The sequence below is a fragment of the Nicotiana tabacum genome, chromosome 23, assembly GCF_000715075.1.
Source record: "Nicotiana tabacum cultivar K326 chromosome 23, ASM71507v2, whole genome shotgun sequence".
NCBI lineage: Eukaryota > Viridiplantae > Streptophyta > Magnoliopsida > Solanales > Solanaceae > Nicotiana > Nicotiana tabacum.
The window spans coordinates 31,988,562-32,060,650 of record NC_134102.1 but is presented as its reverse complement, the minus strand read 5'-3'; the positions used below and the strand labels follow the sequence as shown (position 1 = coordinate 32,060,650).

Sequence of the window (72,089 nt, the reverse complement as noted above, 5' to 3'; positions counted from 1 at the left end):
GCACACCAACTCTCGCTGATCAAGAATCCTAAGAAGGGGGACCATCAGCTTGACTACCTACACATGCGGGCATGAAATGCAGGCCCCGGGAAATAGGACGTCAGTACAAATAATGTACTGAGTATGTAAGGCATAAAAATCAGTACATAAAAGACATAGATGAAACATGGAATAAAGAAATCCACTTATAAGTCTGAATAACTTTGTAATCCTGAAATATCTATAATGTCATGCGCGTGCATATAAATGTCGTGTCATACATAGGTATAGGTGTACATAATATCATCAAGCCTCTGAGGGCATCCCATCATATCATCTCGGCCACTGTGGGCAAAATCATCAACATATACCAACTGATCAGGTGGTGGTGCGTATATAACGCTGTAACATTTTTCCGTATCCCATACACGTATAAGTATATATATTTATATGCATATATAACGCCATCTGGTCTTGGGTTAGTGTACATGTATAAATGCATGAAATGCATATGAAATACGTTAATAAGATATCTCGGAATGTCATAAAAATAATATGTCTGTCGGATAAATTTTATCAAATACGTATTTTTCTAAGACCCATGAACAGAAGATATAATAATAATTCACATGGGGAATCAAGAATATAGACACCCCTAGTATTTCTATGAATAGAGTCATTTATGAAAATTATATATTTTGCTCGTTTCATTTGAATCATTTGGACCATGCCAAAAGAAAGAAGGGATAGCCTTAACATACCTGGAGTAGGGAATAATTCGTATGATATTCTTGGAAAAGGTTGCACCATACTCCTTTAGAACCGAAAAAATTCACGTTGCTACTGTGCTAAGAAATCTTGTTGGTTGAAGAAATCACGTTGTAGTGTTTTTGTAGGAACTTGTAGGAATTTGTAAGAAATTATGTTGCTAATGTGCTAAAGCTCACGTTCTTGATTGTAGTGTTGTGTAAGGAATTATAGGAATCTGATTGTAGTGGTTGAGAATGAAATGTTGTTTGTATTCAAAATTCTAGAAATGAAGTGTCTTGAAATTAATATATTAGGTTGCCACCTAATCACAAATGACCAAGAGTCATTTGTTTGGGTAGTGTCTTGCTGCCACGTGGGGTGGGGGAGGGGTCTTAATCTTTATCCTATAACCAATTAATTAATTAGGTAATATTCCGCTATCCGATAATTAACCAATTACCCATATAATTAAGAATTATCTTAAATTACTTAAAATACTACTTATTTTTAATATACTTTATACATCATACTTTCACGGCTATATGATACCTTGTATGGTACGAGTCCATAAATACTGGGTATTATAGCTCGCACCGTATTTTATCCAAAATCGACAATCTTCAATCGAAACTCATTTTCTTTAATTCGTGTATCCTTTACCCTTCATGGCACTTACTTATCGCTTGTTATAAATAGTATAAATACGTTAACCTCAAGATAATCGCATCCCCGAGTCTACGTCGATTAACTGAAGACGAAACTTTAACATATGAAAACATGAGATGTAACAATATTATTTAAATTCAATCCGTGTGGATATGATATTATACTATACTATATTTGATTGGCGAGCATAATTTAAGTGTGTGTTCTGAGCTCGTCAAATTTTGGCGTCGTTGTTGGGGATTGACAATCAATAGTGATTCAAATAGTTTGTAGTGATAATTCAGGAATATTTCATTTTATTTTATTTTATTTTTCTCTTTTTACGTTTGGTGTTGTTGACTGTGCGCAGGTTACATGTTTAGATTGGTGTATGACTCGAGCTTCTACGAAGGAAGTGCTACCATACTAGCCAGAAATTGAAAAATAACTGCGACAGCTGATGAAAGAAGGAAATCTCAACGAGACATCAGAAATGGTTGGGAAATCCTCAACCAAAGAAACTATGGCTAGAAACGGTGAGGATAATGTGGATTTGGCTGCAAGAGAGGTAGCCCAACGAAGAGAACAAGTTGCACGGGATGCTGAGGAAGCAGTCATTAGAGATGCACAAGATGACTACTGGGTCAAAGCCATGAAAGATGAACTTGATCTATTTGAAAGAAATAAAGTGTGGGACTTGGTTCCAAAACCATCAAATGCTTCAATCATAGGAACTAAATGGATTTTCAGAAATAAGCTGAATGAATCTGGTCAAGTAGTTCGTAACAAAGCAAGGCTAGTCGCCCAATGTTACTCTCAGCAAGAAGGAATCGACTACGATGAAACATTTGATCTTGTGGCAAGATTAGAATCCATTCAAATACTACTTATTTTTGCTGCTCATAAAGGATTCAGGCTATTTCAAATAGATGTAAAAAGCTCCTTCCTAAATGGATATATCTCTGAAGAAGTATACGTGAAACAACTTCCTGGCTTTGTAAGCAACATCTTTCTAAACCATGTATTCAAGTTGTCAAAAGCTTTATACGGACTCAAGCAAGCCCCTCGAGCCTGGTATGAAAGATTAAGCTCTTTTCTTCTAAATTAAGGTTTCAAACAAGGTAATATTGACACAACTCTATTTATTATGCGTTCAAATTTAGGTAATCTTATTACTCAAATTTATGTAGACGATATTATTTTTGGGAGCTCTAACTCTGTATTATGTGAAGAATTTGCTCATATCATGAAAGGAGAATTTGAAATGAGCATGATGGGAGAGCTAACCTTCTTTCTTGGATTAAAAATAAAACAATCTACCAAAGGGATTTTTATTAGCCAAACCAAGTACACCAAGTAACTCATAAAAAAGTTTGGAATGGAGAATGCAAAGCCTATTGGAACTCCAATGAGTCCAACAACTATGCTTAAAGAGGACATGAATGGAAAAAGTGTGAATGAAACAATATATAGAGGAATGATTAGATCTATACTATATCTTACGGCTAGTCGACCAGATATAGTGTTCAGTATTTGTAAGTGTGCAAGATTTCAGTCGCCTCCAAAGGAATCTCATCTGACTGCATTAAAACGTATTATAAGATATCTCATTGGGACCACTGAATTAGGATTATGGTATGCTCATTCCAACAATTTTGATTTAAAAGGTTTTTCAGATGCTAATTTTGTAGGTGATAGGACTGACAAGAAAAGTACTAGTGGCACATGCCAATTATCGGGGAATGCTCTAATTTCCTGGCATAGAAAGAAATAAAATTGTGTTGCCTTGTCAACTATTGAAGAAGAGTATTTAGTTGCTGGAAGCTGTTGTACACAAGTTCTTTGGATCATGCATCAACTTCTTGATTATGATTTATCTCTCACTTCTACTCCTATTTTCTGTGATAATACAAGTGCTATATGTCTGTCAAAAAATTCTATGCATCATTCTAGGGCAAAATATATAAATATTAAGCATCATTTTATTTGTGATCATGTTGCAAAAGGTGATATTTTGTTAGAGTTCATTAGTACTTAGTCCCAACTTGCTGATATTTTTACAAAACCTCTTTTGGAAGAAAGATTTTGTCTACTGCGTAAAAGATTGGTATTTTGTCTATTACGTAAAAATCTTACATATCTTTGTAAAATATTGTACTTCCTTTTTTAGTTTGCTTAATTGATGAGTGTATTAATTTGATGTGAGTGCTATTATTACTCTTCCATTGGTGCCGCCGAAGCAACTCCTCAGAAGTGTCACTTCAATCTGAACCTGCCCTTTCCTCTAACCAATGCAACCCTTCAATCTTTCAAAAGCCTAGATAAGTACCCTCCTTCTCTCTCATTATCCATCACTTCTCACCAACTTTTCTACCATGGCTAAGAGAAACATCTCATCCTCCACTGCCACAAGACGAAGCAGACAATTTCAAAAAACCCAAAACCCTGAAGACATCGTCGATCTTGAATCATCCCTTGATTCAGACCTCCTCAAAACCGATAATGAAAGCAGTGAATCATCGGAGGATGTCTCCATTAACCAGAAAAAGGCAGGAAAAAGACCTATTGAGCAAATCCCCAAAAGGCCTTCATGCAAGAAAGGGAAAGTGGAAAGCACATATTTTGGGCTAGATGATAAACTGAACTTCTATGGACCAAGTGATAAATCGAGGTTTGAGTCTTATAAGTCTAAATCTATGGCTTATGGACGCTCTGTGAGTCTCTCTCTTATGAAAACTTTTCACTGTGATGTGATTTCTATCTTTGATTTTCAACATCTTTATCCTTTGTTTGATACTGTTGGAAATTCTGTGTATGAAGAACCTGTGAGGAATTTTTATGCAAATATGTTTGTTAATGACAAAGATGACTTGGAGTCAATGGTTCTAGGCACTCGGATTGGTCTTGGTTCCTATCAATTTGAAAAGATCTTTTCGGCTAAGTTTCATGGTTATGATGTTTTTGTGCAAAACTCCTGGCCTAAAGACTTTGAAGTTTCTTTAGAAGAGGCAAAAACTTTTCTATCTGAAAATCCTCCTGACATTGATACTAAAAGTTTTAAGTTTGAACTCCACGTATTAGCCCACAGGATTGCTACTAATCTACTTTCTAGGACTGGGTCTCTCAACACTTTGTCTACTAAGGATATCGTTGTTATTTACTGTCTTGTGAACAATAAAAGGCTTGACTGGTTTGTGTGGATTCGTCAGCATATGCTTGAAAGTATTAGGGATATATTATCTTCTGCTGCTTGTTTATCCTATGGCTTGCTCATCTCACATATTCTTGAGGTCATGAAGGTTGATTTGGCACCTTTCACCCCTAAGTACATTACAAACACCTATGATAAGATAACATTTTCTATGATGGGTTACACTTTACGTGACAATGGATGGGTCAGATGTGCCAAGGTTAAAAGCACTCCAGTAAAGATTGAGCCAACCACTGAACCAACTGAGCCTCAGTCGACTGCTACCAACAACCTATAGCAGATTCAGCAAAGTCTAGATGGGGTAAAAATCATGCTCATTGCAATGAAAGAACAGGTGGACAAGATCAGGGAAGTCACCAAAGAAACAGGTACAGATGTGGCTAAGCTCAGGATGGACATGGGATCCACAAGGAGACAAAGAATAAGGACATTCAACTTTATGACAGAGATGATGAACAAAATCACCAAAGAAGTTGAAACCTCCTATGACTCCTTCTGTACTAAAGTGATCAATACCCTGAAATACTTTCTGGGGAGGAACTAAGGCAGTTTTGTGTGTGTGTGTGTGTGTGTTTAAAATAATCTTTTTGCTCTTAGTTTGTTTTTGTTTTGTTAATTACTTTTGCTTTGGTCTGTAAGAACCATCACCATGTGCCTCTGCTGAAGGCATAACATCTGATGCCCTAACTACTATGTTCATTATCTACTCTGTTATGTCTGGTCTATCTGCACTTGCTTCTTTCTTTTTGATTGATATCAATGGGGAGAAACGTGATGAGTAAAACAGAGCAACAACTCGGGGGGGAAATACTTAAGTACATGGTAACAACTAAGGGGGAGTAGGCATTTTAAGATATGAGCAACACTTCAGTACATGGTAACAACTAAGGGGAAGCATGAATTTTAATATTTGAAAATATGAAAGGGAAGTATACTCTGTTTACTCTTTTTGATTGTCATCATCAAAAAGGGGGAGATTGTTACACCTAAGTTTCAATGATGACAATAATGCAAATTTAACTGTATCTATTTAATTGCAGAAAATTATGAGGGCAGTACTAAATCAAAGGAAGTCAATATATTAAAGATATCAAAAGGAAACAAGATCAAATGCAGCAAGGACAATGCTAAATCAAAAGATGTCAACATCAAAAAGGAAACAAGATCAAGTGCAATCGCTATAGGAAGATAGTCCCTACTTCAAGAATTGATTTGGAATCTAGAGATTCTGAAGATTGATCGATCAAGTCAAGCCACAAATCACTCCCCTGATTATGAATACGGAAAGAAAGGACGTAAATGAATCCAACCTATCTCTTGAACAGGATTCGGAGGCACCCCTTAGGTCAAAACTCTTAGAACATTTTGTGCCTCAATCAATGGTCAATCTGCAGCAGCCACTCAAGACTCTCGTATAAGAAGACTAGCAGACTCAAGAATTCAACTACGCAACTTACCACTATTTTCTATGTCTTCCTAGTTCTTAGCACAAACACTGTATTCCTAAGTTTAATAGTGTCTCAAAAGATAGAAAGTGTTAGGAAGCAAAACAAGAGTTGTGTCAAGTTTATAAAATATTGTTGCTGAAAATAGTTGGTGGTAAACGATCCATAAAAACACTGCTACTGTAACCAACCATTGAAGATCTAAGAGAATCCTTGTGACCCAAGAAAACTGGATGTAGGTACCACACTGGTACTGAAACAGTATAAAACTCTTGTGTTCTCAGCCTTTAAATTCCTTGCAATTTATTTTCATCGTCAATCAAACCTGCTGATAAAGCTAAGTCGACTAGGTCTCTTCTAAGTCGACTAAGTTTTTAAATTTGCTACAATTCACCCCCTCCCCTATTGTACTTTTAATATGTTCAAGATCTTACCGACCCATTCCTCGATGTTATTGACCCCATCAAATTTCACTACGTTGGTTGCACCCAGAGTAATCTATAGTTAGGTAAGTACAAAAAACACAGCTGCTGGAAGAAGTATTTATGGTTGATGTCCCATGCCTCGAGAAAAAGTACTTTGTTCAGATGAGTTAGCTCATTGGTCGGTACAAAGACGTACCTTTCGTACCACCCTCATTCATAGACTTCATCGCAACTAGAGATGATAGCCGACTTACGCTATAAAGTCATTGAAAGTATGTTGCCTCGGTATATCTTGGGAGAGTAAAGGTAAGGAAGATTCCAAACGGTGAAGGTTTCCTCGGCCAAAGAACCAAGGTGATGTAAGCAAGCAACATGCCTCCACACTTAAGGCCCTACCCGAGCTAACCAGATATTGTACTTTCTGCACATCTCCTTGAAGACTTTATCTATCAGGAGCTTTAATTCGATAGTGAAAGTGTAGGTGTACACATTGGAGAAGTGTTCACAATGTTCAATAATTGGATTGCCCTCCTGGACCTAATAAACTAGTACACTATCTTCCACCACAATCCGCCTGGATAGAAGGAAGGTCATCTAGTCGTATCTTGGAAGCAAACTCACCCACCGGTCTATTACGGTCCCTGGACTGCTTCCCAGTCTTACTCCGAAGAGTACAATCCACCAAGAAATCTAACTTCTTGGGGACTATATCCAACACAGTCGGATCCCAACCATCTTTCTTGTTCTTTAAGAAGGCTTGGTGGCAGAGGCTTTTCCTTTCCTTACTAGTGTCGTTGTTTCCTCCTTCTCCATTTTGTCGGTGCCAGCTGCCAAAAATTACCTTTAGATGGCATTAGAGACGGTCGTAGTAGAAGGCTTGTTGGCTTGAAGGGTATGTCTTTGAGATGCCATAAGTATATACGCAAGGACAAAGAAGGATTTGACAAGAATTGAAAAAAAGTGGAACCAAAAGGCAACAACTCGGGAGAGAATTTGAAAATACAACGATAGAAGTTCTAGCGGAACTATGAAGAAAATAAAGAAGGATAAAAAACGAGTTAAGTATTTATAGGCCTAGGGTCATGATTTCCTCGGTAACCGATGTTGATACCATCACCATTCCGAGTTTGCCACGTGTCTCAAGCGTAAATTGAAAAGACATCCATAATTTCAAATTCAAGGATAATGGTATCGGTTGAATCTAGTTTCCCGCCTAAAAGTTTTCACTTCTAAGACAACTCCCAAAAATTATCTGAAAAGTAGGGAAACTATCAATATTGATAAAAAAAAAAAAAAAAAAAAAATACGCCAAACACGTAGCAGGAACAGAAATCAACACGAGGCAAACATTAGAATTTTCTAGTCAACTCGGGTCACAAGTCACCTGGTCGAAGACTGAAAAGACTTAACCATCTGAAGAAGCTAGTTCCGGGATCGCCCATATGTATCGGATAATAACATTTCAGATGATCCATCCGGACTGAAACATCCAAACATTTACTATCCAGCACCAGCAAGATTCGGAATATGTGTGATTCTGCATTAAACATATGTGATGGTTATGATTCTACCAACGTAACATATGTGATCCTCCTTGTAATGTTTATGACGAGTGGGTGTGAAATGAGGGAGCGGTTACAGCTAGGTTATCTAATATATACCTCCCTTCCCCTACCATTGTAACACACATTCTGATATATACAACATAGCATACAAACACTCTAGTAAATTTTTACTTATTTAGCATCCATTCCTGCTGTTTGCTATCAATTTGGATGGATTGATCACTAAGAATTACTCTCTCTTATTCTCATTTCATTTTGAATCTTATTATTATTATTATTACTACACTATTTTTATAAATTTTATCGTACTAACATAATTTTTCCACTATCAAAGGATTGAACCAATTTGGTTTAATCACATTGCTTGAGAAGTAAATTTTGCTAAGTTAATTATTAGATCTAATAACTAAGTTTAGGTTAAACATGTTCCTCTTTACAATCCTTTACTCCAACTTTAGTATTGTTTCAACTTATTGTGCATTTTTAAGTGCTCAAAGAAGCAGGATATTAAAACATGAAAAATCCAAAACGAACAGGTTTAGGCTAAAGCATGGCTATCAAACGAAAGGATACAGGCTTAACGGGGTTGAATAGGGTCAACCACATTAAGGTAGGCTAGAAAAGATCAAACGAGATACAGAGGGGGAAGTGCACAGTTAGCCACTAATTAGAGATGTCTTTGCTCTTTAGCCACTGTTTAAAATATATTTATTCTTTAGCCAGTGCTTAATAAATTTTTATCTGTCCGGACGAAAATACCCTTGTGTTAGACATGGATGTTGTGTAAATATTAAGGACATGGTGTCCTTAACTTCACGAATGTTGTATAAATATTAAGGACAAAATGTCTTGTATTTGCACTTTCCGTTATTAAACTTTAGGATATCATGTCCTTAACTTCATACGTGCAATGTAAATATTAAGGACATGACGTCCTTAACTTCATGTGTATAGTGTAAATGTTAAGGACATAATGGTCTTAACTTGTATTTGCACCTTATGTTGTTAAACTTTAGGATCTCATGTCCTTAATTTCGTATGTGCAGTATAAATATTAAGAATATGGTGTCATTAACTTCATGTGTGCAGTGTAAATGTTAAGGACATAGTGTCCTTAACTTTATGAGTGTTGTGTAAATATTAAGGACATGGTGTCCTTAACTTCATGAATGATGTGTAAATATTAAGGACAAAGTGTCCTTTATTTGCACCTTCAGTTGTTAAACTTTAGGACATCGTGTCCTTAACTTCATACGTGCAGTGTAAATGTTAAGGACATGACGTCCTTAACTTCATGTGTGCAGTGCAAATGTTAAGGACATGGCGTCCTTAACTTCATGTGTGCAGTGTAAATGTTAAGGACACCACATCCTTAATATTTACACAACACTCATGAAGAAAGGGTAAAAATGTCTTTTCTTATTAATTTTAATAGAGTAGTGGCTATTTTTGCTCAGCATTAAAAATACTGTATAAAAATAAAATAACATGTTAAACAGTGCTCTCATGTCATTTCTACGATAAAGAGGGCATATAATCACTTTTTAAACTGAGAAAACCTTGAATTTTATTTCAACTCACATGCGAGACAAGTTTTAAACTCAATACAATTTATGGAACAAATAAAAGGGTTCATATCACACATGGCACATGATTCACTCAAGACAGATCCATTCCAACTCTCAATCAAAGCAAGAATATAGCAAAGCCATAAAATTATTCATGAAGCACAATAATGAATATAGAAATCAAGAAAATGAGCTTAAGCATCACAAAACAGACTATTCATTTTTTTCCAAAACGCACTAGATTTTTAAAACTCACAGGGAAGGTTGTATAATCCTCTTGTCTAGGCCTAACTCTTTTGGTATCAAATAAGCCACAAAATATATTTAGGATTCGTACTAAACACTTTCTACGTTAACTGTATCCCAACTATTCTAGAAAGAAAAAAGTACTCAGTTCAAGCTTTCATCCCTTGAAAAAGAATCGATACCCAAAGAAAAACCAAGAGGAATTATTATCTATCTAACATGAAATAAAACTAACATAAGTTCTAGCAGGTGGCAGTGCTAAAATTCTTAATCAAATCATACAAAGCTCGGGCAATCTGAGAATCAAATAGCTCAACAACATGGTACCCTATTTCAAGAAATTCCCGCACCACGTGCACTCCACGTGACTCCAACATATTTGCTAGTTGTTTTCCCCTATCTACTAGTGGATCTCCTTCATACCCTCTGATTAAACACCTTGGTAACCGTCCAATCTTTTCGTGCAATTCAGACCGTGCGATCGACGGGTTGCAATACTCATGATCTCTGTCAACACCCTTTGGCAATGCTAACGACCACATCAAATCGCCCATATGCAGTGGTACAACCTTATCATTGATTAAGTTAGTCTCAGATTCTGTTCTCTGGACCCCACCAAAGTATGCTTGATCAATTATCAAACCTTCTATCTTCATTGGCTCAACATCCATATCAACTGCATGTAGACCTGCACGTAACAACAACAACAATAATTAACCCTTAGTTTTCATAAATGGGATGGGACGTGCGAGGATAGTGTAACCACATATTTTACTCCTATCCTACACGTAAAGATGACAAAATCAATCCATTTTACTAACTATTCTAAATTAGTTCAAAGTTTAAATTAGTTGTGTAATGATTCATTTATTTACATGATCCAACATGTGAAACTCAAAATAACAAGGAGTCAAAATATTTGTAATGTAAACGAGTCCAAAACAAACCCAAACTTAAACATATATAATCAATTTTTGGAGATTGAGAATTACTATGTAAGTAAATAATTGGGCAGAAGAACTTAAGCTAACAATTTAAGAAAAATACATTAAGTAACTTTCATTTTTTTAAATAAGAAATTATATAAAAAGGGAGGTTGGGTATGTGGGGATGGACTGTGACTCGTATTTAACCCGCCCAAATTTGACCCAACCAACCCTTCAGTTGTACCTGCATGGTACACTATGTTTCCTCCTGAACTACTGCCCATCAAGAACACTTTGGAGAAGTCAACAAGCTCTTTCAACCATGGATCACAGTTAATATCGCCAATAGCTTGATCTTTAGCCCACTTGATAGCATCAACGGCATCTTCATAGGCGGCTGGGAGGCGGTGTTGGGGAGCGAGCCGATACTCCACGGCGGCAATCAAAGCAGGAACTTGAGCTGCCATGGAGCTACAATATTCATGGAAGATAACAGAAGTTACACTAAAGAGTATGAAGCCACCTCCATGGAAGTATATGATGAGTGGGAGGTTAGTGTTTTCGGGTGGATTCGTTGGCCTGAAAAGGCGTATGAAGGTGTTGTTTGTGGAGTTAAGAGGAATGTCTTTGTAAAGAGTATTTGATTTTGAGTCATTTTCTGGTTTTGGAAGAATATTGATGAAATCGTAAGCTTCTTCTACTGTTTTTTTCCCAAGAATCTCTTGCTCGTCCATGGTTATTCAAGTGTTAAAAACAAGCAGTGCTTTTTAGGAAGATGAGATGAGAATTAAGATGGCTTTTTCAAGTTTAGAAGAAGATGGAAAGAGATACTAATAATGTGTTGGAGTTGGTAATACGTAACAATTTTCCTGCTATTTTTATCAAGTGCTTACAAGACGTTCTTTTCTTCATCACTTAATATGTTTTGTATTTTCCAACTCTTATTTTCTAACTCTACTTCATTACGCATGATGGCGTAAAGAAAATTTTTATAGTTCCTTTGTAATTTAATCTATTATAGGAGTAGTAAATTACTCCCTCCATCCTAACTTATGTGAAGATATTTAGAGTTCGAGACTCAAACGAATTCTTCTTTGACCGTAATTTTTTATATGTATTTTAGATATTTTAAATTATTAATTATTGTTACTTATAATACATTTTACCTAGTTTTCAAAAATATAAATTTTATTTCGAAAAACTAAAAAATTTTATGTCCAAATATATGGTCAAAATCTAAAAGTTTGAATCTAGAAAAGCGGACACGGTCACATAATTAGAACATAAGGAGTATCATTTTTAGGTTACGAATTAGGAGTGATACTTCTTAGTTATAGTTACTTATAATTGACTTTTAAATGAATTGATTGTGTAAAAACGTTTTGCATCAATATCATAATAATTCATAAGCTTTAAACTCTAACGGTTGAGAATTGAGTTTTGATGATTAACAAGTGTGTTCAATGACCGTGTGCTAAGAATCAGATTCTCACGGTAGCACTTGCACAACAGAGTTTTGATTTCTACTTCTACTATTACTCTAATGATAGAAAGCTAAGGTAAATAGACTAGAGATGAATGTTTTTGATATTTTACCAAATAGTTTAAAGGCCTAGGGATGTGATCATAATCTAGGTGTTTGTCTAATGGGATAAAGACGTTAACACTTGTTTTGTTGATTGGGGTGTATTATAGCTCTCAACTCTACATTATCACCTCAATACCTCTCGGTCAAAGAGTGATTTTGCCCAATTTGACTTTCTTAAATCCAAATGGGTATCAAGCAAAATAGTTGATAAGAGCTCAAGTCGGGTTCTTACTATCTCTAGTTTGAACCCTTTAATTAGGCTAATCAATCTCTCAATTAACCTAATTTCTTGTTAGCCAAAATTATCCTAGACTAGGTCCCTCTTTCTCAAGTAGAGACTAAGTCAAATAGGCATGAATCAATGTTTGCAACCATTAATTCTAAAATTGAAACATGAACTAAGCTAAATAATGAACACCCAATCATAAACAAGCATTTAATTAAATACCCATAAGGTTTACACACTAGGGTTGGGTCACAGCCCTAGTAAATCTCTAGCTACTCATAGTGGGAATTGAAGAAAATAAAAGAAGAAAAGATAATTAAACTCATAATGAAAGATTAAAATGATGAAATCTAATGTTTAAACACTAAAATAATTTCAAACTTCCTAAAGTAGTAAAAAAGAAACGGCTACATCAGCTTTTAATGTTCAAACTTGACCTAAATTTGTGAAACTCGTCTATTTATACTGGGCCAAAATTCACGAACCAATATGCCCCTCGGGAGGTTCTGCGGCAGCACAATTCCATGTGTGGTCCGCATATTTCTTCAGCTGGCAGGAAGCTGAGTTTTGCAGCCGCATATTTTTGGATTGCGGCCGCGAAGCAACTTCTGCGGCTGCACAATTCTTGTGTGGTCCGCACTTCACAAAGGCGTCAGGACTTGGTCTTTTTTGCATATTTTTTGAACTTTGAATCTTTGTCAGTGAAAGCCCGGTTCTGCGGTCGCACAATTCATGTGCGGTCCACACATTGCTAAAATCTTGTTGGGTTATGCTTCTTGGTTTACGGCCGCAAATGGAATTCTGCGGTCTGCAATTTCTTCTGCGGCCGCGGAATTCCTTCTGCGAACCTCACATCTTTGCTACTCTGCCCTTTTATTGCCTTGTGCTTCGGAACACTTCTTTTTTAGTCGGATTTCATCGTGGGAGACCAAACTTCCAGCATTCCTGTAATTTGCACAATTTTATTAGTTTCGGGAATACAATTCAATACTTCAAGATTAAAACAAAAGCTAAAATGTCCTAATATGCAGTCAAAATCCCCACTTATCAACTCTCCCAAACTTAAGTCTTTGCTTGTCCTCAAGCAAATAAATTAGTTCCCACCACCAAAAGTTAAGGGTCATTTCAGTGAATCAAAGGCGAGCCATTCAAACATCAGTTGGGACCAATAATTACCCACACAACTCATGCATTATCAACAAGGCGACAAGTTAAGCATTCATGCACATATAGTTCTACTATGATATTTGAGCTTCAAGAATTAACTTTACTCATCAAGGACTCTTGCTCTATCATGCAGGCCATGGCGGAATCCAAACTCTTCCTCCTCTACTTTCCATTTGCCAAGCTCACTTAAGAAATTTATCACTCAATCCAAAGATTTATGAAAGGTTCACTCATCTCTCTCAAGAGAATGTCACAAGTACGGCATCACGTACCATAGGTTTGCCCCTCTTGTAGATCTCCACTAATGTAAGATCACTTGATTTGAAATCAAGTAGGACTTCTTTCGGATGTAATGAAGGCTTTTGGGTTAGGGTAGGATACCGTATGGGTAAGTGGTTACACATTTCCTTAAGCACTCCATCTTTCTTTTTTCGGCTCACACTTTGCAAATTCTTAGAGGCACTTGCTTTTCATTGGGGACTAGAGAGACTTAGTATCACTCTTTCTTGATCATTTCATTCTTTTTATCCCTTTTTGATTTCTCCATATTTCGGATCATTACGTCTTTTTTTTAATCCATTCAACCCTTCCACTTATTCACTTATTTATATTTTTCTTTTTGTTCTTTTCTTTTCTTGCCTTCTCTTCTCCTAGAGATCATTTTTTTTCTCTTTTTGTGCCTTGGGGGGGAGGGGGGGTGTGGACGTCAAGGATAAGCAAGTTGAGGAGGTTCCTCTTGAACCTCAAGCCAATAGAAGAGGTTGAGTGCCTCATGACAATGTCCCTGCTCCACCCCTACCTCCACCACGAGCGGCTCCACACCGGATATAACCCAATGAAGGATATGCAAGTGCAATAGTCCCTCCCCGTATTAGGGCGGGCAACTTCAAAATTACCAATGTGATGCTCACTTTTCTTGAGCAACGGGATTTCTTCACCGGTGCTCCAACTCAAAATGCATACAATCATTTGAAAGGGTTTGTAGACACTTGTTGGGGGAGAAAACAAACAAATGTCTCCGATGATGCATTGAGGCTAAGGCTTTTTCCCTTCTCTCTACGGGGAAAAGCTTTAGATTGGTTGGAACGATTACCGAACCATTCCATTCACACTTGAGATGAGTTGGCGGAAAAGTTTATTTCTAAGTTCTTCTCTCCGAGGCACATGGCTACACTTCGAGATGAGATTTTGGCATTCAAGCAAGAGCCAAATGAACAACTACACGAGATATGGGAATGCCATAAAACAATGGTTAAGGAATATCCCAACAACGATATGACGGAGAAAATAATTCAACAAACTTTCTATCGTGGGATTAACATAACCAACTAATGTATAGTGAATCAACTTTCCGATGGGAACTTCATGACTACGCCTTATGCGAAGGCGTGTGAGATTTTAGATGAGATGGAGGACACGTCATCGGCTTGGAAATCCCGGGCCAATCTTCCACAAGGTGATCCAAACATGATCCACCTTCATAAAGAATTTCAAGACCATGGGCAAGCCATTCCTGAATTGACAACCACCATGACGCAACTAGCAAAGGCCCAACTAAATCAAGTGCAAAATCCCAAGTAATTCAATGCCATGGAGGGAGTGAACATGATGGTGAACAAGAGAAGGACCAAAGGTACACAAGTGCAAAATCGAGTGGAGAATTATGTGCAAGAAGATAGTGGTTTTGAGAAAGATGATTCCTATAATAAACAAGAAGAGGAGGTGCAATATGTGAATAATTTTCAAGGGCAAAAAAATAATTTCCAAGTCCCAAACCAACAATAATGGTGACCTCAAAACAATCAAGGCAATTGAAATTCTAACAATCAAGGCAATTTGTATAACAACAACAATCAAGGAAATTGAAATTGAAATAATCAAGGAAATTGGGGGGAGGGGGGTAACAATCAAGGCGGATGGAACAACAATCAAGGCAACCGGGGATCGGGTTTTCAAAGGTCCCCGATGTATAAACAACCGAGCAACCCACCTCCTTATCCTCCCCATAGTGCAAATTATTCAAATAACGAGATGGGGCATATTGAAAATATGTTCAAGCAAATGATGGAAAAGAATGTCGATTCGGATGCCCAACTTGCCTCACACAACACATTAATTTGCAACTTAGAAGTTCAAATGGGGCAAATCTCTCAAGCTCTAAATTCTCGTCCTAGGGGGGCACTACCAAGTGACACAGTAGTAAACTCAAAGGGTGGAAACAACACGGGACATGCCATGGCTGTTACTACAAGAAGTGGAAGAGGTGAGAATACACCCACCTCAATTCAAAGGCAAATTGTGGATGATGAGCAAGTGGTGCAAGAATAAGAGATCCCGAACAATGTGGTGCGACCTAATGATGAAGTTCGGATTGATATTGATGATAGTGTCGAAGAGACTCAAAAGGATATAAACCCGTCTAGGGATCACATTATTGACATACCGGAGCCGGTAGTGCAAAAGGCTAAGGTACCATTGCCTAAGCCTCTGCCTCCATACCCTCAAAGACTTGCTAAGAAAAATGGCGAGAATCAATTCAAGAAGTTCATTCAAATGATGAAGAGTCTCTCGATCAATGTGCCATTAGTTGAAGCTTTGGAACAAATACCAGGTTATGACAAGTTTATGAAGGATATCGTAACAAAGAAGCGGTCAATGAATTTTGAAATGATCAAAGTCACTCATCAAGTGAGTGCAATTGTGCATTCAATGGATCCTAAGTTGGAGGATCCCGGTGCTTTCACGATTCCTTGTACAATTGGAAGTGCCGAGTTTGCTAAAGCTCTCCGTGATCTTGGGAAAAGTATCAATTTGATGCCCTATTTGGTTTTCAAGACTTTAGGGATTGGGCAACCAAGACCCACCTCTATGAGATTGCAAATGGCCTATCATACTATGAAGAGGCCTTTGGGAGTGATTGAAGATGTCTTGGTTTGTGTTGATAAATACATTCTTCCGACGGATTTTGTCATTCTAGATTGTGAGGTTGATTATGAAGTGCGAATTATTCTTGGGAGATCTTTCCTTGCTACGGGGAAGGCTCTTTGTGATGTTGAAGCTGGAGAACTTACATTACGGGTTGGTGATGAAAAGGTGGTATTTCATGTGTGCAAGTCCATGCGGCAACCAAATAGAAATGAGGTGTGCTCTTTTGTGGACTTGGTGACCGATTCCATTGTTGATGATAAAAGTGCTACAATCAATGTTGGTGATATGTTGGAGGCCGTCTTGCTCAACTTTGATGATTAGGAGATGGATGGCTTCATGGAATGTGTGAACTCTTTCCAAGGAATGGGGTCGTACAACTATGCACCTCAAAAATTATCTTTGGATCTTGAAAATAGGACAACTCCTCCTACAAAGCCTTCTATTGAAGAGCCTCCTACCTTGGAGTTGAATCCATTGCCTCCACATCTTTGGTATGAATTTCTTGGCCCTTGTTCTACTTTACCGGTTATTCTCTCCTCTTATTTGACAAACGTGCAGGTAGATTCCACTTTAGCGGTGCTACAAAAGAGGAAGAAGGCAATTGGATGGACTTTAGCGGATATTCGGGAGATAAGCCCCGCTTTTTGCATGCATAAGATCAAATTGGAGGATGGTGCCAAACCATCTATTGAACATTAAAGGAGTCTCAATGAGTCTATGCAAGAAGTTATCAAGAAGGAGATTATCAAGTGGTTGGATGTCGGGGTTATCTACCCCATTTCCGATAGTTTGTGGACTTCTCCGGTTCAATGTGTCCCAAAAGAAGGGGGGCATGACGGGGGTCACCAATGATAAGAATGAGTTTATTCCTACATGAACGGTGACCGAATGGAGGCTGTGTATAGACTATCGCAAGCTCTACAAAGTCATAAGGAAGGATCACTTTTCACTTCCTTTCTTAGATAAAATACTCGATAGATTGGCCGGTCATACTTTCTATTGCTTTCTTGATGGGTATTCGGGCTACAACCAAATTCTTATTGCTACAGAACACCAAGTGAAAACAATCTTTTACATGTCCCTATGGTACTTTCGCCTTCAAGTAGATGCCCTTTGGTTTGTGCAATGCACCGGTGACTTTTCAAAGGTGTATGATGGCTATGTTTACGGACATGGTGGAGGACTGCCTTGAAGTTTTCATGGATGACTTCTCGATGGTTGGAGATTCTTCTGATGATTGTCTTGCAAATTTAGATAAATGTTGGCTAGATGTGAAGAAATAAATTTGGTGCTTAATTGGGAGAAATGTCATTTCATGGTCGAGAAAAGCATTGTCCTTGGCCACAAAATCTCAAAGAATGGAATTGAAGTTGACAAGGCAAAGATTGAGGTGATTTCTAAACTTCCACCTCCAACTTCGGTGAAGGGTGTACGGAGTTTCTTAGGCCACGCTTACCGGCACTTCATCAAAGATTTCTCTAAGGTGGTGAATCTGTTGTGTAAGCTTCTTGAGAAGGATGCTATGTTCAACTTCAATGATGATTGCATGAGAGCTTTTGAATTGTTGAAGTTCAAGTTGACAACTACCCCCATCATCACTGCTCCAAATTGGAGTGTCCCTTATGAACTCATGTGTGATGCAAGTGACATAGCGGTTGGGGATGTTTTGGGGCAACGCATCAACAAAAATTTTCATCCGGTCTACTATGCCGGTAAGACCATGAATAGCGCCCATGTCAACTATACCGTTATGGAGAAAGAGCTCCTTGCTATTGTGTTTGCAATTGAGATGTTCCGCCCGTACTTGATGGGTGCAAAGGTCATTGTCCACACGGATCATGAGGGCTTCGGTATCTTATGAGCAAGAAGGACTCCAAATCTCGGTTGATGATATGAGTGCTTTTGTTGCAAGAGTTTGATATTGACATCCAAAATAGAAAAGGGAGTGAAAACCAAGTGGCGGACCAGTTTTCTCGTTTGGAGGAGGAGGGGAGGCCGCATGATGGCCTTGAAATCAAATACTCCTTCCCCGATAAGCAACTCTTGGCTAATTTAATGAAAGAGGTGCCATGGTTCGCGGATCTAGCAAATTTTCTTTTGTGTGGAATCATTCTGGATGAGTTCTTTTCAAACCAAAGGAAGAAGCTCAAATGGGATTGTAAAGATTATTATTGGGATGAACCATACCATTTTCAAATTTGTACGGATAGGGTAATTAGAAGATGTGTACTAGAATAAGAGCAAGGTGGAATTCTTGGGGCTTGTCATTCTTCGCCATATGGTGGTCATCATGGTGGATCAAGAACGACGACCAAAGTGCTTAGTTGCGGCTTCTATTGGCCCACTCTTTACAAATACCTCTCACAACTATTTTGGAGATTGATATTTTCGAGGTGTGGGGTATTGACTTCATGGGCCCTTTTGAGAGTTCTTATGGAAACACCTACATCCTGGTCGCGGTTGAGTATGTGTTCAATTGGGTTAAGGCCATTGCTTTACCCAACAATAAGACGAGAAATGTGGTGGCTTTCTTGAAGAAGAATATTTTCACAAGGTTTGGTACTCCACGTGATATTATAAGCTATGGGGGTCACAATTTTTCAACAAGGCTTTTGACACTTTGCTTAGCAAGTATGGTGTTACTCATAAAGTCACGACTCATTATCACCCACAAGCTAGTGGGCAAGTGGAAGTCTCCAATCGGGAGACAAAGAGTATCTTGTCCAAAACGGTGAATGCTAATCGGATGGATTGGTCCAAGAAGCTTGTTGATGCATTATGGGCTTATCGGACGACTTACAAAACACCTATCGGAATGTCGCCATACCGGTGTGTGTTCGAAAAAGCTTGTCATCTTCCGATGGAACTAGAGCACAAGGCCATGTGGGCTCTAAAGAAGTTGAATCTTGATTGGGATGTAGCCCCTAACTTGAGGATTGCACATTTGAATGAATTAGATGAGTTCTAGTATCATGCTTATGCAAGTTCATCCTTCTACAAAGAAAAGATGAAATATCTTCATAACAAATACATTTGGAAAAAAGAGTTCAATGTGGGCGATCTTGTATTGTTCTTTAACTCAAGGTTGAAGATGTTTTCCGGGAAGCTAAAGTCTAAATGGAGTGGTCCTTTTGAAATTGGGTGTAACACCTTTTGGTGCATTATACCCGAAGAACAAAAACAATAAAGTATTCCGAGTCAATGGTCACCGGGTGAAGAACTATTTGGAAAAGGTTGGAGATAGCCACGTCGTGGTAGTCATTCATTTCAATTGATGGTATTCTGCGTCATACCGCGATATTAAATGAGGCGCTTTTTGGGAGTTAACCCATATTTCTTTTTCTTTTTTCTTTTGTAGTTAGGCATTATTTTTGTTCTAACTTGATTTGAAGTGTGCTACAGGGCTGAGTGTGACTTATAGGAATTATGGACCAAACCTTTGGCTAAGTGCTCTAAGAATTACGAACCGCAGTTGATTTGTGCAGACCGCACAATTATGGGTGTTGTATCAGAAGTTCAATGCGGCCGCATAATTAGCTTGTGGACCGCACAAATGAGAGGTTAAAAATATCAACTCTATGAAGTTTTAGCCTGTTAGAGAAACGGTCGATGTGCGACCGCACATGAAATCTGTGGCGTCACACAAAATTGTGCGGACCGCAGATGGAAAGCTGAGATGAGGCCCCTAGGTAACAGAGTGTGGACCGCACATGAAAATGTGTGGCCGCATTCAACCTTCTTCCCCTTAGCGAACGACTGGTATAAATAGAGGAACGGGGCCAATTTTGCATTTTTCACTCTCTGAACAAAACAATAATGCTCTCTTGAAATTTCTTGGTGATTTTATCTGTCCACACACATAGCCAACTTGATCATTCACTCATTACACTCATTCATCTGGTATGCTTCATTCATGTTAATATTTCTATTTTAGTTTAATTTATAGATTTTTAGTTCTTTTTAGGCCATTTGTCATTAGAATTCAATTGTGTATCCATGTGAGGTAAAATATGAATTGGGTTAACTAATACATGCTCTATGGGGATTGGGTAAGCATATTTTCATGTTTCTATGATGTTGCCATGTAAAATTGTGCACGAAATTGAAAAACCTATATAGAAAAAATTGATTTGTACGTAACTTTTGAAGTCTACGGCCGCACATGAATTCGTGCAGTCTGCAGAAATTGATTTTAGGGTAGCATTAGTGAAGAAGGGATCTGCCACCGCAAGATAAAATGTGCGCACTGCAGATTTCCCATCGCGGCCGCAGAATAGCACTTTTACTGTCATCAGAGAGTCCCTACATTGAGACTCCAATGTGCGGTCACAAGTCTAATTATGCGGACCACAGAAATCATGTTGCGGCCGCACATTAGCCAATTCCATGTCATCAGAGAGTTGGCATTTTTTGGGTTTCATAGGTGCGGCCGCAAGTGAAATTGTGCGGACCGTACTTCGCTTTTGCAGTCGCACAACAAAATTGTATGATCCGCAATTCCCCATCCGCGGCCGCCCATGAAACTGTGCGAACCGCAGATAACTTCCCTGTAAGCATGATCTAATTATGTACCCTCACTGTATCATCTGGTTTATATTTTACTTGTATATCTCCTGTGTATGTTTGAACATTGAATTGCAACTACTAATCTCCTTTGCTTGATACAGATAATTGTTCGATCTAGAGGATGCGGCGACACTTCAAAAGGGAGAGGTGAACCTTCTTGGGGTTGAGGCAAGAGTGCCTTACCCTTGACCAACAAAAGACAATTAGAAAGAAAGCAACAGCCAGCAGAGGGAGAGGTATAGATCTCTTCGAGACGAGCTCATATGTCCCGTCTATAGAAGCAACAGAGAGCAACTCAGCCTCTCTTCAGGAGCAGTCGGCCGTACAGTCAAGGCCGCAAGGGAGATACCAACTCAGGGACGAGCCGTCCACATCTCATAGCACTTCCGAGGGATCGAAAAGTGCTAGTCAGGTTTCTGAGCCATCGACTACACCAGTCCCTGAGGCACAGGATGCACCAGCTCATAATATCCCCGATGATGGCAAGGGGGAGATGCTACAGCTGCCGGTCTTGAAAGATCAAAGAAGAAAGAGGATTGGGAGGACCGCTTTGTCAGCCTGGCCACCTTCACCAGCTTCCATGTGTGGTGGTCAGTGCGGTCGCTAACTATTAAGCGATATTTTTTTATTACGGATTTAGAGAGGTACAACCCAGCTGTGTTGAGTCAGTTCAGGGAACGCAAGGGGTGGATTACCCAGAGTGTAGTTGATGCCAAAAAGTACCTTGTCGATGAATTCTATGCCTATGTGGCTCATATCAAAAAGGGGACGAAGGTGACCAAAGTGCGTAACCTCAAAGTGAGGTTTGATCGGCATACACTCAACACGTACTTGGGCTTCAAGGATGTTGAGCCGAAGGAGTATTTGGAGAAATGTGCACTAAAAGAGGCAGTCCGTCCTTGGCTAGCTGAGATTCTGGCACCACCAGTACCACCACCACCATGGATTAATAATGGGGTTCCTATCCACCGTAACACCTTGAGCTTTGAGACAAATGGGTGGCAGACATTTGTGTGCAGCAGACTAGACCCAAGCCAAAATGAGACTCATCATCCGATCCCTCAGGCAATTTTGGTTGCTTCTATTATGGCCGGGTACCCAATCAGTGTGGGTGTCATGATGTCGGCCAAAATCACAGTGATCGCTCGGCAAGATGACTCGTCCTGCCAGTATCCCAACACTATTACAGAATATCTCACTGATGCAAAGGTATAGCCGAGGGATTATGACACGAAGGTAAAGCCAAAGAAGCCTTTTACTTGGTACTCATTGATGGATGCGAGCAACCCGAAGAAGAAAGTTCAGCCTCCTACCACCACAGGCCAGTCTGATGAGCCAACTGTGGTAGCTCCTGAGACAGTTGATATTCCATCCACTTCAGATGCGCCTTCCTCCAGTGCCGCAGTTATGCCTTCACCATCATCCACAGCCCCTACTACAGTTCCTGCCACAACTCCCACCTCGTCTTTGAAGCAAGTGTTCATGCCTACTCACCCACTATCTGCACTGCAAGTCTCCCAGACATTGGCGAGCCTCAACAACTGGATGCAGACAGTCATTGTAAAGTTGTCTGACTTGTCTAGTACTGTTGCAGCGCAGTCCACGTCACAAGCATCACAGGTTCTCTTACTATGTATATCCATTCTATCTTTAGTAGTTTTGCTCATTAGCTTCTTTATCTTTATTTTTGCTTATTAGCTTCTTTTTATGTTTTAGTAGCGTATTAGTTCTTGTTTTGTTTAGTAGCTTCTTTTTATGTTTTAGTAGATAATAAGCCTTGGTTTTCTTAATGCCATGGTTCTTTCCAAAGGTAGTTGTTGTGTGAACTGGGTGACTCGTCCAAACGATGGATAGTGTGACAACTTTCTTAAGAGAATGAGTCTGTTTTTGTGTTTAGGTAATAATAGTAGTAGTAATGAATAAAACGACCTAATTAAGTCATGCTCGAAGAGTCAACCATGCTTTAATTGGCACCAACACACTTAACTGTGTGCTTATGGTTACAGACAAGGTTTTTGAAAGAAATAGCTCTAGTAGTGACTTTGTGACTCTTGTGTTGACTTTGGCAATCATCGAGTGGTTTAGCTGGATCATAGTGATCTTTAAACTTGAATGTGGTCGTTGTGCGCCATCGACTCTGTCCTCTTTTACAATCTAGTTGTGTGAGGGGTGAGATGAATTGTTGCTAGTCTAAGTATCCGTGCGAAGGGTCTAGAACTTGCCCCGAATGTCTTTCAAAGCGAAATCCTAAGATTTGCTTGATTTGAGAAGTGATTGTAGGCTCTCCTTGGCCCGTTTGAGTTTTCTATTGCCAACCAATATCATTATCCCTAGTCAACCCCTTTGAGCCTCTAGCCTTTCTCATTTGATAACCATGTTACAAGTCTTTACCCATTTTGTCATGACCCTTTCTTGGCACCCAAGCTTTCCTTAACACTCTTATGAAATAAATGGCTTAAAATGTAAGTTTGGGGGAGAAATGAAGAATTGAAAAAGGTATCAAGGCACAAAAAGAAAAAAGAAATAATTTCTATGAGAAGAGAAGGCAAGAAAAGAAAAGAACAAAAAAAATGCAAAAAATGAATAAGTGGAAGGGTTGAATGGATTAAAAAAAAGGTAATGATACCAAACATGAAGAAACCAAAAAGGGAGAAAAAAAATAAAATGATCAAGAAAGAGTGATGTTAAGTCTCTCTAGTCCCTAATGAAAAGAAAGTGTCTCTAAGAATTGGCAAAGTGTGAGCCAAAAAATAAAAGATGGAGTGCTTAAGAAAATGTATAACCACTTACCCATATGGTATCCTACCCTAACCCAAAAGCCTTCATTACAACCCGAAAGAAGTCCTACTTGATTTCAAATAGAGTGAGATTAAATTAGTGGCGATCTACATGAGAGGCAAGCCTATGGTACTTGACGATGTACTTGTAACATTCTCTTGAGAGAGATGAGTGAATCTTTCATAAATCTTTGGATTGAGTATTAAATTTCTTAAGTGATCTTGGAAAATGGAAAGTAGAGGAGAAAGAGTTTAGATTCCACCATGGCATACATGATAGAGCTAGAGTCCTTGATGAGTAAAGCCAATTCTTGAAGCTCAAATGTCACAGTAGAACTATATGTGCATGAATGCTTAACGTGTCACCTTGTTGATAATGCATGAGTAGTGTGGGTAATTGTTGGTTCCAACTGATGTGTGAATGGCTCACCTTTGACTCGCTGAAATGACCCTTAACTTTTGGAAGTAGGAACTAATTTATTTTCTTGAGGACAAGCAAAGACTTATATTTGGGGGAGTTGATAAGTGGGGATTTTGACTGCTTATTAGCACCTTTTAGCTTTTGTTTTAGTCCGAAAGTATTGAATTGTATTCCCGAAACTAATGAAATTTTACAAATTATAGGAATGCTGGAAGTTTGGTCTCCCATGATGAAATCCGATGCAAAAAGGAGTGTTCCGAAGTACAAGGCAATAAAGGGTGCAGAAGCAAAGATGTGCGGTCCGCAGAAGAAATTGCGGACCACAGAATTCCATCTGCGGCCGCAAACCAAGCAGAAAAACCCAACAGAATTCTCAGCAATGTGCGGACCGCACATGAATTGTGCGGTCGCAAAACTGGGCTTTCACTAACAAAGATTCAAAGTTCAGAGAATATGCAAAAAAAGACCAAAACCTGACGCCTTTGTGAAGTTCGGACTGCATAAGAGTTATGCGGCCGCAGAAGTTGCCTCACCGCCGCAATCAAAAATGTGCGGCTGCAAAATTCACCTTCCTGCTAGCTGAAGAAATCTGCGGACTGCACATGGAATTGTGCGACTGCGAAACCTCCTGAGGGGCATTTTTGTCCGCAATTTTTGGCCCAGTATAAATAGAGGAGTTTCACAAATTTAGGTTAAGTTTGAACATTAAAAGCTGCTTTAGCCGTTTATTTTTACTACTTTAGGAAATTTGACATTATTTTAGTATTTAAACATTAGATTTTATTATTTTAATGTTTCATTATGAGTTTAATTAGCTTTTGTTCTTTATTTTCTTCAATTTCCGTTATGAGTAGCTAGATTTTTACTAGGGTTGGGACCCAACCCTAGTGTGTAAACCTTATGGGTATTTAATTTAATGTTTGTTTACGATTTGGTGTTGATTATTTAGCTTAGTTCATGCTTCAATTTTAGAATTAATGGTTGCAAACATTGATTCATACCTATTTGACTTAGTCTCTACTTGAGAAAGAGGGGCCTAGTCTAGGATAACTTGGCTAACAAAGAATTGGGTTAATTGAGAGATTGATTAGCCTAACTAAAGGGTTCAAACTAGAGATAGTAAGAACCCGACTTGAGCTCATATCAACTATTTTACTTGATACCCATTTGGACTTGAGAAAGACAAATTGGGCAAAATCACTCTTTGACCAAGAGGTATTGAGTGGGTAACGTAGAGTTGAGAGCTATAATACATCCCAATTAACAAAATAAGTGTTAACGTCTTTATCCCATTAGGCAAATACCTAGGTTATGGTCACATCCCTAGGCCTTTAAACTATTTGGTAATACATCAAAACCAGTCAAAATCCCCACTTATCAGCTGCTGAAGGCTCTTACAATGCAGTAACTTTTTATAAAAAGTTATTGTAGTCTGATATTGTTGGGAAGGACTCTTGATACGATAAGGGTTATTGCCTAAGGATATCTGGCAATATATCTAGTAGATACGAGTCATAAGGTTTGTGGAGTCCTCATGACTTCAGGATTTGCAAGCAAATGAGAGTTTGACTATGCGTAGGACTCCCAAATATCTCGGAGCATTGGGAAGTTAAATACTTTGCCTATGGACTGTTGAAGATCATCCTTTTACACATTGACTGAAGAAAGTAGCATAGCAATTTTAGTTTAAGACGTACATCAAGTCTCTCATCAAGTTTGTTCAGAAAGTCATTTTCTTGAGTCAATTTAGTTTATGTGTATTAGGAGATTGAGTTGTAATCATGATGATATTCAAACAATATTAGTTAAAATATTGTCTGAGTTTGCAAGTTAGTGTAACTTGTAATTTTCGTACAACAAATAGAAGTAGGAGAAGTGTGGGGGTATTGGGTTACAAGTACTGTTATCAGTACATTTGGCTCAGTTGTAGTTGAAGTTAAAAAGTGGTAGGTCATGCTTTTTGCACCTTTGAGCCGGGTGATTTTTCATGTAAAAATTGATGTTCTTACTTTAATGTTTAGTTTATTTATGCATAAGGAGTTAGGAAAAAACAAAGTTCTTTAGTAATTTAGGAAGGCGGCACTCAAATTAACAATTGGTAACAGCGCCAATTCTCTTAAATGTGGTTAACACTTAGATAGATCTTGGAAGAAAATGAGTGGTCCGCATGGAATCAACGAATGACCGTCAACTCCTAGACCACCTCTGTTTAATGAAAAATATTACAGTTGGTGGAAGGCAAAAATGGGAGATTTTCTAATGGTTGAGGACTATGAACTATGGACGATAGTGAATCGAGGACCATTGACTCCCACCAAACAAAATGAGCAAAATGAAACTATTCCCAAGGAACCTTCTGAATTTGTGGCAGCTGACTTCAGGATGATGGAAAAGGATGCCAAGTCCAAGAAGATTCTCATTTGTGGACTTAGTCTTGATGAGTATAACAAGATCTCTGCCTGCTCCAATATAAAGGATGTATGGGATACACTTCAAACTGCTCATGAAGGAACCAATCACGTGAAGAGATCAAGAATGAGTTGCTCATGAGAAACTATAAGCTTTTCTCTATGAAGGAGTTTGAACCTATTCAGGAGATGATGACCAGGTTCACTATCATAATAAATGAACTAAAGTCATTGGGTAAATACCTCTGAAGAACTGGTTAGCAAGGTTTTAAGTATTCTTCTTACTTCATGAGAATCAAAAGTCACAGCCATTCAGGAAGCAAAGGAATTGGACAAGATATCACTAGATAAGTCGATTGGAAACTTAAAAACTCATGAGATGAAAAAGTTGGAACTACGCAAGGAGGAACTAAAGAGAGATAAGGCACTAGTTCTTAAGGATTCCAAAGAAGATGAGTTTGACAATGATAATCTGGACCTAGCAATGTTTGCTAAGTTCATGAAGAACTCCAAGAATGCACCAAAGAGAGAAAGCAATAGCAAACCTAAGTAGATAGACAAGTCTTCATATGATGGTTATTACAAGTGTAACAAATGGATCACATAGTCAAAGACCGTCCAATGTGGGAAATTGAATGAAAGAAAGAAACAGCTGAAAAAGAAAAAAAGGATAAGTTGAAGGAACAAAGTCTAAACAAAAACAAAAATCTAGGCAAGGGGTTCACTGAGGCCATGAAACAAGATTTTCTGGCAGCATATGAAGATAGTAAAAGTGACAAAGAGGAGTAGAAAGAAGATGAGGCTATCGGTCATTATGCTTTAATTGACTCACGTGAGATCATCATTGAGGTTGAGCATCCCCTACAGCTAGGGATACATATTGGAGGACCCTCTCTTTTTGATGGACACCACTATGATGAATGGAAGATGCATATTCCGTGTTCCTTCAGGCAACTGATTTCAACCTATGGATAATTGTCAATCACATGCCAATCATTCCTACAAAAGTGGACAACAACAGAAAAAAAGCATCAAATGAGAGAAAGAAGATAATGTTGAGGATTGCCAGATAATTCAGAAAAATGCTAAAGCAAAGGACCTCATTTATAGGAGTCTGTCAAGAAATATTCTCTACAAGGTGTCCTCCTGCATTTCATATGGAGGACTCTGGAAGCTGATTATGGAAATGAAAATATTGAGTTAACACTGATGTCGATTAAAGAAAGCAAAATAGAAGAGGAAGTGATAGGGATGATGGCCATGAATAATTCAGAGGCTGAAGATGAATCAAACCAGGTAAGTATATCTAATCGGAAATAAAACATTCATGTTGATGGCAAAGTGGTGAAGAGCTCTGCGAGAGATTTTGAGTTGGAATTTGATGCTGAAAAACTTGGGCTGCTGCTAAACATCCCTCCCTGGGATAGAAAATTATTTGAAGAAAAAATCGCCAGCAATTGACAATGATGTGGATACATGTATTGTGGTTACCAGAAAGTTTTTCCAGAAATTTGAACTAGATGCTCCTCAAAAGGTGTATAAGCTGATATGACACATTTTCACAAGTTGTTGTTCCATTTTGTGAATTCTTGCATTCTGCAGAGATTTGAGAAGAGGCATGAGGCTATTCTACTTGACATGATTATGATGGAGCTGTTAGACACATGCAGGGCAATCAAGCTTCCTAATTTGATGATCCAACACATGGCAAGGGTTGCAGACACCTTCAAGCCTAAGCATGCTATGCCATATGATTTCATGTTGACTAAGCTGTTTGGCAAGCTCAATATCTCTCTGCCTGAGCTAAAGTTTGGCAATCACAATGATGTTCTAGATGCAGTCACACTCAGGCAGTGTGGCTATGGCAAGATCAAGGCTAAAGGTCCAACTGGAACTGCTGTTCTACCTGGAACCAGCAGGGCTGCTGAGCTTTCTAAAAGGTTGGAGTTGACCTTGGAGGAAAATGTTAAACTCAGGAGGACAATGATGAACTAAGGAAGGAAACCAAGCAGCTTAGGGAAGAGCTGAGAAAAGACAGAGAGGCTCATGTACAACAGATTGCTACTCTTGTGAAAGCCTTGACCCCCTCCACCTCTCACCCTTGACCTTGGTCCTTTACCCTATGTCGTGTGTCTAATTCTTGTTGCCAGTGGTGCCATGTCTTTTGTTCTCAATGTCTAGTTCTGATTAGTATGAAGGAAGTTCTACTTTATTTTGTTTTAATGATTTTAGATCAAGGCCCTAGGCATAATTTGGCACTACTAAATAAATTCTATGATGTTGCTTACCTGCTTCTCACATGGTTTATATCATCAGCATCGTTCATTTGCTTTGATTTTTCTTGTGCTTGTGGTGTAGCCTCAGTGGCCATGAATCTTATATTAAATGATTGCTTATTTTGTCTTACAATTGTTTTAATTTTTTTTGATGATGTCAAAAGGGGAAGATATAGTTGGGGGGAGGGGTGGGAGATTTGTTTGTTCAACAATTGATGAATAATTTTTCTGCTCAAATGCGATGTTGTGTCTACTTACAAAAGTTATCACCTGGTTCATGAGCACAAAATTTGTCATCATCAAAAAGGGAGAATTTATTGAGAATTGAGTTTTGATGATTAACAAGCATGTGCAATGACCGTGTGCTAAGAACCAGGTTCTCACAATAGCTGCTGAATGTCCTTACAGGGCAGTAACTTTTATACAAAGTTATTGCAGTCTGATATTGCTGGGAAAGACTCTTGATGCGATGATGGTTGTTGTCTAAGGATATCTTGCAGGATATATAGTATATATGAGTCACAAGGTTTGTAGAGTCCTCATGACTTCAGGATTTGCAAGCAAATGAGAGTTTGACTACGTAGTACTCCCAACGATCATGGAGCTTGGGAAGTTAAATACTTTGCCTATGGACTGTTGAAAACCATCCTTTTACACATTGACTGAAGAAAGTAGCATAGCACTTTCAGTTCAAGACGTACATCAAGTTTCTCATCAAGTTTGTCCCGAAAGTCATTTTCTTGAGTCAGTTTAGTTTATGTGTATTAGGAGATTGAGTTGTAATCATGATGATATTCAAACAATGTTAATTGAAGTATTATCTGAGTTTTGAAGTTAGTGTAACTTTTAATTTTCATACAACAAGTAAAAGTAAAAGAAGTATGGGGGTATTGGGTTACAAGTATTGTAGTAATCAGTACATTTGACTCAGTTGTTCTGGTGAAGTTAAAGTTAAAATCCTATGTGGTAGGTCGTGGTTTTTGCACCTTTGAGCCGGGTGATTTTTCACGTAAAAATTACTATTCTTACTTTACTGTTTAGTTTATTTATGCGTAAGGAATAAGGGAAAGAACCAAATTCTTTAGTAACTTAGGAAGGCACTCAAACTAACACTAACTTATTTCATTTTTTTCGAAAGAGAATTAAGAAATTTGGAGTACAAAAATAATAACATTAGTTTCTTTTTATCACGATTCAGACACTGAGTTTTTAGATTTTTTAAAAATAAAATTTACATATTTAAAACTAAAATAGAATGTGATACAAGTCATACTCCCTCTTTTCAATTTCACGTGACACACTTTCCTTTTTGGTTTTGTCAAAAAGAAAATATCTTCTTTTATATTTAAAAATAATTTAACTTTAAACTTTCTATTTTATCTTTAGTGATATAATTTTATAGTCACTCAAATATATATGATTAGTCTAGACCACAAATCTTAAAAGTTTTTTTTCCTTGCTTAGTGCTTGGTTAAACATTATCACATAATTAAAATAAGATGGAAGGAATAATAAAGTAGTAGGTGGATGGAGTTGGTATACTACGTAACATTTTATTTATTTTTTATCAAATGCTTACAAGACGTACTTTTCTTTAACACTTAATTAAAGTTAGCCAACAGGGGAAAAGATCAATCAAGCCAAAACCATGAGATCACATGAAAGCCGGCAGCCTGCTCTCTCACGTTCCTAGCGAAAATTAATAAACCAAAGAATTTGACAAGTACTATGCTTCAAGTCAATATTTAGGATTAACTATCAAAGATTGCGGTGAAATGGATATGATTCATATATAGGGGTGGATAGAGCTTATTTGATATATCGGGTTTATCTGAACCAACTGGTTTCAATGCGGAACATAAATTTTTATGTAAAATTTTATTAAAATAGTACTAATAAGTAGTAGATACGATCCTATAACTTTAAAAATATAGTGGATTCAATACTAAGAACCTTAAAGATATAAGAGGTTTCGTGTTTCAGCCCTGGGAATGGAAAAAAAATCTAGTCAGGGAGCGCTTCCCCTTTAATGGGTTTTATGGAGCGTGAATGCGAAGTAGTCTGGGGCCCCTTTAATTTCCCTCTTTCCAAAAACTTCGTTGTCACGTTGAATCAACATATGATGAGATCGATCTCGGTTCATACACTAAGTTCTAATTCACACTACTAATCAATCTTACAAAAAAAAAGAGACAGCTGTGCAAATCAATAATACAAAAAGAGTCACATAAGCTGTGCAAAATATCAATCTTGAACAACGTTTACTGGAGAAGAGCCACTTCCACTTTTCTTATGATTGGTAGATTGTCCAGTAAAGGTCCTTCCCATGAACTTTTTGGTTTTGCTTAGGCCACTTCTTACTACCCTTACACCAGCACCTAGCCCTGCACCAATGCCACTGCCTGCAGCACCAGCACCTGAAGCAGCTAATGTTGCTGCACCATCAAGAGCTTCCATTGAACTTCCAATAACCCCTTCTGCTTTTAGTTGCTTCCTTTCTTCCATGATCTTCTTCTCTTCCTCTAGAGCTGCTAATTGCTCTTTCTTGCTGAATTCATGATACAGTATCTGCATTTAAAAAAACATTAGTCAGTCATACCAAGTACATGCTACTGTTGGAGAATACTAAAGCAAACTAATTAAGTGTGCTAGGGCCGTTTGGTTCACATACTAGTTATGCGGGATTATAACGCATGAAATTTTTATGCGATGAGTAATCATGAAATGATTGTTATGCGGTGATTAATATGAGGGAATCGTTATACAATGATTAATATTGAAGGAATTGTTATGCAAATATTTACTTACTTTAAGGACATTTTTGTCCTTATATAGTTTAATCCACCTATTACTCATACATGTATTCTTATTCCATATTCTCTATTACATAGATTCTTCCATAACTTAATACAAATACTATGTAATACTGCCAATAACTTACGCAGAAATTAGTTTATTCTTATGCGGACAACCATACGTTGTACTAGTTGTGTGGCGATGATTTATTTCTATGGGGTAATTAAACGTTGTATAACTTTATGCGGGATTTTTAGTTGGCATCGATAATACTAATACAATCAACCAAACTACGCTTTTAAGTGGAACTTCATGGCCAAAAATATGATTTGTTGGGTACCTTGATAGTGATGGTTCCTCTATCCTTCTTATCTTTGACTTTGAGCATATCAAATTTTGGCTGCAACCTTAGTTCAATTTCTTTTGGTGTCTCGGCTTCCAGCTCGTTCAAAGGCAACTTTGTAACACCCATTCGGTCATCTTGTCCGATGTCTTCATCAAAGACCTGTTCATAGTCATGGATGTGACATGAAAAACAGAAGGGAAAGACTAATTACAATGTAAAAGAATCAGGGGGCATATTCTAGACAGAGCAGTTTCCATGCAAATATGAGAAATGGATATAGCAATTAAACCTCAAGAAACAGAGACTGTGTCTCCTAGTCTTCTGCAATCAAAACAAATGTCTCATCCCAAACAGGATTCAGGTTGTTGTCAATGGTTTTTGTCTTAAATTTGAACAGTGGACGAATGTATACAACCACGTATGGATCAGATTTTCCAATCATTTCTTGGTTCTTTAAGTTTGTAGCCCTGATTACAGTTACTGTTAGCCTCCCCTGTGGCTTAAGCTCCAAATCGCTGCATCGGACACAGAAAAAATCGGTTACATAAAAGATGAAAACAGAATGTATGGGGAGAAAAGGAACTAACGTGTACATGGATGCACACACTCATACACAGAAGAAAGCAAAAGGGAGCACCCAACTTTTGCTTATTTTTCCAGTTACAAAGAATGAAAAATAAATCGCAGATAATTAGTCGCTGGATAAGAAATTAGTAAAAATTGAAGATACCTGGTATCCACAGGTAAGCCTCCAATCGGTACCACAATTCTGTGAGGCCATTCTAGCATATCGGTTACGATTGAATCTACAGTGTCCTTTCAATGAGAAAAGAATACAGTGTTAGACTGAGAGGCAAAGATTTGAAATAAGTAATGCACCGGTAGAAGCTATGTTAACACTTACTTCTATCATGTCAGAAAGTCCAGGAATAGCTGTTAAACTTCCACCAACAGCTTTCAAGGTATAATCAATTCTCGGCTTTGGCTGGTTGGATAAACGAGGTATCAGTCATTCAAATGTCTATCAGGAATAAGCTTCTCATAAATCCAATTGAAAGAAGTCATACTTAAGCCACTTAAAACAGAATTGTAAACCAATTGAGACATTTTAACAAGATAAGGCATCCAGAGTAATGTAACAAGGTGCAAAATCACACTTCTGTCCTTTTCTTAGAAGAGTCTTGAGTTCACCTGTCAGACTAGTTCATGCAGTACTATCCTTGTTCTCATATTTTAATCTTTTTCTCTGTTAGTAAAATATTTTCTGTTCACTTAAACCAAGAGAATGTGTTGGACCTACTTTAAGGTAGTCCATTTTCACTCTGGCAAAAGTCTTATCCTTGTCACAAGTCCAATATACATGATTTGTCATCTAACCTAAAAGGATTGAAATTTGTGTCCATGGTAAAGTTCATGACTTAGTATTCATTTACATTCATATGAAATTTTTTTATTCATGAATCAAGTTCAGTTAACATGTCTTACTATCAAAATATTTTTTTAAAATCAATCCAGAAAAAGGCGAGATGTTATGGCATTCAAATCTACTGTCTAATATCTCAGCCAAAATTCTGTTAAATCAAAACAAAGTTCAAAGGAACTCTAAATGCTGATTTAAGACAACTCGTTAGAAATAGAACCCTTTTCTTGCTCTTCTCTCCATTTTGGGGAACAGGATGGGGTACTGAAGGAGATTTTGTGGTACAATAGATTCCTTTCACCTCCTCCCACCAACCTCACAATCAAAAAATAAAAAGAGAGCAAAAGGAAGAGTTGGAAACAACACAAACAGAGAATGAAAGAAACATATTTTATCATAGAATTTATGGTATACCTCAGAAAGTAAAGCAACAACAACGGCAGAAATGCAAGGAATTTCCTCAGCTAGTTGGAATATAACACGAATAACTGTGAAGACTTGAAGATCTTTCAACTGCAATCAGTTTGAAAATATAACACGAATAACTATCAGTGCAACTGTTTTATAGATAACTCAGTCATCAGAGTAAAATTGTCCTCAACAAATTAGACAGGTGAAGAGTTGAGGCACCCGACCTGAATGGGTATAGAAGCAACCACTGCATCAACTTCTAAAACAATATTGGGATCACCACCCCATCAGAGGTCAATATCCATAATGATTTGACCCTTTTTCAGGCTCTGAACACGAATACCTGCATTAATTAAGTATTGTACATTCTTTCAAAGAGGGAATCACACATGATTAACGCTTAATGGTGGAGGTAACCTTAAACAACTAGTCTTTATCTTTACCAATGAAGTGCTCGGTCTAGATAAATTAAATTAACTGCACTGGAGTATGAGTAATGAACAATGGAGAAATCACTAAGGCCGCACTAACAGATTCTCCAGTAGAATGTCTAACAAAAAAGAACATAACAAATTAGTGGATAGGTTTATGTTGCTACCTTCAATTTTAGGAGCCACAGTCCCCAAGGACAGTTTGCTGAACTTCAATGAAGAAATTCCAGGAGGTCGGTAATCTTCTAAAATAGGTTCAACAGAGTCTTTTATAATAGCTTCTCCTGCCTGCACAGTGGCATATTCCAGAGATTAGATTTATGGTGTCACAACATGGAGGTTAAACATTTCACCACAACAATGAGCCGACAGATGTTGCTGATCTAACTGAACATTTCACCTCGACATAACAAGTATTTCCAGAAAAGGTTCAACTTTCAAATTATCTATCCAGAGGCAGTGTTAACATCACAGCAAATAAGGTATATAAAAGAAAATATCTAGTCTCATTGCACAGAGGAATCGACTGAAAAACTGTATACAAAACCAATGTTTCATCTGCTCAAATTTATGAAAAAACACATATATGCCTACTGCACTCTCAACCTATTTCCCACACCTTATTTCAACTTCAATACCATGTCTTTCACACACAATATTAATAGGGCATGGCCAAGTCCTTAGACAACTTTGATATGGCATACTAGAAGCATACTATAAAATACATGAAAACTGAGATTCTTATAGATTAGGTTATGGATCAGCATAATAAATGTCTTGTGCACGCTATCAGTTCTTAAAGGAACAAGTTCTCTGATACACAATGAACCAGTAGAATATTAAGACATGGAGACATTATTGAAAGATACATTCTCTAAAGAGGAGAAAAGATTTGGGTATCATTACAAGAGACATTTTTTATCAATATGCTGATGATCAAAGAGAACCTAAAACACGATTAGACACGTCATACCCACAAAGCAAGCACAATTTATATTATTATTGAAGTTACAAAACCCGACTTAAAAAGCAAAAATTGCACAGGATACCAAAGATAGGTGTAAAAGCTTACATCAGCAACAAATGGCCACAGTTTGCTCAATTGTTTGTTCAACCATTTGACCTGCCAGCATGAGACAATATGAGAAAATGTAACATTACTAATGCCAGATATAATACAGTTTATCTCTTAAAATTGCAGAAAGAAAGCATGTGAAAACTACAGATGTTAAACAACCTCTAAGATTCACATCTGACATTGATAAGATCAGGAAACAACCTTTATAATGTCTACCTCAGTCCTATCATTATGTTCATGAACTAAGCCATCTACTGCCCTTTAAAATATAATATATAACCAATCGTCACCACGTTCCCACCCTCCAACCTATAAAGCTCCAAAGTGTACTACAGTTCTGATCAACAGATTCCAAAAGTAGAACCTACCTTCATTGACTATATTTCTTAAGCTATAAAACATTATTATAGGACAGAGAAGAAACTTTGTGTTCAGCTGAAAATAGGATTATTATAGAGCGATGAGTGTAAACAAGTAAGGCCAACATCCAACCTGTTCAAAAACTGGGAATGATATCCATTCAGGAAACTTATCTCCACAGATTTTCTTTAGATCATCCCTGTTGAGGGAGCCCATTAGTTTTACATCTACGGCCTGTGTTAAAGAAATAAAATACAGAAAAGCAATGAATACCAGTCTTTCAGAAAGAAAACCGACATGCACATCCACAATTCAAATTCTCTTATCAACTAGCATAATGAGTAGTACTATCTAAATTTTCACATCTACGTTTCAAAGCAACCACAATAGCTAGTTCTTACTCTTATAGCAAAGTACCTTGAGGAGAAACTGAAGTATCAATACATATGGACCAAAAGTATAGAGTATCAAGCAGCAAAACTAGGTTCGAAATCAATTATTTTTACTTGTTTAGTGAAGTTATTTAACACATATACAGTGTTTGAATTAAACCAAAACTATTGGGTTCACATGAACCCATAAGTTGAACTCTACATCCGCCCCTGCAGTCTAATGCCAGCATATTGTAGCTATATTTTCGTCAAGCAATAACGCAGTTGAACTTAATTCCCAAAATCATTCCCTATTTTACTCAGAATAGCAAATTTAAGCCTTTGCAAATTATACAGTCATTAGACAGATTCCTCATATAGAAAATACGTGTGGTAACATAACAGTCCTCTCGTAATTAGGTCACATGAGAAATTACAACAGAAATTTTCAGCATATAGTATGTGAATTGCGAAAGAGAATGTGCAATTATATATATACCTTGGCGATTCGCTTAGTGCTTCTATAGCTCATCATATATTGCCAACCCGCCATTAAACCGATCCCGAAGATCATCCCCATCATAATCCCCGAAATTAATCCCATTTTTATTTTATTTTTTGTTTTCTTATAGTTGACTGCTTCGAGCCAATTTTCCTAATAAAAGGACAAATTTGCTGTAGAGCCAAAAAGATCAGAAAATGAAGAAATCTCAGAGAGAGAGAGAGAGAGAGAGAGAGAGAGAGAGAGGATGAAGACCTACGGTGAAATTCAGAAATCAAAATTGACGCGTGGAAAACTAAAAGAGAAGAACGAAATATTCGATTTTCTATTTTCTTTTTCGTTCGATGGAGCTGAAATTGACAAAGGAATCCACGAGCCAAAAATTTGAAAGGTGGTTAATAGAGTTAGTTAGTCAGGGACAAAAATGTCAGTTCGTGTGGGGTCCTTAGTTTTAAAAAGTTTGTTACGCAAGTTAGTGATCCATGAGACATTTCTCTTCCTCGTCTATCATTTGCTCTCTCTATTCTCTTTCAATTCCTTATGAGTTCCATTTGATCACTATAATAATCACTGTAATGTTTGAATTTCCCATATATAGTATTAGTGGGAAAATTTGAGAGATTGGATTATAAACGGGAACAATTTTTTGAGGTTGATACACTTTGGAAAGGATGCTTAAAGTATATTTTGAGTTTAAGCTCATAGTATAAAAAATATTTATAATCAGGTCACTTATTAGGTAATTACAAGTAAATTTCTTGATAACCAATCATTAATTGGTAATTTAGTAAAAATAAAAATATATTATCACATGTTAAAATTTAATGATTGTGTATATAACTTAAGTTTCATATTGATTGTCTAAGTTGGCAGTTCCGGATACTACAATTCGAACTCATAATACTGTCACTTTGCGTTCTGGATTCGTGGTCCAAGAACTGTTCTCTTCAGTTATAGGGCATCTTTTTCACAAATTAAAATTATTTTCAACAATTTAAACTAAACAAATTGTAAGTTCACAGAATAAAATATATCAAAAATTAGAATGTAATTATATTAAAGCAAAATAATATAAATGCTTGTATGAAAATGCACTAGTCCATCAAAATTCTAATGAAGTTAGTTTCTATTTTGATTTCTTTCCTTTAATTTCCGTGCTCAGGTTATAGATTTCGCAGACCAGAGCTCCTAAACATAATAATGTTTCTGGTTTTTAACTCATCAGAATTAAATGAAAATATTGCTCCAACAATATTCAGTCACCGCTAACGACAAACTCCAAAACGTTATAATTTAAGGCTTGTTGGCATGTTTAATTCATAAATTATACTACAAAATTCAAATATAAAAAAAAACAAAAGAAAAAAGAGAAAGAATCAGTGCTGACAGGCTCTCGTGAATTTGCAATTATAGGACAAAATAACGTTCAAATACATTGTCACACAGGGGGAACAATATTTGCTAGTTCATTTAATATAATGGATATTCCAATACTTTTAGTATAGAGTTGCTATATATATATATATATATATATATATATATATATATATATATATATATATATATATGTTGAATTCCCTTAATTTTTTCGTATATTTATCTTTTTATATTTTTACTCATATTCATAAAAAATTGTATATTTACTTCTTTATATTTTTACTCCTATTAATAGAAATTCTAGTTCAACCACTGGCTGCAACTATAATGCATAAGTGCCTAACTATTTAAATCACATATGATAAAAATATTTACACTTAAATTACATTAAATATGATTATTAAAGTATCAATATATTTACATTTATCTTCGAACTTTTCATACTTTAAAAATGATTAATAAAAGCATTATTATTTACACAATATTTATTGACAAGTCTAGATTGACATAAATTGGAAATATTGATTTTATTACACAAATGAATAAAAATAAACTTATCAAAAAGAAGAAAAAAAATCAACAAAAATAAATATAAAATTGAGTACTTTCAGTCTCAAAAGTCAAATGAAAAAAACGAGAGGTGAAATTAAAACTGCTCAAATCAATAAGAATTAAAAAAAAAAAAGATAACTTAAGTTTCGCCAATAAAAGCTTTAGATTCAAGTTTATTTGTTTATTTTTTGTGGGAGAAGAGAGGAGCTTTTGATTATTTTAGAAGATGGGGTTTGGTGGGAAAGAAAGTAACAAGGGAATAAAAGAAACTAAAAAGGAGAAGCAAATACAACAACAACAACCCAATATAATCTCACTAGTGGGGTCTGGGGAGGGTAGTGTGTACGCAGACCTTACCTCTACCTCAGACTGTTTCCGATAGACTCTCGGCTCCCTCCCTCCAAGAACTCCTCACCTTGCTCCTGGGGTGACTCGAACTCACAACTTCTTGGTTGGAAGTGAAGGGTGATCACCACAACGCAATGAGAAAGAAAAAGTACATTCTGTTGCTAAAAAAAAAAAGGACACTCTGTTGAAAGATAAGCGATAACAGGTCTAGGAAATATTATTAAAATTGGTAAAGAATGAAATGGAAGCAATTCACAGTAAAAGAAACTAAGAAAGTAAAAAAGGAAAGCAGCAAAAAAAAGTAAAAAAGGAAAGAAAGTAAAAGGATCCTGCGTCTTTTACTCCATTTCCGTCACAAAGATCGGAGCACCATCAGCGTTCATTCTTAATGGGTGCTAATTATAGGTATTTCGCTATTATTAACCATTATCTGTACAAAATGCAAGTTACGTGTGACGAGCAATGGGTGCTTCAGCACCCACAATCATGTACGTGGATCCGCCATTGACTATGCATGATTGCAGAAATGCAGGATAAGATTGCATACAATATGCTCTTGTGATCTAACCTTTCCCTGAACCGCGCGCATAGCGGGAGCTTAGTGCACTGGGCTGAAGACAAGAAAACTATGCGTGATTGGACCAATAAATTGCACTGATTAATGTAAAGTTTTCATTACACTGTCAGTGGATATAAGTTACATCCTATATAGTATATACAAGGAGTTGATTTGTCCTCTCTAAAAAAACAAAGCTCATTTGGGAGCCAAAAGAGTCTGTACAACAACAACCAGAAAAATAAAAACTAATCCTTGCAATGGAACAGCAAAATCCCATGATTATCAATAGAAAGAAACTCAAATATTGTTGCTGTCAAAAAGTAGAGATGTTAACAGTATTAATAGAGAAACCAGCCTGCAGAGGATGCGCCTCAGATCCACCTTCCAGAAGAAAATCCCTTTTTCTTTGAAGGAATAGCCAATCCCAGCTCTTTACATTGCTCTTCATTCGGTTGTGAACTCAGAAATCCCGTCCCCACGAAATGTACCCCCGCTGATGCATCCTCAAATTTTTTCTTTAAACTTAAGGATGTCGAGAGAAAAGACTTTGAAGTAGTCTTTGATGATTTCCTCATCGGCGTGATGTCCAGCTGTGCTACTTCCAGAAATCGCTCGGTTGCTGCTTCCCAAGAAAGTTCATGCCTTTGTTTATCAGCCAGTGGAGCAGGCTCGTCGGATAATGCCTTGAGTGTAGCTTTAACAAACCCTTCACCGTCATCATATGTTCTGCAATTCGGGAACTGCATAAAGAATTCATTTGATGGATGGTTGGCGCATACAACTATTTTGCCCATTGCTAGTGCTTCAGCTGTGGTTGTACAAACTACATCCGTGGTGCTTGGATTAAGAAGCACTTTATAGCTGAAGTCAAAACAAAAGACAAATAAAAAAAAATGAATTGTCATTTGTTGATGATATGAGAATGAAAAACAACACCTACAGTCAAAGTACATAAATTCAGTGTCTCTAACGCTTCATTCAGCAAACTTTCATTATGTGTTAAAAGTAAGGGAACTCAAATTCTCAAGGTACATAGCACATGTAAAGAAAGAACAAGAATTGATGCAGTAGGAAACTACTTGCTACTATGCTACTTTATGCGCACTGAGGATAGTAGGAAGCACTTTGGTAATCTTATGAATTCCTAAAAGTGGAAATGATTTAAATTGGGAAGTTTCATGAGTCCACTTATGGTGTTAGATATTCTGCAGCTTCCACCATTTATATATTTGTGTAGCTTAAGATGTACTGCGTTCTAGAATGATTTCTAGTTTCCCACAAGTTATACTCCGTGGTTAAATTGCAATGTTTTCAAGTCGATGAACGTTGCACCTTCTGTTATGCTTTTGCCAATTTAAGAATGCAGTGGTGTTGTTCCGTCAACCCTATGATACCAAAGAATCCTAAAAGCAGGGATAAATTCATTGTCCAATACTTTCATATCAACCCTCAGACCAGTCCCGGACCTTCGTCCTTTATAATTTCCTGGGTAACAACCTGTTAGCTCCTAAGCAAGAAATGTGATGAAGCAGCTGTTGCATCATACGACAAGATCGTCACGAGGTCATTGTTCATCCAACACAATTATCTGCAGCGAACAAGCATCTATGTGAGTGAAATTCTGCCAATACCTGAGATTTTAAGCCAACTCCTTCCCAGTTGTGAGGTCACGATCCATATCAGAGAGTATTAAGAAGGAGGAAGAAGTCATTTATGAATGCCTTTAGACATCAATAGTTCTGTTGTGAGTCACCTGTGATTCAATAGTTTTGTTGTCCTCTTATACAAGACAACTGGAATCCCTGCAGTCAAACCACAGAGGTAATTCCTCACTCTCTTTCCAATTAAAATCTATCTAAAGTGTCCAGAAGCAAGGGAAGAATGAGGGATTGATTGATTAACTAGAATAGATCCATAACATGTTTCCATCTGTCCTAAATGACCTTGACTTTTTCTTGAATCCCAAATTTAGTCTCACTCGCCACTAGTATTGGTGTCTCGATTGTGTTCCCTTCCTTTGGTTACTAAAATGTTTCAGTTTGGTAAGTTTGAACAACCCAAGGAGCGGAACGAGCCTTGGAGCTTGGATACAATTGGATTTCTGCATCCTCCCCTTTGAGCTTCCTTCATCAATTCTCTACTCTTTTCCTTTCTTTATTTTTCTTTTCCTTTTCGGGTGTCCAGGGTGGGGGTAATGGCAGAGCTAGGTACTTAGGAACGTCGCACTTGGAATGCAGATTACACAGACTCCAGGAAAGTATATTTTTCTTTCTAGCAATGCGAGTCTCTAATTACTTAACTGGCATTGAGCTGAGAACATTTTTACTTCTTTTTAAACTCTTCAAACCAACTCAAAGTATTTCCAAATTCAATATAAGTATCCTTCACATTTATTCAGTAAGAGAAGTAAAAGATTCTACTAGAGCCGTCAAAATGGGTTTGGCCCGTGAGGCCAGCCCAACCCAACCCGCTACTTGGGTAGGGTTGGGCTAGGATTTTTTTAGCCCATTTAAAACTAAGGCTTATAAGCCCGGCCCAAGTCAGCCCGTTGGCCCTTGAGGCTTGACCGAGGCTGGGCCTGGGCCGGCCCGTGAGCCAAAAATTAATTTACTATTAAATATTTAATATTTAAAAAGAGTAAAAACTAAAAAAACTATTAACTGTAATCCCCATTCCCCAACCCTAGATTGCTCATTTTACCTTCCATATCAACTAGAATTTAGATTTTTGGCATGCATGTAATATGACAAAATTAGTGTTTCTTTTGCTTAATTAATAACGAACTCGAAAAGTTTTAGGTGGCCAATAATAATCGTTTTTCAAAAGAAAATACTACTTTAAGTGGCCAATGATCAGTTTGGATTACTTTAATATATTATTAATATTTAAACTGCTCTTTAGTATAGAAAAAAATAATTTTAAATACACAAAAATAAAATTGACCACTAGCAAATTTCAGGACTTTTAAAAAATTTATGGACTATAATGATGAAATCAATAAATGATGTTAATCCTAAGTTAAAAAACCTCAACATATAAACTTATTGAAACAATCCCTGAATCTGAGGAAAATGAAAGAAAAGCATCAAGAAAATATTTATGTAACTTTAAAAAAGAAGAGCTAAAGATATAGAAAATTTGCATTTCAATTACGAGATTCCTCGTCAAATATCAAGTTTTTGTACGCTCTAAGCAAACAGAAGTTGTTTACATGATTAATCGACTATGTCACGAAAAACTATTTAAGGATTTAAAGAAATTCTTTTTTCTAAAAAAAAATTGAAGGGCCGGCCCGTGCTAGCCCGCGGCTCTCTTGGGCTGGGTTGGGCTAACCATTTTAAGGCCCATTCATGTGGCAGCCCGCCCTAGCCCACCAAATTTAAAAGCCCATGAGGCTTGGGCTGGGCTAGCCTGTTTTGACAGCTCTAGACAGCTCTTGATTCTACCCACCCAGATCCTACACTAATACGCTACCTTAAAAAGACAATTCAGACACCTGAAACTATCAAATCACTCAACCGTGTTTCTAGCAAAATGTACAACCAGCTGCTGCAATTTCCGAATCATATACTCCCTTTCATCCCATATTTGGATGTCCATCTTTCAGTGCTGAGTTGACACCATTATTAAGATGAGAATCCCAAATGTGTTCCTCACACTTAACTGATGGAACACGGAGGCAGACAAGAGTTTTTGAAAACTGAAAATTGAAATTGTTGTAATAAAAAGTAAAATTGGAAGCATGCAACTCTTTTGTTTTCTATTATGTGGAATAACCTTACTTTTCGTGAAATATCTAAGAATAAAATCAAACCAAGATGTACAAATGTGCAACAATGGAAGTGTCTTATAGAACTAAAGGAAATCGGCTTTAAAAGAAGCTCGAGTTTTTGAAACTTGTTCTAGTTCACTTGCATTCTGAAGTTGAGTTATTTTTACCTTTTCCAGAGTTAACAATGTCTAATAACACAACTGAGAGTTGGATAGGATAGGGCAACAGTGGATCATGGTAACTGCCACTTATACGATTGCTATAGTGAAAACGTCACCAAGCATCAAAAGTACTAACTATATATACATCTAACATATATCTTAAACATCATCTATAGATAAGTTTTGTTATTTTGTTGAGTATCGAAAAAATAAAGCAGAGGCAATTAGGGATCATAGGATGGGAATGCAGAACCACAACCAAGCCTAAAGCTTCTAAATTGTATGCGTAGGTCCACATAAAAAAATACCAATGGCATTATCTCTACCTCCCTTGGTTATTGAATATTTTTATTTAAATCAAGTTTATTTCATTACTAACACACCAAATGGTATCAAAAGTATTTACAAAGTGAATGAGAGGCTCAAAAACATCAATTAATCAAGTCGTCTCGGTCATAATGGTTCCTCCCTTTGCACCAAAAGGACAAGAGAAAAAGAAAAGACGTCTAAATAGATACAGTAGATGCACACCCACAATTGGAGGAATTACCCCCACGGAACCCCTCCAGATAAATAACAAGGGTGAGGAAAAAGTTTGATAGTAGTTGTTATCTTTTGGAGGCACTTACTCGTGAAATAAGGGATCTGCATGATCACATGCTGGATGTACCTTAACTGCCAATTCCAACTTCTTAAAAGCTGCCTCAATTTGAGCAGAATCCTCACCACTACCGTGTAAATCGATTTCCAGTCCAGCAAGTTCCTTTTGATGATCACGTAAGAGTCTAAGTAGCTCCTTGTAACCTTTACTCCACAACATCTTACCAATGTAGTAGACACCTTTGCTGAAAGCTTGGTTATCATGTTGCTGTTTCTCTCTTGTTTTCATCCCAATTTGAAGGAATTTTGGATTGACTCCATGCACATTACAGACCAGAGATCTTGGGAGATCCTGGGTGGCAGCAGATAACCTGATGACCTGCCATTTAGAGCAAGTAATTATAACTACTTAAGCCATTCCACATCAAGTATGAGAAAATCATGATCGCAGCTATAACCATAAGTACGGCCATTAAGTCTAATGAAGTAATTTCAGATTTATAAAGCAGTCTGAATTTGTCTGTCAAGATAAAACCAATATGTTTGCCACCATCCTATACCATATACTGGTGGAAGAGCATTAATTTCTCACTTCCATTACATCTAGGCTGCATAAAAAGCAAAATGTTAAGATGCAGACAGATGGATGACAATAGCCAATTCTATGTATTAATATTAAGAACAATGTATGTGCTGCTTTTCCTTTGTTCCAGTGGCCGACCTAAAGAACTTTAAAGAGCATGACAGTTGTTTGGTGGCATTCAACCTAACCAGCATTTCTAGCAGTCAAGTGGCCTATTTCTGGATGAGATCATATTTCAAGCGAAAACAAGGCATTATTATGTTGCCCTGTGCAAATGACAAATTAAAGCAGGGACTTTTTGAACTATCTCTAGCTTAAGAACTCTTTTTCTATACCTTAAGAACTCTTTTCCTAGATAAAGGAAGTTTGCTCAGAACTCCGCAGTGGTATCTGAAACTTAAGGTGGTTAACCAAAAGAAAGAACATAAATAATCCCACATTACAGCAGTGTTTAAAAAAGCGCTCGCTTCATCGCTTTAAGCGAGAAGCGAGGCAAAGCGTGAAAGGCCGCTGCTTCAGCAAGCTGAAGCGACTCGGGTCAGTAAAAGCGACCGCCTCTCTGTAAAAAGCGAGAAGCGGGGAAAGCGAAGCGAAGAGAAGAAGCGTCCGCTTCTCTGTATTAAAATACCCAACCCTATTTTATTAAAAACTAAGTTTTTTGGATTAAACACTGATCTTCAACAACAGCGACTAGTATTCTTCAACTTCCAACAGCAGCGACTTCTTCTTCATCTACTTCTGATTTCTTAAAGAATCTCAAATCATCAACTAGGGTTGTTCTTCTTCTTCTTCTTCTTCTTCTTCTTCTTCTTCTTCAACTTCAAGTTCAAGACTTCAACAGGTATGTTCTGAACTTCTGATTTCCATTCTTCTTCTTCTTCTTCTTATTATTATTCTTTTTCTTTCTAAACGTCCAAAAAGCAGCGAAATGCTGGCGAATTTTTTTCAGAATTTTACTGCCCAATTTTTCCAGAATTTTACTGCCCAATTTTTCCAGTTATTAACAGAGAATTCCAGTTATTAACAGAGAAGTATTGAACATTTGCTTACAATTACATGTGTTGTCTATGCAATATTTTTTTACTTTTTTTTTAAAATTTCGCTTCACTTCAAAAAAGCGAGCGCTTCGCTTCTCGCTTCTCGCTTTAAGCGAAATGGGGTTTGTCGTTTTTTCTCGCTTCACGCTCTTCACAACACTGCATTACAGTGATTTCAAAGAGTTATATTTCACCTAAATTAGCTGAAAACAATTCATACCAGTTACTGCCCTCCCCCCTTCCACACACGAAATCTAGATCATCATAACCAACAAATGAGATAACTAAAATGAACTAGAATCATACCTTGTGACAATAAATATCGACAACCCAGCTATTTATCTGTTTTAAGAAAAATGCCTGCACGGCATTCCTTTCTCTCCTTACATATTCCAGGTAATTGGTGTGAACAATTCCTACAACCAAACGAAATTTCTTTTTCCATCTCTTTCCGTGATGAAACCATGTAAGATGCTCGGGCTCCTCAAGGACTGCAACATCTGCTTCATCATCTGGAATGATTACTGTGATGTCCCCTAAAGCAAGAATGCTCCTTTTTTCCAGAGAAAACTGCAATGCAGAAATCCCAGTTTTTCCTCAACAAGTTTGCCAGAAATTATCATTGCAAAATTACAAATACAGATAAATGAAAACAGATTGAATAGAATAATTTGCAATATGAAATGATCTTCCATGATTTCATATCAAAACATTATTATTGATGAAATAGCACTAATTTTAGAAGAAAATGAAAGCAGGAGGTTGGAAGAAGATAACATAATGATTTGTTGCTATACAAAGTGAATACCAAATGCAACAGACAGTCAGTTGAGATAACAACAAAATTATCACGATGCATATTGTCAAGAACCAAATGATTTTAAAGCTAAAAAGCCCCTCTTTACCGATTCCAGAAATATGCACAAAAGGGAACTCAAATTTTCTTGCAGCAGTCTAAATCAACTATTCTCATACTATAGACATCATTAAATTACAAAAATTTAAAGAAAACTGGAAAAAATACAAAACAAATTTTAAAAAGAAACAAATGACTTCATTAAGTTACAAAACTTCAATTTCTCCATTCCCCTAAGTATGCGAAAGAGAAACAATTGAAGATCGGAAGCTTGGAGTTTGTGTGCAACTTTCAAAGGCAAGTAAACACTAGGATGTTTTCTAAGAACTAACTGGTGGCAAATTGTAATTCTGAGAGAAACTTAAAATTTCTAGAAGGAAAAATATGACATGTTAAACGCTTTTAAAGCAGCTTCCCTCACTCCCAATCTAAATCTGCTAGGGATGAGGGGAAGAAAAAGAGTAAACGATAGAACAGAAGAAAGAAAAAGTGGCATGTTAAATAATTTGATTTACCTCTACAAATATGCCAAATTAAACATCAGTGCAATTATCATTGAATAAATTCAGTAATTCCCAGTACTACATTGTATGATACAGACACACATATATACCTATATATGTCACAAGCTGAAGTATGTGTAGTACTAAATATATCTCACGAATTGGTGGGAGAAATGAGACATGAAATTTGCACTTATCATTGATGTTCGTTGAAATGATACTACAGGCAAATCTCTCTATAACAACCTCATTTGTTTCAGATTTTTTTGGTTGTTATAGTGAAGTGTTGTTATAGAGAACATATATTATAACATAGTATGAAAATTGGTTTGATAAAAGATTTTACTTTTATAGTGAATGACTGTTATATAGCGATGCTGTTATAGAAAGGCTTGACTGTACTAGTTCTTTTTTCGATAAGTTGAAATAATTCTGCATTTACCTTTCCAGGGTAAAAACGTATGCTAAAATTTGATGCAAAACCAGTCCTCTCTTCCAACCACTGACGGACACACTTTTCCTGCTCCAAGTGTGAACTAAATTTGATACCGTTCGGAAACACATGTTCCTGATCTTTCAATGGCAGCCAAGGAACCACCAAGGTAACCTTTTGCGCACCATCTTTCGCAAGATATGCAGCACGAAAGAGAGGATTGACGGAAGTTCCAGTTAGCCAAGGAATGCTTGCAGTGGTATATATGGCGATGTGATGTTTTTTATCCATTTATTGAGGTAGAGTCAGATTATTTCTGGCTTCTTCACATGCCACCTAGAGTCAGGAAAGGGAAATTTCATACACTGACCTGCACAGCTGAATTTAAAGATACTAATCAGTACTTTATCAAATACATAAGGACTCATACATGTTTTAAATGAAGGACCATTGGAAGATATCGAACAAAAACAGAGAAGTTTTAGAAAAGTTTGATTGAACAGAAGAAGTACGCTGTAAAAGATCTATATCAAATGCAAAAGACTTAAAAACATTATGAATGATGATTTCTTAAGCATAAAAAAGAAGATGGTGCAAAAGAAACGTGGTAAAAAAGAGATTCAAGTCATATATACTTGGTACCAAGCAGTAGTGTTGTTCTATCACCACTGACTTTTGCTCAAATTTTAAGAAAATAGTTAGTTTCACCTTAGTTATTCAAGCTACTGCATATTTTAGGTGAATGAACTACAAGCAGAGGCAGATCAAAAATTTAAATTTGATGAGTTTAGCCTCTAAATTCTTAGCATTGAACTTATTGTACTTTTGAAATTATGGATTCAGAATTTAATATTTGTTGAAGATTTAGTGAGTTTTTACATGTATATCTATATTCCATGTCGAAAATAATGGCTAAGTTGAACTCATTGCACAAACACTCCATCCCCTCTGACTAAGTAAGCAAAACTAAAAGCTCTATACTTTCATTTTTACCTTCCTAGTAAGTATAACGTTTTCTAATACACAGAAATCTCAAAGACATGGCTTCAACAAGAAATATCTTGAATCCTAACAATACTTGTTTGTACTTGCCATATTGGAAAAAAATAATAATAAGATTCATTGTTTAACAGAACTAAAGAAAGTGCAGAACTTCAGCTAACAGAACTAAAGAAAGTCCAGAACTTCAGATAGATATGTGTCATAATGCCCAAGATAAATACACTAACACCCATTTAAAGAAACCAAATCCTCTCTTTGCTCCAAAGACAAATAACAGAGCTAGCACTTGCCATATCGAAGATAAGCAACATAATTCATACAATAAAAGAACTGAAGAAACTTCACCTCAAACCTTCAGTTAGAAATGTTTCATAATACCAAAAACAAAGTCAATATATACTCAAGAACCTCATATAAAGAAACTAAATTCTCTCTTTTCTGCAAAGACAAAATACATTGCTAAATAAGTGCAATCCGTGCACAAAGCATCCCATGTTCACGCAGGGTCGGGGAAAGGGCCGCACCCTAAGGGGTGTGATGTAGACAGCAAATCCTAATGAAAGCATTAGTGGCTGCTTACACGGCTCGAACACATTGAAAAAAAGCAAAATAATTCATACCATAAAAGAATTGATGAAAGTTCAAACCTTTAGTCAGAAAAGTGTCATAATACCTAAAACAAAGTCAATATACACACAAAAAATACCCCTATACAGAAACTGAAATTCTGTCTTTTCTCAACAAAGACAAAACATAAGCTTGAACCAATATCGAAGGTCAAAAACACTAGGTGAGTGATTTCGTCTCAACTGCCTAAGTCTTGGCTGGCAGAATTACCCGGTACATGTGTTGATGGGAGTCAACATGTACGAGGCGGAATAGTTAGAGGTGCACGCAAGATGATTTGGATAAAAAAATTATACATGTATAGATAAAATGATAACCAAAAACATATATACACAAAAAAACATACATGTATACACAAATATATACATATAGATAAACTTGAACCATTGAACCAATATGAAAGAAGGGGACAGGGAATAGAACATAAGAAAACAGACACAACCCACATCATATTATTGCATTATAAGTTGTTGGTAAGCTGAAAACACCACAACAAAAGATACCCAAGATTGAACATGGGTTTTTTTTAGCAACTCGCCTTAATTTTCTCCAATGACAAGGTTGAAGAATTCTGCAGGTCAGGAGAATTTTGTTCAAGAACAATTAGTAGGTGGGTGGTAGGGTAATAAATAAATTAAGATGTATACAATGAAAATGAGAGACAAGAATACTGATTTAAGAGGTAGGATCAGCTGGAAAGATGCGAATAATTAGGAGGAATATAGGAAGTGGCAATAGTTGTTGTACGAATAATAAATAAAAAAAAATTAACAAGAGGGAAAATGAGGCACGCGCTTGGCACGTGGAGTGATGAAGGAAATGAAAGGGAAGTTGGCGTTAGTTTTATTTCCGTTGGAGAAAGAAAGAGGCATAACGAGAAGAGAGGGGCCGTTCGAAAATACTACTTCTTTGTTCAAAAACAATGAACCTGTTTCCTTTTTAAGTTAATTTTAAAATGAATAATTTCTTTCTAAATTTAACAAGAATGTAATTTTAAATTTATTATTTTATTTTTAATGGGATGATTTATAGTCACACAAATTTTATGAATTATTTTAGATTACAAGTTTCAAAAATCTTTTTTTTTTTAATTTTGCGTCCAGTCAAATAGGTTCAAACAAATTAAAACGGAAGGTATAAATTTATTGCGGTGTTCATAATCTATAAATATAATATATGTTTTATTTCATACGGATATCTATTTCTAATCATGTTAAATAATATTAATTTTATTTAAGTTTTTTTAATTAATTTATTTAATATAAATATCAATATAAATAAATATTTACTAATTGATTAGTTGGTTTTGTTGACGAACGGCCCTACGTCCAAGCTATTACCAGCGCAGAACACAAAGTTGTGTAGTGGCCTACTAAGGTGCTGGATTTGTTTCTTGATGGATACACACGAGTGCTAGCCTATAAAAGAGTATATCCCGAAGAAACATGAAATTATTAACTTCAAATACATTAGATAGTTTCTGAAATTTGCCACAATTTTTTATTTAGATATCTCGATTAAAAGGGTGACCTATTGGACTAATCTTCAAAATTTACCTATAAAAACTGACATGGCATAAAGTGTGAAACTCACTTGAGTTTAAGTGTATGAATGGACAAAATAATGCTCAAATGGCTATAAGAATGTCCAACACTTTCTTTTCTTTGAACGCCTATTTTTTTTCCTATTTAGATGCTCTCTTAGTTCCACCATCTTTTACTATCTTATTCTCCAATTTTTAGAATTTAAAACGGAGCTGACCACCAAATTTTTACACAATGGACATCCGAAAGTAATGTTGGTGTAGTTAGTGATTGAAGAGAAGAGATGATAACAACCAAATTCAATAACAAGAAATTAAAATAGGAAAGCAATAAAAGAGATAGAAGACAAGTGTTGAAACAAAGGAGCCTTAAGAAGACAAGTTTGTTGCCACAAGATATTTATAATAGTTGCAGAGGCACGGCTGAAGATATTTAGAGAGCTTTCCTTCAACAATGAGAGCGCGAGAATCAGAGTCAATCAATGGACAACCCATGAGCAGAGAAGAACAAAAGAAGGGAATTCCACGTATCAGAGGAATCAACCCCTCTACTGTTGCAGATGCACGACTGGAGAAGGCAACGGTTGTTTATAGGTTTTGAAGAATACGGAAGAGTTTTGTTTTAAAAAGAAATATTTTAGGGATAGAATAGTAAGTATTTTGGTCAAACCTAAAGTGCTTATAAACTGAAATTTGATAAGTTGGGGGAGACCAACTTATGGCTTTTGGCTTATTTTTGACTTATAAGCACTTAACTTATAAACACTTTTAATTTTACCAAACGCGTAGATAAGCCAAAAAGTACTTATAAGCCAATTTGACCAGCTTATGAGCTTAGCCAAACACCCTTCTAATTACCTTTTATTAGGGCTCAAGAACAAGCACCTAGACTATTTGAATCATCAAGAGTAAAGCTCCCTCTTGCAAATACAAGGACAAAGTAAGCAAGGCAATCAAAAGTTCACCCACACTCTCAAAAGTAATCACAACATTCATCCTAAGTCTAACTCTAACGGTAAGGAGTCGTTTGGTACATAAGATAAGGATAATAATCTCGGGATAAAATCTGAGATTAACTTTTTCACATGTTTATTTGGGGTATTAGTTAATCCCGGAATAACTTTTACACAAAAATAGTGGAATTAGTTATCTCATATATAAGGTGAGATAACTAATCTCATGAGATATCTCACCATTGTACCAAAACACATAAGAACTATACATGCTAAAGTTTTATGCTCCAAAAAAAATACTAAAATACCCTCTCTAGTAGGGCCTTCTTGACATGTCCTTGTACTTGGTCCTCCATTGAATTCAATTGGGCTCCTAGATGTTGACTTTGGTCCCTTCTTTTTATACATCTACTTTAACATATTATAGAGCTTCAAGTCCTCTTGAATTGTTCTCTTAAGGCTCCGTAAGCTCTTGAAGATTGTTAGCAAGCTAACAAATTCAAGATGTCTATCTTGGGAGTGATTCCTTCTACAAAAGAATTCGTCCTCGAATTTGTAATTCTTTTATCTTGAAAGTAATTATCCTCCCCTTCTTCAAAAAAATTCGTTCACGTATTTAGACCTTGCAAAATAAAGACGAAAATAAGAACCAATATAAAACCATCAAAATCAAAGATATACATAGCGAAAATGAGACGAGAAAATGTCCATGCATTCTTTTAACCTAAGTCTTCCTAGAAAACATAGAGTCTCCTCTTAAAGATAATATATAGCATCATCACATAGACTCTGTCGTATAGTTTCTCAAGTATGCACCAATATAACTCTCATAAGACTGTTAAACAAGTAAAATAATTTAGATAGACCAAATATATAAGCATGCCACTTGTATAAACCATATTTAGTCCTACCAACTCTGTTATCTTTTGAAGTTACTTCATGCCAAAGATTATAGTAATCAAGCTTAAGGTTCTTAGCACAAAGAAGCAAAGCGATAATCCAACCATGTTACTTTTAATATTCTTAGCACAAAGGTTTCTAATATTCTTCCCAAAATAAATACAATCATGATAAATCCAAGAATCATAATATCCACTAAGAATTATTCTTTTAAGCATCTTACTACTTGCTTGGCATAAAAGAAGATAATAGACACAAGAGAATTCAAAAATACCAAAATGCCTAAGAATTAAAACCATCATGCCCAAATTGATATTATCAACAAAGCAGTTCAACCCTTATTTCAAATCAAGAATACAAATTGAGGATGTCAAAAAAACTACAAGATATTCACCAAGCATCCATTTAGTCCAAATATCTTTACAACATGTATCAAATTGAACACTTTGATGATAAAGTCAAGCATCCCGCAAAACAACAAATGTCCACTTTACAAATAAAGCATCAAAAACTTGACTCAAAAGGAGATCACAAATATAAAATAAGTCAAAGAAACTAGCAAAACTAAAAAATAAAACTTGGATATTATACTTAGCTTCTTCAACTCCAATTGAGTAATACCTCAAATCACACTTGGTATATATTCTCTTAAGAGTAAGGTCAAGAGATCTACCAAGGTTATCCATAATTCCTATGCAGAAGTAGTTATCTTCGGAATCAAACACGAATATCATTCTCAAAACTTTCTTAACTACATATACCAACTCACAACATGAATCAAATAGCAACATCAAAGAGTTATTGTCCATCAACACATAGTTGCTACTACAAAAGTCAAAGGCATAGCAAGTTACCTTCATGGCTTTTGAAAGCCCAAAAATAAGCACTACCAAATCAATATAATGTTCTTGACTTTAAATAGCAATGACACATCTAACCCCTATAGTCCAAGACGGTGATTCCAAGCACTTTTCTTCCTTAACGTTTCTTTTGTGATGAACCTTCACACGTAATTCAAGGAAATTAGTAAAGTCATCAAAAGAAGATTTGTATATTTAAGCTCAAATAACTTATTCTATTCTTTCAAATGATTATTCTTACATTTCTTCTTATAAGCGTTAATAAAACTTAACCAAAATGCATCCTCAAAAATCTAAGAATAGAGTACGTATAGAAACTAATACTAAAATTAGCATCAATTGGTTTACTTCCCTTGTCATCTAAAATCACGTATTCCTTGAGAATAGCATTAGGACTCTTATTTTCATGCATATAAAATGGCTCTTCATTGGAGTCCATCACATCAAACAAAGAAGGAGTTAATTCATTTAAACTCAAATAAAGAACATTTTCATTACAAACCAAATAATTCTCTTCTTTTGGGTTGTACCCACCAATCTTCATCCACAATTATCATCAAGTGCAAGCAATGTTATCACAAAAGTATCTTCCAAAATAAAATCTTTGAAGGGTGTCCAAACCATTAGCTTCACCTTCTAAAGTAGTGTCACATATATGCTCAAGATCAATGTTAGAACAACTCAAAGAAAGATTTATACCTTCAACACAAAGATCACATTTTACTAATTCATCTTGCACAGTTGCACTAAATAAAGGATTACCTTATAATTAAAATTTGGACACAACTTAGGCTCACAAAAGAATATTCTTGATGCAGATGGCATGAGAGTCAGTCCTATCAACAATTATCCTTGAAAAAATAGGCTCCTCGACACGCGAGCATAAACTCCATGTCATGAAGCTCTTCAAATCAGAGTAAAGTCTTCAAGTTACAAAACTCCTCAAAATATGAGCGCATAAGTCGCTGCGCTCCTTGATGCACGAGCATATACTAAATGTTACTCCTGGTCCGTAAGAGTATAAATTGTGTGCGGCTCAAAAAAAATATTTGCTAGATTAAAAACCTTAAAAGGGCCGGTCTAGGTAAAAGTTAGGACCAAAAAATATCCGCTAGATTGAAAACCTTGAAAAAGACGGCTTAGGCAAAATTTAGAACCAAGAAAATTCCTGTTAGATTGAAAACTTCGAAAGAGGCGGCCTAGTCAAAATTTGAAAAAAATTCACCCACTCTAAACTACGAGATGACTTGATCCTATTCACCGATATATGTAGGCACCTTAGAGTTGCATTCTAAGTTTAGTCGCATGAGTTAAAAAATATATATCACCCCTAACATTGTTCGAGTAAAGTACAATGAAATCGGGTCCACCTGATTGGTACTTGAAAATTGGGCTACGTGTATTTTTTCATAGAACTTTATGCCATATCATATATTGATGGGGGCAAGCCTCCATAACAAATTAGCGTCTCTGAAGGATGGTTGTAGTCGTTTAGTAGGAGGCCAATTCTTCAAGTTAAATTCTTCAATGCCAAGTCATGTTAAATTTGTCAAGTCCGCTATGCCATCAATTTGAAGTGCTCAAGCCTGCTGGGTACTTCAAGTCTGCCAAATCTTCAAGTTAGATTTTTCAAATCCGTTAAGTCTTCAAGATGAACTCTTAAAGTCCACCAAATCATCAACTTGGATACTTTAAGTCCGCCGAATCTTCAAGTTAGATTCTTCACTTTTGCCAAATCTTCAACATGGAGTCTCCACGTTTGCCAAGTCTTTGAGTTGGAATCTTCAAGACATAACTGAATTTGAAGGCGCGGACAAAAGTTTATCTATGCACTCCAGCTTATATGAGGATGAGTATCAATCTATTTGAACCTTAAAGTTATATTATTGTAATTGGGCGGGGATGAGTTTCTATCCCTTTGCACTCGAAGATAATCACTACTAGAAATTCGGCAAAAACCGACCAAGGTCGACCGACCAACTTTGGTCGGTCAAAAAACCAATCAAAGTTGGTCGGTTTTTCAAAATATTTTATTTTTTAATTTTTTTTACGAAACCGACCAACTTTGTTCGGTTTTCTTTGGCGCAAAAATGCGGAAAACTATTTTTGAGTCCCGCAAAATTTATTTTTCAAGAAACCGACCAACTTTGGTCGGTTTTTCAATTAAAATAAATAAAAATTAATATTAAAAAAACCGACCAAAATTGGTCGGTTAATTCGGCCGGTCATTTAAAAAAACCGACTAACTTTGGTCGGTTATTTTCGTGCGAAAATACAATTAAAGAGTATAAATCAAATAAAAGACAGACTTAAAACAAAATGTACCAATGGTCTAGTGGTAGAATAGTATCCTGTCACAGTACAGACCCTGGTTCGATTCCCAAATGGTGAATCTTTTGATTACATAATTAAAATACCGACCAACTTTGGTCGGTTTTTTTTTTTTGCAATATTTGTTTTTTGAATTTAATTGACCGACCAAAGTTGGTCGGTAATTTCCGACCAACTTTGATCGGTATTCCTTTCCGACCACAAAAATACCGTCCACACGTAAATGGTCGTGTTTTGGTCAGTTATTGGCCATTACCGACCAACTTTGGTCCTTTTTTTACCGGATTTCTAGTAGTGTATCCCACCTATTTCAGAGCGAGGATAAGTTTCCATCTCTTTGCGCCCTAAGATTATCGGACCGATTATTGGATAGGGATGAGTTTTCATACCTTAGCGTCTTAAAATTATTCCACCAATTTTTGATGGGGATGAGATTCTATCCCTTGCGTTCTAAGATTATCCCACATATTTTCGAGTGGGGATGAGTTCCATCCTTTGCGCCCCAAGATTTTCTCACCAATTCTTTTGGGGGGAAGGGGGAATGAGTTTTCATTCCTCAACGCCCTAAGATTATCTCATTGATTTCCATACAAGGATAAGTTTTCATCCTTTTGTGAAGATTATCCCACTGACTTTAGGGCGGGGATAAGTTTTTACGCCTTTGCGCCCTAAGATTATCCTACCGATTTTAGGTCGGGATGAGTTTTCATCCCCTTGTGCCCTGAGATCACCTTCTTCATGCATGAGTCATCTCTTTGAACAAGAACTCGTCCTTTTATTTTGACCTACAAAAAGGAAGAAAAAAAGAAAAAAATGACAAAGAAATCACAGAAAAAAAGTTGTTACCTCCTTAGTCCTCGCAAATCGGACGTAAGAGTTGATACAAAGAATGTATGTTGATGTTCATAATTGAAGACAACGTTGTTATATATAATGAGTGAATGTCGACTATCTAAAAGACTCATCTCAATGTGGGATAGAAGATTTTAGTGGTAAAGCGGTCAACACTCTCCTATTCTTAGCAGGATTCGACTTGGACGATGTAACACCGTAAGAGCAATTTAGCAATAAAATACTACCTATGTTCAATTTATGTGAACTTATTTCTTTTTTAGTTCGTGCCAAAAAGAATGACCCCTTTCCATATTTGAAAACAATTTACCTTTATGCAATGATTTATAGCCACACAAAATATATGTGCCTCATTTTACACCACAAATTCAAAAGTCTTCTGTCTTTTCTTAAACTCCGTGTCCAGTCAAATGAGTTCACATAAATTAAAACAGAGGGAACAGTAAATACGAAAGAATTCAATGAAAGAAAAAGACTATTTTCATCGTTCAACAACTTTACAATCTGTGCAGTTGTTCCTTATATCCAGAAAATGACAGCTCTCTTAAATACAACATCGAATAACTTCCCCGTATTAAAAAAGTACATGTCCCATTCTAGAATAATTCCTATCTCAGCTACTTGAGGGATAAAGTGATAATAGTAAAACTAAGGGGAACAATATAGATCATATGACAAATTTAATGAAGGCCAAATCCATATATTACTCATTCAACTTGGCTTCATTTTTTATTTTGTCACTCTATCTCAGCCTTGAATATTTATTACACCTCAGATTTGTGTATGCACATGCGCTATATTTTTTTGTGCTGGTTTCAGCTTTTGTGTTAAAATGAAACATAAGAAGTAAAGTTGGAGGGTCAAGTTGGAAGAAGGTTGAGATAGAGTGCCAAAATAAAAAATGGACCAAATTGAATGAGTTGTATATGTATTTGGCCCAAACTACCCCTAAATCTTTTCATTGACTATCTCAGATTGTCACATTCCATTCCCCTTCAACAAAAAGCTTTAACCACCGCATTCAAAGTTCGGAAATTGTGATCTCAAAAAATAATACTCATTTTATATTGCTTCTTCTTAAGTGAGATTAGCCCATTGAACCAGTACTTGCACTGAAGCTCATTTCTCATTTTTATTGGTTCCAGTTAAGAGGCCCTTGTGATGGAAAATGATGAGTGCCTACTTTTTTCTTCAACTGTGATACATGAAACATTGGATGAATGTGTGACCCAGGAGGCAATTGAAGCTTGTAAGTGAAAGGTCCAATCATTTGAATCACTTCATAAGGGACGAAATATTTTGCTGATAATTTTAAATTCCTCCTTACTGCCACAGAAAATTTCAGGTAAGGTTGTAATTTAAGGAACACACCTAATCTCCACCTTCGAATTTCCTGTCAGTTCTTTGCCTATCTGCATTCTACTTCATCCTTGTATACCGTCGAAATAGATTTCGGCCTTCGTACGATTAATCGAGTTCGAAACATAATCGATCGAAATAAGATTTCGAGATGGGTTCCGAATATGGTACAAACAAGCTTCGAGTCCGAGGGGCCGATCAATGTCGAACTTATTATCAAGTTCGAATCCAAATTGAACTATGATGCAAAGTAAAGTTATCGAGCTTATGATCCAGAGAGCGACCAATATTGACCCCGAATCAATTTAAGAGTCCGAGTCAGAATCGAGCTCAAGCCAAGATCGATAGCTTGAGTCAAGACCGAAAACTCGAGTCAATATCGAGCTCAGAGACAAGGGCCGTTGCAATCCCACTAGAGGAGAGAATCTTGGCCGGAATTGTGGAAAAATTGATTTATCATGAGTCTCCCACTACGCATTTTTAATTATATTTGAAGTAAGATCCCTCTACTATAAAGGGGATGGTTATCATTTCTGTAAAGGGCAAGTTTTTTGCTTACATTGTAATTCAAGCACCATATTCTCATATAGTGAAGAGTTGTTCTTTCAAGCTTCTTAAATTGATTCAACTTGTTTAGTCCTAAAATTCATCTTCTTTGCAACCTTATCTATTTAGCATTCTTTGTGATCCATACTTGATATTTTTATTTATCCTTACGATTTGTATTAAGTTACACCACATATCCTTAGAACTACGTACAAATTCAACTCTATCCGTTTTTCGGGTAAACAATCCTGACCTAGGCCTTTTCGAGGTTTTCTTTGAGAACTCGAGCCATGACTTGCCTCTCTTTGCAAATTAGATTAGCAGTACTCAACTGGGATTGGGCAATTAACTCAAAAGATGGTTGTGGTAGATCATATCCATAAAGGGCCTTAAAAGGGGGTCATCCTGATGGATGGTTGGAAATTAGTATTATACCAAAATTCCGAAAAGCTACCTATTTGTTCTATTTTGATGGACGATGCCCTGTCATGCACCTTAAGTAAGTTTTCAGGCATCGATTTAACCTCTCAGATTGCCCATCGGTTCGCGGGTGATAGGTCGAGCTCATTCTCAATTGCACTCCCAACCCTTTGAAAAGTTCCTTCCAAATTGTACTCATAAAGATAGGATCTTTGTCGGAAACAATGGAAATAGGTAACCCATGTAATTTACAAAAAATGTCAAGGAATATTTGTGCAGTTTGGTTAGCGGAATAGGGGTGATATAAGGCAAAACAAATAGGAAGACTTCGTGTAACGGTCAATTACTACTAGAATAGAATCTTTACCCCTAGATTTAGGCAACCCGTCAATAAAATCCATAGCCACATGCTCCCATGCTCGTGATGGAAATGGTTAAGGTTGGAGAATACCCGAATAAGCTTTCATCCTTGTTGCGCTGGCAAGTCTCACAGTTCTGCACCTAAATCTTCACATCATTAGGCAAGTTGGGCCAATAAAACAACACTCTCAGTATTTTCAAGGTAGCTAATATGTCGGAATGCCCTCCCCATAGAGTTGAATGCATATTCTTGATTGACCTTGACCTTGACCTGAGGTCTCATGTAACACCCCGTACATTTGGACTAGATGTGGATATGTTAAATAGGTATTAATTTGATATTTTAGACATGTGAAGTCCTATCGGGATGAGTATGGGTGGAAATAGTCTTTTGGAATCAAGACGGAGAGTGAGGTGCATAAGATTCGATAAAATCGACTAAGTTTATGGAAGGTCTATATTTCAGCCTGATTTCATGAAATTGTGTTACGAATTTGACAAAACTCAAAACATGAAAGTTGTAGCCCTTTGAAATAGCATTCCAACAATATATTTTGCCTCCAAAACGGTTCTCTGTGAAAAACGTTATATGCGTTTTACAGAGCAATGCGCAATATGTGCGCCAAGTGCGCGTCCGAATGGTCCTGTGCGCGGCTGCGCACTTATGGCAGTGTTATTGCCTTTTTGTGCATTAGGTGCGCGGTTGGGCCTTCAGGTGCACGGGAGCTCACCCGGGGGTTCATTTAGCCCTACTTCGTCCCTCACACCCCAAAACACAAAAACTTACTCTGGAAAGGGAAGCTTTCAAGAACCTACCCTCCCCCAAGGTCATTCCATCATCTAAGGTGAGTTCTAATGGTAATTCTAAGTTGATTTCAATTTTTCAACACCTTATTAATATGGATAAACCCTTCAAATCATTAGATATTGGATTGGGACATCATTGTTGAGAAAAGAAACTCTAGGACTCGAATTCAAGAGGATTGAACATCAAAAAGGTAATATCTTCACCCTCATCAAAAAGAAACTCTACTATTCATGTTTATGTCCGGGTAGTTTTAGATTTACACCATACTTGTCGACACCGTTATTTGATCATATTTGTTAACTGTATCAAATGGAACTGAGTTGAGGATTTTTAAGGATTTAAAAGCTTTATGTCGAATTGTCTTTATTTTGAAAAGAATCAAAGAAGGGTTATGATTTATTGATAAATTTATATTTGATCGCGTCGCATATATGATTCGCGAGCAGGGTAATAGATGCATCTATGGTTCGCGCCGTTCGACCCTCGGCAATGCATAATTTATATTTGTGTTGGATCGGGCCGAACGTTCTTGGTGGTATTCGTGTGTGATAATAAAACTAGAAGTTCCTTTCATAATCGGTATAAATTCAATGTTTGTATGATCATATGTTTTGAAGGAAGGAAGTGATTCAAGCTCTTAAATATTTCTGAAGACTTGCTCAGTTATTTCCTTGTTCTAAGTCTTATTGTTGTATATCATGCTTAATTAGAATTTCATATTATCATGTTATTGGCCCTAGTAAGTGTTGGAGTTGACCCCTCGTCACGCTACACTTCTGTACCTAATTGTACAGGATCTGAGGCAGGTGCATCTAGTTATCAGTCTGGTGCGCAGATTTGATCCCCATCTCGAGACTTCACGGTGAGCTGTCTTCCGAGCCGTTCTGTAGTAGCTGGAGTCTCCCTTATGTTTTATTTTGTTTCTATCTATTTTATTTCAGACAGTAGGCTAGTGTTCTTTTGTATATTCTACTAGATTACCCACAGACTTGTGACACTATGTCCTGGCACACATACTAATAGACTTACGATTTTGGATTTGTTTACATGATTACCATTTGTACTCGTTTGCTTTCGTTTAATTATGTCACCTTTGCAAATTTCTAAATCTTTTAAACAAATGAGGAAATGTTATCCACTTAGTAATTTATTTAAATGGGAAACCATTAGTTTGATCAGTGTTGGCTTGCCTAACAATGGTGTTGGGCGCCATCACGGTCTGAGATGGAATTGGGTCGTGACAACATGATATCAGAGCACTAGGTTCACGTATGTCTCATAAGTTATGGGCAGACCTAGTAGAGTCTTGTGGATCAGTGTGGATACGTCCGTACTTATCTTTGAGAGGCTATAGGGTGTTAGGAAGCTACTCTTTATTCATCTCCTATCGTGCAGTTGGTGGTATACTAAAACCCTTTCTCTCATTCTCTCACATATGGTGAGGACGCGTACGGCGGACATTCTAGACCCGGGAGGAGCTGCTCCCCCTATTGCTAGAGGCCGAGCCAGAGGCCAGGGGAGGGCACCGGCCCGAGGTAGGGGACTAGGGTGCCCCAGAGCTGCCCCAGTAGCACCACCAGTAGATCTAGTGGAGGATCCCATCATTGAGGAGCAGGTTGAGGTGCCCGCCATAGAGCCAGCTCGACAGATTTCATGTCAGCACCGGGTTTTCAGGAGGTCATGGGTCATATGTTGCGGTTCATAGACACTATGACTCAGGCTGGGTTATTTCCAGCAGACCCAACCACATCTCAGGTGGGAGGGGGAGCGCAGACCCCTACTGCCCAGGCTCCGGGGCATGCAGCTATAGTATATCAGACTCCGGGTACACTACGTGTGGGCGGAGCCCAGTCAGTTGTAGTGGTTGCACCTAAGCCTAGACCAGTTGCGGACGGCGATCCACAGAAGCTATTGGACAGATGGACTAGGCTACACCCTCCTATCTTCGGGGGCTAGCGGCATCAGTATCCCCAGGACTTCATTGATCGGTGCAGGGACAAACTACACAACATGAGGATATTGGTGTCCCATGGGGTGGATTTCACTACTATCCAGTTGGAGGGCAGGGCCCGTAGATAGTGGTAGTCATATCTTCTTGGCAGACCAGCGGGTTCTCCTCCCATGACTTGGGACTAGTTTACACAGCTTTTCTTGGACAAGTATATTCCACCTTCTCAGAAGGAAGAGTTGCGAGGTTAGTTCGAGTAGCTCGAGCAGGGTCAGATGTCATTGACCGATTATGAGGCGAGATTCTCTGAGTTGTCTCATCACGCCCTTATGATACTTCCTACCGATGTATAGAGAGTGCGGAGATTTGTTGCGAGGTTGCACCCCGGTATTCGGGCTAGTATGGCCCGGGAGGTTGAGATTGGTACTGATTATCAGCTAGTAGTGGAGATTGCTCGGAGGATTGAGGGCTACCGCCAGAGGGGTAGAGAGCAGATGCAGCACAACAAGAGGACCCATTTATTTGGAGAGTTTAGAGGTGCCCCGGCTAGGGGCAGAGGTCAGTTTGGGAGGGGTCAGCCTAGCAGGCCCACATATCCAGCACCTCCACCTCCTCGGGGTGCTCCAGCGCGACCCTATTTTAGTGTTATACCAGAGAGTTCTTATCGCCCACCAGCTTATCATGGTCCTTCCAGTGCCTATTTTAGTGCCATGCCAGAGAATTCATACTGCCCACCAACCATCCAGGGTTCTTCTAGTGGGTATCCAGGCCATCAGGGTCAGACTTCGGGGCAGAAGTCTATGATACCGAGAGGTTGTTACAAGTGTGGAGATCCGGGTCACACGAAGAGAACCTATCCCAGACTTCGAGGCAAGGCAGTACAGCAGGGTCATTAGCCCATGATTACAGCATCAGCCGTCCTACCACCCAGAGGTGGGGGGACAGACGAGTAGGGGCTGTCCTAGAGGTGGAGGCCAGGCAGGGAGAGGTCAGCCAGCTATTGTTCAGTCAGGTGGAGGCAGCCAACCGACGCTCCAGCTAGATTCTATGCTTTCCCGGCCAGACCAGATGCAGTGGCTTCAGATGCCGTGATCACAAGTTTTATTTCTGTCTGCAGTAGGGATGCTTCAGTGTTATTTGATTCAGGATCTACCTATTCATTTGTATCGTCCCTGTTTGCTTATTTCCTGGATATTCCTCGCGAGTCCTTGGGTACTCATGTTTATGTGTCCACTCTTGTGGGTGATTCTGTGATTATGGATCGGATCTATCGGTCCTTTGTGGTCTCATTCTGTGGTTACAAGACTAGAACAGACCTTCTGTTACTTAATATGACTGACTTTGAGGTCATCCTATGCATGGACTGGTTATCCCCATATCACGCCATCCTTGATTGCCATGCCAAGATTGTTACCTTAGCAATTCCAGAGTTGCCTAGATTGGAATGGAAGATTTCATCTGTCAGTACATCTAGTCAGGTTATCTCTTTTCTGAAGGCTCGACGTATGGTCGAGAAGGGTTGTTTGGCTTATCTAGCCTATGTTCGGGATACCACCGCAGAGTCTCCGACGATTGAGTCAGTGCCAGTAGTCCAGGAGTTTGCCAATGTGTTTCCTTCTGACCTTCCAGGCATGCCACCAGATCGTGATATTGATTTCTGTATTGACTTGTCTCCAGGCACTCAGACTATATCAATCCCACCGTATCGTATGGCTCCGAAAGAATTGAAGGAGTTGAAGGAACAGCTCGAGGAGTTGCTAGCGAAGGGGATCGTCAGGCCGAGTGTATCACCTTGGGGTGCACCTGTATTATTTGTGAAGAAGAAGGATGGGACTATGCATATGTGCATTGATTACCGCTAGTTGAACAAAGTCACCATTAAGAACAAGTACCCGTTGCCGCATATTAATGATTTGTTTGACCAGTTTCAGGGCGCTAGGGTATTTTCTAAGATCGACTTGAGATCGGGATACCATCAGTTGAAGATTCGGGACTCAGATGTTCCAAAGATTGCCTTCCGTGCTAGATATGGCCATTATGAGTTTCTAGTGATGTCCTTCGGCCTGACTAGTGCCCCAACGACATTTATGGATTTGATGAACATGGTGTTCAGGCCTTATATCGATTCCTTTGTTATTGTCTTCATTGATGACATCTTGATTTACTCAAGTAGCATGGAGGAGCATGAGCATCATTTGAGAGTGGTGCTTCAGACCTTGAGGGAGCAGAAGCTATATGCTAAGTTATCAAATGTGAGTTTTGGTTAGATTCTGTGGTATTCTTGGGGCACATGGTATCAGGCGAGGGTATTAAGGTGGATCCCAAGATGATTGAGGCGGTTCATAGTTGGCCTCGTCTTACTTCGGCGACTGAGATCAGGAGTTTCTTGGGGCTAGCAGGTTATTATCGCTGATTTGTGGAGGGCTTCTCATCCATTGCAGCACCTTTGACTAGATTTATCCAGAAGGGTGCTCCGTTCTGTTGGACCGATTATTGTGAGGCGAGCTTTCAGAAGCTCAAGACAGCTTTGACTACAACACCAGTTCTAGTGTTGCCTTCCGGTTTGGGGATGCACACGGTGTATTGCGATGCTTCACACGTTGTCTTGGGTTGTATATTGATGTAGGAGGGGCAAGTTATTGCATATGCTTCCCGTCAGCTGAAGCCCCATGAGAAGAATTATCCTGTGCATGATTTGGAGTTGGCCGCGATTGCTCATGCTCTTAAGATCTGGAGGCATTATCTATATGGGGTGCCTTGTGAGGTTTACACTGATCACCGCAGTTTGCAACACTTGTTCAAGCTAAGGGATCTCAATTTGAGGTAGCACAGATGGCTTGAGTTACTAAAGGACTATGACATCACTATTCTTTATCATTCAGGCAAGGCAAATGTAGTCGTGGATGCCTTGAGTAGGAAGGAAGAGAGCATGGGTAGCTTGGCATTCATTTCAGCAGAGGAGAGGCCACTAGCTTTGGACATTCAGTCCTTGGCCAACAGACTTGTGAGGTTGGATATTTTAGAGCCCAACCGAGTTCTTGCATGTGTTGTTTCCCAGTCTTCACTATTGGAATAGATCAAGGCTCGACAGTTTGATGATCCGCACTTGGGAGTTCTCAAGGAGACGGTACTATAGGGTGTTGCCAAGGAGGTTTCTATTGGCGAGGATGGTGTCCTGCGACTACAGGGTCGTCTATGTGTTCCTAATGTCGATGGCTTGAGGGAGAGGATCCTAGAGGAGGCACACAGTTCTCGATAGTCCATTCATCCAGGTGCTACGAAGATATATCGGGACCTGAGACAGCATTATTAGTGGCGGCGGATAAAGAAAGGCATAGTTGAGTATGTAGCTAGGTCCCTAAATTGCCAGCAGGTTACGTATGAGCACCAGAGGCTAGGTGGCTTACTCCAGCAGATGACTATACTAGAGTGGAAATGGGACCGCATTACTATGGACTTCGTAGTTAGGTTGCCGCGAACCTTGCAGAAGTTCGATGCAGTTTAGGTCATTGTTGACAGGTTGACCAAGTCAGCACACTTTATTCCAGTTGCAACTACTTATACTTCAGAGAGGTTGGCCAGATTTATATTCGGGAGATAGTTCGGTTGCACGGTGTGCCTGTTTCCATCATATCAGACAGAGGCCCTCAGTTCACTTCATATTTCTGGAGAGCCGTACAGAGTGAATTGGGGACCCGTGTAGAGCTCAGCACTGTGTTTCATCCACAGACCGACGGGTAGTCAGAGCGGATAGTCTAGATTTTGGAGGACATGCTCAGAGCATGTGTGATTGACTTTGGGGCACAGTGGGATCAGTTCTTGCCTTTGGCCGAGTTTTCTTACAATAACAGTTATCAGTCCAGCATCAAGATGGCTCCATTTGAGGCTTTATATGATCGTCGATGTCGTTCTCCTATCGGGTGGTTTGAGCCCGGCGAGGCTAAGTTATATGGTACTTATTTGGTGAAGGATGCCTTGGAAAAGGTAAAGTTGATTCAGGAGCGACTTCGCACAGCACAGTCCAGACAGAAGAGTTACGCAGATCAGAAGGCACGTGATGTATCATTTATGGTAGGTGAGAAGGTTCTATTGAAAGTCTTGCCGATGAAGGGCATTATGAGATTCGGGAAGAAGGGCAAGTTGAGCCCAAGGTTTATAGGCCTATTTGAGGTGTTGAGGTGGGTTGGGGAGGTTACTTATGAGCTTGCTTTACCTCCCAGCCTATCAGGGGTTCATCCTATTTTTCACGTGTCTATGCTCCGGAGGTAGCACGCCGACTTGTCACATGTGTTAGATTTCAGCACTATTCAGCTAAATGAGAGCTTGGGTTATGAGGAGGAGCCAGTTGCCATTGTTTCTAGACAGGATCGCCAGTGGAGATCCAAGAGGATTTTCACGGTAAAGGTCCAGTGGAGGGGCCAACCAATCAAGGAGGCAACCTGGGAGTCCAACGAGGACATGCGGAGTAGATATCCACACTTATTTAACACTTCAGGTATGATTCTAAACTCGTTCGAGGACGAACGTTTGTTTAAGAGGTGGAGAATGTAACGACCCGACCGGTAGTTTTTCTTTCTAGAACCTCCGATCCCCTAAATAAGACTTCCCGTACATGATTTTACTATTTTATGACTTGCGGGAATAGTTAGTTCGGGATTTGGAAGGGTTCGGGTTGGAATCGGAACACTTGGTTCCTTAAGGTTGGCTTAAAAGGCCAAGTTTGACGTCGGTCAATATTTTGAGTAAACGACCTCAGAATCTAGATTTGATGGTTGTAATAGGTTCATATGATGATTTCGGACTTGGACGTATAATCGGATCGGGTTTTAGATGACCCGGGAGCGTTTCGGCGCCTAATAATGAAAGTTGGTTCTTGAAGGTTTTAAATGTTCTTTAAATCTAGTTTGGAGCGGGTTTTGGTGATATCGAGGTCCAAATGGAATTCCAAGATCGGGAATAGTTCTGTAATGTCACTAAAGACTTGCACGTAAAATTTGGTGTCATTCCGAGTAGTTTAAGTACGATCCAGCGCGTTGGAAGTAAATTGAAGAACTTGAAGTTCTTAAGTTTGATTCAATTGGTTTTGGGGTGCGATTCTTAGTTTTAATGTTGTTTCGGGCGTTCCAAGAGTTCGAGCGGGTCCGTTTTATGATTCCAAACTTGTTGGTATGTTTGGGCGGGGCCCCGGGGGCCCCGATTGTCAATCGGATGAGGCTCGGACCAAGATGAGAATTTTGAGCAATAGCTGGTGCACCAGATCTGTCAAAACTGCACCTGCGCTTGGTCAGCCGCATGTGCGAGCTCCCAGGTGCGGGCCAAGCCTAGTAGAAGCGGCCAAAGGAGGGTAGTCAAGTTTCGCATATGCGGCCCGTCCTCCGCAGAAGCGGGTACCCGTCCACAGAAGCGGTCCCAGCCGGCTCAGTGAATTCCGCAGAAGCGAGGGCGTAGGTGTGTCCCTATGACTGCAGGTGCGGAAACTGCTGGAGGCAGTGAGCCTCATTTATTACGGGTTAGAACCATTTTTATCACATTTTCTTCCACTCTTGGGCGATTTGAGAGCTTTTAAGGAGGAGATTTCGACCTAGCTTTGTGAGGTAAGTAATTGCTTCTACATATGAGTTTAGTACATATATTATGGGTAGATTTCCACATGAAAATTGGTAGAAATCATGGGTTGAGATGAAAAAAACTTAGGTTTTAATAAAAATGAGATTTTACCACGAAAATGATTATGAAACTTAGTGAAAATCATATATTATGTTCCTAAGGTTATGGGTAACAACTTTCTTCAAAGATTTCCGGAATCCGGGCATGTGGGCCCGGGGATGAATTTTAGGAATCTTGCAATTTTGGTTGGGTAATCACTTTAATAGTGGAGATATGAACTTTTGAGCAATATATTGATCGATTTATATTATGTTTGTCTAGTTCCGAGTCATTTGGCATCAAATTTGGAGGTTTGAGCGCATTCTTGAATGGGGAAGTAAGCTTTGAGACGAGGTAAGTCTCTTGTCTAACCTTGTAAGAGGGAACTTACCCCATAGGTGAACTTAATTAATATGTGTTGTTATTTGTGGGGGCTACGTACGCACGAAGTGACGAGAGTCCGTACGTAGCTACTATTCCTATTTTATGTCCGGGTAGTTTTAGGTTTACACCATGCTTGTGGATACAGTTATTTGATCATATTTGTTAACTGTATCAAATGGGACCGAGTTGAGGATTTTTAAGGATTTAAAAGCTTCAAGTCGAATTGTCTTTATTTTAAAAAGAATCAAGGAATGGTTATGATTTATTGATAAATTTATATTTGACCGCGTCGCATGTATAATTCGCGAGCGGGGTAATAGATGCATCTATGGTTCGCGTCGTTCGACCCTCGGCAGTGCACAGTTTACATTTGTGGTGTATCGAGCCGAATGTCCTCGGTGGTATTCGTGTGTGATAATAAAATTGGAAGTTCCTTTCATAATCGGTATAAACTCAGTGTTTGTGTGATCATATGTTTTGAAGGAAGGAAGTGATTCAAGCTCTTAAATATTTCTGAAGACTTTCTCAGTTATTTCCTTGTTCTGAGTCTTATTGTTGTATATCATGCTTAATTAGAATTTCATATTATCATGTTATTGGCCCTAGTAAGTGTCAGAGTCGACCCCTCGTCACTACTTCTTCGAGGTTAGGCTAGATACTTACTGGGTACGTATTATTTATGTACTCACGCTACACTTCTGTACTTAATTATACAGGATCTGAGGTAGGTGCATCTGGTTACCAGTCTGGTGCGTAGATTTGATCTCCATCTCGAGACTTCATGGTGAGTTGTCTTCCGAGCCGTTCTGCAGTAGCTGGAGTCTCCCTTATGTTTTATTTTGTTTCTGTCTATTTTATTTCAGACAGTAGGCTAGTGTTCTTTTGTATATTCTACTAGATTTTCCACACTTGTGACACCAGGTCTTGGCATACACACTAGTAGACTTACGATTTTGGATTTGTTTACATGATTAAGATTTGTACTCCTTTGCTTTCGTTTAATTATGTCACCTTTGCAAATTTCTAAATCTTTTAAACAAAAGAGGAAATGTTATCCACTTAGTAATTTATTTAAACGGAAAGCCATTAGTTTGATCAGTGTTGACTTGCCCAACAATGGTGTTGGGCGCCATCGTGGTCTGAGGTAGCTTGTGCACATATATCTTGGTCTGAGGCTGCAGTTTATTTATTCAAATAAACAAGTGGTTCATCATTCAAAAGAGGGAGTATTCATATCCTTACTTCCTTTGTTCAGATCAGTTATCAGTTTAGTTTCAGTTTTAGCATTTACAGTTTATTCAGCTGCTTTACATACCGGTGCAATTCAAATGTACTGACGTCCGTTTAGCTCGGGGCCTGTATCTCACAATGCAGGTTGATTTACATACCAGTGCAATTCAAATGTACTAATGTCACTTTTTTTTCCTGGGGCCTACATCTCACGATACAGGTAATGATTTACAAGTTGATGATTCAGAGCGCTAGGATTCTCGTACCGGCTATTTGGTGATCCCAGTTCTTTCGGGGCATTATCATTACCTTACAGTCTTCAGTATTTTTAGACAATCAGTGTTTTAAGTACTTCATTAGAGGATTCATAGACCTGAGTAACAATTAGACAGAGTCGCATGCTTTTCATGTTAAGCTATGTTGGCTACAAATATGTTTCAGAATTGTATTAGTATTTCTGCACTTTGATATATATAATCCAAACTTTTAGTATATCAGCATGTGTTAGTTTATCTTCCGCATTCAGTATGTTATGATATAACATGTTGATTCAGCCAGCCAGTTGGTTCACTCGGTCACATGCAATCAGGCACCGAGTGTCGTGTTACGCCCAGGCTATGGTACGGAGCGTGACAAAGCTCGGTATCAGAGCATTAGGTTCAAGTGTCCTAGGGAGTCTATGAAGTCGTGTCCAATGGATTTTATTTTATATGTGTGTGGCGGCCATGCATATAAATTTTTAACTACCAAGACATTCAGGATTGTCTCATTTCTTTCTACTCTAGATCGTGCCATGAAACTTAGAGAAATAGGTAACCTTCTCTTCCTATCGAATTCCAGACGTATCGAATGCGGAAGCGACAAGTAGGAAAAACCCAAGGTCTTAGAGAGGGTGATAGCCCATTGGGTTATAACTATGGAGTACAAGTTGGTAACAAATGAGACTTGAAAGGATGTTGAAAGTGGGATACAATGGATAGTAGTACATATTAGAGCATAACCTCATCAGAAAGTAAAAAATCATTTATCATGTTTTATGGTTATCAGTTTACCTCATTTACCAGTTATGCAGTCTTTCAGTTAGTAGGTTCATGGTTATTCAGTATGCTAATATTCAGTTACCAGATCGCCAATTTTCAGTGCATCCAAATTCTGGTGACTTGTGAGTATACAGTGATGCCTACGGGTGCTAAAAGAAAATGTAAGTAATAGTGATTATAACAAAATATTTGCATGTTTTAGGTCCGGATTAAGACCCAAGACTCACCGAATGGTGCAAGAAGTAATTTATCATATAATGGTACACTCTGAAGGAGAAGTTTGTGTATGGTAGTGTATCCGTATGTGTTTTACCTCACAGAACAATTTATTTTAATTCTTGAAAATGGATCCATAGGTGGGATGATGATAGTTTAGATGTTAGACTCCACACATAATTTAAGAATATAACCGCGGCGGGCATAGAAATGATCACTATAGTTTGAGCAGAAAAGAGCCTAAGGGAAAAATACCTAGGAGTTTGAAACATTTGTTATTATCAAAGTTGTGTTTTACGCACGACTCATGCATATGACTAGAATAATATGATGTACGAAATGAGAACCAAGAGCAGGAGATATTGAATTTTAGGGAATGATTTTAAGTTGTTTAGATTTATTCAAATCAGAACTAGAAAGTACCATGTTAGTAAGTTACTATAAGAAGCAGCTATTATTGTGAGATAAAAGATATGGCAGTTCCCCCTTAGGTTATGTGACTAAGTGTTTACTTAAGATGTTTATAGTCTGATATGATTTAGTGCATATAAAGTTTGGGGGTTTGATATTCCAGTTTCATTTAAGACAGATGAAATTTTTCTAAGTGTGATCCATGTACATAGTTAAAAAAAAAAGATAGTATGCGACCGTAGAATATGGTCAGACGGTGATGGAAGTTAGAAATAACCTTATGCTTCACTTTAGTTATCTAAAGTAGAACAAGAAAACATGATTCTAGCAGGTGGTTAGTAAAAGAATAGTAAGTAAGTTTTGAGTTGATACAGTGAATTAGCAATTTCAGCAGAGCTAGTAGAGGTACAATTTGATTCACTTCGCCAGGTTAACTCTAGTGAGTGGATGACAGTTTGAAATACCGAACGTGTGTTAGAACCCAAAGAGTTTAAGTTAAACCCGAAGTACAGTGACAGCGGAAAAAAAATAGCTAGTAGTGAAAGAGCAAGCTACAAAAGAATAGCCTTTAGGAGTTATCGAAAAGAGGTTTCCCAAGATTGACAGAGTGAGCAGAGTTAAATCATTAAGATTGTGTATGATAGTTATGAATACATTAGCTTTCTGTTTGTGTAAGTAATTTAGTTTTTCCTAGTAAGAAAGAATGCTCAGAAGCAAGTCGGAAGATAAGTCGTCATTGACATAAAGTGCAAGAATTATAGTAGATAATAAAAGTTGCTCAGATCCTAACAAAACAAAAGGATCCACAAGTACAAGATCGTAACCTTTGGTATAAAAGAGAGATGTGAAAATCGTCAGCAAGTGCAGTTGGAGATTTGATACCCGCATAGCTTGCACGGGATATAAAAAACTATAAAAACATGCCCATGTATGTATCATGAGGGTAGTGCCATTGCACGAGACTCTAATCTTCGGAGTATAGACTTAGCTCACAACAATGCTATAAGTATTTTTAGGAAATACCTTAAAGAGATAATTAA

General features: G+C 37.7%; 2 protein-coding genes and 1 pseudogene across 4 annotated transcripts; all 3 read right to left on the bottom strand.

Annotated features, from left to right (window-relative positions):
• Positions 1 to 9,978: 9,978 nt before the first annotated feature.
• On the bottom strand, positions 9,979 to 11,630 carry LOC107762359 (putative carboxylesterase 8). Its single transcript, XM_016580710.2, has 2 exons — positions 11,005 to 11,630; positions 9,979 to 10,522 (listed from the first exon to the last, which is right to left on the bottom strand). Exons 1-2 carry the CDS (start codon positions 11,492 to 11,494, stop codon positions 10,077 to 10,079), a joined length of 936 nt encoding a protein of 311 aa, XP_016436196.1. The 5' UTR covers positions 11,495 to 11,630; the 3' UTR covers positions 9,979 to 10,076.
• A 19,506-nt stretch (positions 11,631 to 31,136) lies between these two features.
• On the bottom strand, positions 31,137 to 37,044 carry LOC107762363 (calcium-dependent lipid-binding protein-like; annotated as a pseudogene).
• A 2,701-nt stretch (positions 37,045 to 39,745) lies between these two features.
• LOC107762360 (digalactosyldiacylglycerol synthase 2, chloroplastic-like) lies at positions 39,746 to 49,965 on the bottom strand. 3 transcript variants are annotated; one of them, XM_016580713.2, is made up of 5 exons: positions 49,781 to 49,965; positions 47,623 to 47,991; positions 46,128 to 46,391; positions 44,231 to 44,580; positions 39,746 to 40,529 (listed from the first exon to the last, which is right to left on the bottom strand). In XM_016580713.2, exons 2-5 carry the CDS (start codon positions 47,902 to 47,904, stop codon positions 40,040 to 40,042), a joined length of 1,386 nt encoding a protein of 461 aa, XP_016436199.1. In that variant the 5' UTR covers positions 47,905 to 47,991; positions 49,781 to 49,965; the 3' UTR covers positions 39,746 to 40,039. The 3 variants fall into 3 exon arrangements, with proteins under 3 accessions (XP_016436199.1, XP_016436201.1, XP_016436200.1); XM_016580715.2 differs by having other exon boundaries at positions 47,623 to 47,983; XM_016580714.2 differs by having other exon boundaries at positions 49,689 to 49,819.
• Positions 49,966 to 72,089: the final 22,124 nt, after the last annotated feature.

Excerpts from the sequence above, each read along its gene's own strand:
- LOC107762359 (XM_016580710.2), bottom strand. The coding sequence starts at position 11,494 with ATGGACGAGCAAGAGATTCTTGGGAAAAAAACAGTAGAAGAAGCTTAC. Across the intron at positions 10,523-11,004 it reads AAACATAGTGTACCATGCAG|GTCTACATGCAGTTGATATG; the intron begins GTACAACTGAAG and ends TGTTACGTGCAG.
- LOC107762360 (XM_016580713.2), bottom strand. The coding sequence starts at position 47,904 with ATGGATAAAAAACATCACATCGCCATATATACCACTGCAAGCATTCCT. Across the intron at positions 46,392-47,622 it reads TACGTTTTTACCCTGGAAAG|TTTTCTCTGGAAAAAAGGAG; the intron begins GTAAATGCAGAA and ends TCTGCATTGCAG. Across the intron at positions 40,530-44,230 it reads GCAGATCCCTTATTTCACGA|CTATAAAGTGCTTCTTAATC; the intron begins GTAAGTGCCTCC and ends TTTTGACTTCAG.